The 68,577-nt window shown below is 64.5% G+C and overlaps 1 protein-coding gene across 1 annotated transcript; it reads left to right on the top strand.

Moving 5' to 3' along the window:
• The first annotated feature begins 13,921 nt into the window (after window positions 1-13,921).
• On the top strand, window positions 13,922-55,644 carry FOXO6 (forkhead box O6). Its single transcript, XM_075438140.1, has 2 exons — window positions 13,922-14,930; window positions 50,645-55,644. Exons 1-2 carry the CDS (start codon window positions 14,487-14,489, stop codon window positions 52,055-52,057), a joined length of 1,857 nt encoding a protein of 618 aa, XP_075294255.1. The 5' UTR covers window positions 13,922-14,486; the 3' UTR covers window positions 52,058-55,644.
• The last annotated feature ends 12,933 nt before the right edge of the window (window positions 55,645-68,577 follow it).

Raw genomic sequence — 68,577 nt, 5'->3', positions numbered from 1 at the left:
TGTAGAGTTCCTCCTCAGCTGTGTTAGCTGACCATAAAAAAGGTTGCATTGGCACTGTCCCATACATTCTGCTGCAATAAATAGGGAAATGGGGGCGTTTTGGCTATGCTTTTTCTATGACAGGTGCCCGTTCTCCACTGATGGACTGATGGCTGACCTCTTGGCATGTGCCACCAACTGGGAGCTACCCATAGCTCTTTCCCCTGGGAGAGGGCATACTTCGTGTCAACCCTGCTCATGAACAGGGATTTTCCTGTGGATTTCTGTCCTGACACCTTCTGTCACAAAGAAGGGGCCACAGGGATGTCCGGGCAGAGGCACGCGAGGTGGAGGAGTGTTTCAGCCCGTAGGTTGCCAAGGGGAGGAGCGGGGATGTTGCCTCGCTTGGTCCAGGGTGAGATCTTCGGCTGAGCAGGGGCTGAGTGCTGCTGGACCACGGGCCTGAGGGGATGCTGGGAAGGGCAGGGGGGTTGCAGGAAAGGCTGAGGTGGATGCTCAGGGCTGGGGTAAGAGTTTTGGTGCATGCCTTCGCTGCCAGCTTCCCATCACATATGCGTTGCTTGGTTGCTTAACCAGTTTGTCTGCAGCCCTCCAGTTCCTACCTTTTCATCGTGGGTAGTGGTGCGTGCAATATTTAAATGCAGATTACCTGGCACCGAAACACTTCATCTCCTACTCGCTGGTGCTTAAAGAGCTCTGTAGATTGACCAGCTTTTAGGCAACTAATTGCAGAGCTATTGGCAGGTCTGCAGTGCATTGGAGGCTCGAGACATACATTTTGTTGTAGGCCTGGAGAAGATTAGATAATTCATCCAGATTTGCTGACAAGAACAGACTTTGACACAGACTCGCTAGCTCATTGCCAAAGCCAGCCGAGCTTCTGATAGACAAGAGGAGTGGTTTTAAGGGAACACAGGCTTTGCACCGAGTCTGGGGAGAGGCAAAGCCCCAGGAACAGTGTAAAGCCCAGACGTTGAGGAATTCTGTGTTTCCACCACTGTCTGGGGAAAGCCGGGCATGAAACAACACCCTCTAGTTCCACTCACTACCCAGGAGAAGTAGCTGAGCTCCTCTGACCCACAACACATCTCCAAAGTGGAGAAGTGGGCTCCTGGATCCTAATTTACCTCCTTCACTGTGTCAAATGGCCATGGCAAGTGGAAGAAGAAGACTTCTGTGGTGCTGGTCTGGCCAGAGCTGATGGTGGATGTCCTGGTTCACCAGGGCCTGTGCAACGTACAGCATGACCACCTAACCATGGCCCACCACCAGGAAGGGTTTCCCCATGGTTGTACCCACAGCAAAGAGCCCCAGACCCAGCAGGACAAGGTGCCTGTGGCACCCACGTTTCCTGGCCCTTGGCTGTGTCTCATAACCCCAGAAGTAACTGGCCACTGGCCCTCTGCGCGGGAGCAGGACGGGTGGAGAGCAGATCACAGGCTCAAATCCAACCCAGAAGACCCCCATCCGAGGCTGGCTGGAGGTGGCTCTTCCCAAAAGTTGGGTCAGGGCCTGGGCCATGCTGACCCTTCACTCCGCTGTGAGATGCTCGACCCCGCGATGGTGCACCCCTGCCAGGCTGCGGCACCTCGCCCTGTGCCCGGCTGCCGAGGGCATGCCCGGTGTTGCACGGGGATCGCGTGGATCAGAGTTAGCAAGCGCTAGTGCACGTGTAGAGTGTGCGTCATCTGAGGATGAGGTCTCAGAGGTCCCTTCCTGCCCTCGTCCAGGAGCTCACCTGCCTGTCACCCCTCTGTGCTGCAGCAGTGCCCATCACGTGCACCACCCCTTACACGGCCCAGCTCTTGCAAGCTACACCAGGCTTAGGGGAAACTGAGGCAGGCAGGAAAGGAGGGCTCTGGGGAAGGCAGAAGGTCTGCGTTGCTGCAGGCTGGAAGCACGATGCGAAGGGCACAGACTGGACCGGCTGTCCCCAAGGCAGTCAGGGAGCCGGTGACCGCATCCATCGGGGTCCTCTGTGCAGGGTGGGATCTCCTGTGCCGGGACCCGAGGGCTGAGGCCGTGCTGTTGATTTGCAAAGCTGCTGGAGAGGAGCCGGTGGGCGAGCATGGCCCTGGGTTTTGGGCCGTGTGTCAGCCAAGGCGGGGAGGGCCAGGCTCGCTGCCGGACGGGTCTGCCTGTCACGATGTCTTGGGACGAGTGCCTCGTGCTGAGCAACCGGATCAGGAGACGCGCCTTGCTTCGGGGCGTCCCGGGAGCTGAGCTCTCCTCTTGGAAAGCCTGGTGTTTCTCCCTCCCCGTGGGCAGAGGCAGAGAACTGCACGTCCTCTCCCGGCCGACCTCTCCGGCCGGGTCAGCAGGTCCCCGCTGGCCCGAGCCGCAGGAATGCCGGAGCCCTGGCCGCTTGCATGCAGCGCTGGCTAGCTTCAGCCCGAGCGCTGCGCTCATTTAAAAATATCCTCTGACAAATACCTGCACAAACAGGGTGCAAAAAAAAGCCCAACCACGTAACCCTTAAAAAAAAAAAATACTTCTGTAATTTTCCACAGGACGGAGGCATATTTTTCGGCGTCCCTGCCCTGGGTCTGCCCCTCGCCCCTCGCTCACCGCCGTGGGGTTTGCGAACGGGGCTGAGCCGCGATGCCAGAGCGGGACGGAGCGTTGCGTGCCCAGCGTGGCCCTGCGGGGTGAGGCTCGCAGAGACGCGAGCACCCGCCTAAGGCTTCCCGGCAAGCTTCTGGCACGGCGGAGCAGGGAGCGGGTCCCGCGCTCGGCCGCACCCTGCTCCCCGCCTCGCACCGGCTGTTTTCCGCTCGGCGTTGCTCCCCGTGCTCCAGCCAGGCTGGCAACGCCTGTGCCGACGCTCGGCTTCTCGCCTCGCTCCACGCCTGGCTGCTGGGCTGGCAGCCGCGCTCCCGTGGGAAGGGGCTTCGGCGGGCTCCCGGGGGAGCGGGATGCCTGAGCCCGGCTGGGGCTGTGGCAGCTGAGGGATGTTCCTCAAGTCTGGGTGCGCGGGTTGGAGGTGAGAGATGCCTCTCGGCACCACTGCTGCCTGCTAAAGCTCCGGCTGGGTTTCGTGGCACTGGGTGCTACGAGTGAGAAGCTCCCAAAGCATCACCAGGCTGCTCATCCAACTGGGAAAAGGCGGGGAAGCAGCATCTCAGCACAAGGGGAGAGCGCAGCCCCAGGGAAGAGCCTGGTTGGGATGGGTGAAACCAGGTGCCCAGGCTTGGGGTGCCGGGCTCAGCCCCATTTGGTGAGGCGGAGGCAGCCCTGGGGACACCCCCCTTTTTGTGGACACCCACCGGGCAGCCAGCCCCAGGCTGCGAGCACTGGCTGGAGGGGAAGAGCCGCAGGGCTGCCTGCGGAGGGGACCAGGGTGCGCGTGTCCCTGCCATGGAGCACAGCCCTCCACAGAATCACAGAACGTTCGGCGTTGGCAGGGCCCTCTGTGGGTCCCCCAGCCCAACCCCCTGCCCAAGCAGGGTCACCCAGAGCAGGCTGCACAGCACCGTGGCCAGGCGGGGCTGGAATATCTCCAGAGAAGGAGACTCCACAGCCTCCCTGGGCAGCCTGGGCCAGGGCTCCGTCACCCTCAGAGGGAAGAAGTTCTTCCTCGGATTCAGCTGGAGCTTCCTCTGCTCCAGTTTGTGCCCGTTGCCCCTTGTCCTGTCGCTGGGCACCACTGCAAAGAGTCTGGCCCCGTCCTCCTGACCCCCACCCTGCAGATATTTAGAGGCATTTCGAAGGTCCCCTCGCAGCCTTCTCTTCTCCAGGCTGAACAAGCCCAGCTCCCTCAGCCTCTCCTCGCAGGAGAGATGCTCCCAACCCCTCACCATCCTTGTAGCCCTCCGCTGGACTCTCTCCAGTAGCTCCTCATCTTTCTTGAACTGGGGAGCCCAGCACTGGACACAGCACTGCAGATGGGGCCTCCCCAGGGCAGAGCAGAGGGGGAGGAGAACCTCCCTCGCCCTGCTGCCCACACTCCTCTTGATGCACCCCAGGATCCCATCAGCCTTCTTGGCAGCCAGCGCACGCTGCTGGCTCATGGTCACCCTGTCGTCCACCAGGACACCTAGGTCCCTGTCCGCAGAGGGGTCTGTGGGAGTGGGCACGGACGTAAGGCCAAGGCAGAGAGCCAGGAGCGTAGGGCCTTGGCGGGTCTCCCACCTGGCTTCCTAAGATCAGCACAGCGCTGGCACAGCGATGCTCTCCGCTCCCTGCGACCTCGGGGATGCAGGATGCACACGGGTCGAGGGCTGTGATGGGACAAGACTCCCCCGGCCACCGCGAGAGCCAGGTTTGTGCCTGTGGTGGGGGTAACTCCCCTCTTGCAGCGCGGCACTGGCAGCAAAGCCTGGCTGAGGGTCAGCCGGCCGTACCCAGGAACGTCCCAAGCGTGCTGACCCATGCTCGTCCCCACGCTGTCCCCCCCACACCTCGTGGCACACGCTGACGAGAAACACGCTCCCCAGCCCCAGTGACCGGCAGCGCTGCATCCTCCACCCCCCTGGCTCCCTGCCCCACGCACGCAAAGGATGCTTCATTCCCGGCCGATGACCGAGCCTTCTGCCCGCAGCCTTCGCTCTCCGAGGGGCAATGAGAGACGGCGGCTGGGCTGGTGTGGTGCGGGCGTGAGGACAGCACCGAGGGGCAGCGGGAGCCCAGGACGCTGCTCCGGGGCTCTTCAGGAAAGTGGCAGAGACCTTTGGTCCTGTTGGAACGGCAAGGAGCTGGCTGTCCCCGTACGGTGGTCAGCATGGCTGGGAGAAGGTCCCGAGCACTGCTGCTGGGTGCTGGGTGCCGGATCCTGGTCTGCGAGGTGTAGGACAAGGACAGTGGTCAGCGTGGCTGGGAGAAGGTCCCGAGCACTGCAGCTGGGTGCTGGGTGCCGGATCCTGGTCTGCGAGGTGTAGGACAAGGACAGTGGTCAGCATGGCTGGGAGAAGGTCCCGAGCACTGCTGCTGGGTGCTGGGTGCCAGATCCTGGTCTGCGAGGTGTAGGACAAGGACAGTGGTCAGCGTGGCTGGGAGAAGGTCCCGAGCACTGCTGCTGGGTGCTGGGTGCCAGATCCTGGTCTGCGAGGTGTAGGACAAGGACAGTGGTCAGCGTGGCTGGGAGAAGGTCCCGAGCACTGCAGCTGGGTGCTGGGTGCCGGATCCTGGTCTGCGAGGTGTAGGACAAGGACAGTGGTCAGCGTGGCTGGGAGAAGGTCCCGAGCACTGCTGCTGGGTGCTGGGTGCCAGATCCTGGTCTGTGAGGTGTAGGACAAGGCTGGGTGGCTGTGGAAGGGCATGGGAAGACCCAGAGCAAGGGGTCTTCAAGGGTCTTGGGGATCTCGGGTCATTCCTGTCCTCCTTCTGGCTGCTGTGGGGACATCAGGGGCTGTCTGGAGCCCACGGACATGAGGGCTCTGCTTCCCAAGGGGGCTCAGCTCTGCTGCCAGCGCACTGTGGCCCCGGTGAGCCCCAGCAGCCCTGCCTGGGGACTGAGCCTCTGCCAGACGGAAGAATCGAGGCCTCTGAGCAGGTGAAGGTGTGTGCTTGCACGGTGCACACACACGCACATGCGTGTGAGCATGCGTGCGCACAGACACGTTCCTGAGCGTGGGCACACGTGTGTGTCAGTGGATGTGGCACCCACGTGGGAATGCACCACGGGCGTGTCAGCGGGTGTCTGTGCGTGTGCACGCGTGTCCACGTGTGTGCCCATGCTCCCACAGCCCTGCTGCTCTGCGCCGGGGTCCTGCCCAGCTCCCCTTCCAACGGGCGGCGATCACCCCCAGCCCCTTCCCGGGATCACCCCCAGCCCCTTCCCGCGATCACCCCCAGCCCCTTCCCGGGATCACCCCCAGCCCCTTCCCGCGATCACCCCCAGCCCCTTCCCGGGATCACCCCCAGCCCCTTCCCGCGATCACCCCCAGCCCCTTCCCGCGATCATACCCAGCCCCTTCCCGGGATCACCCCCAACCCCTTCCCGCGATCACCCCCAGCCCCTTCCCGGGATCACCCCCAGCCCCTTCCCAGGATCACACCCAGCCCCTTCCCGGGATCACCCCCAGCCCCTTCCCGGGATCACCCCCAGCCCCTTCCCGTGATCACCCCCAGCCCCTTCCCGGGATCACCCCCAGCCCCTTCCCGCGATCACCCCCAGCCCCTTCCCGGGATCACCCCCAGCCCCTTCCCGCGATCACCCCCAGCCCCTTCCCGCGATCACCCCCAGCCCCTTCCCGCGATCACCCCCAGCCCCTTCCCGCGATCATACCCAGCCCCTTCCCGGGATCACCCCCAGCCCCTTCCCGCGATCACCCCCAGCCCCTTCCCGGGATCACCCCCAGCCCCTTCCCAGGATCACACCCAGCCCCTTCCCGGGATCACCCCCAGCCCCTTCCCGGGATCACCCCCAGCCCCTTCCCGCGATCACCCCCAGCCCCTTCCCGGGATCACACCCAGCCCCTTCCCAGGATCACACCCAGCCCCTTCCCGCGGCCACGTCCTCCTGCTCGCTCCCTCGGAGACGCAGGTATTTATATGTGAAAATATGGAAGCGAGTTCCGTCCCTGCTCAGTGACCTTCAAAACCATCCAGCAAATTCAGCTTGGACGGCCAGCCCAGCCAGATGGCCCTTCTCAAACACGCTGGCCGTGCAGGCTGGGGTTTCGCTCTCGATTCCTGCTCCAAGGCAGGCTCGGGAAGCAGCGCAGGCAGTGTGTGCTCTGGGAAGGGAGCCACCAGCCCGGCTCCGCGGAGGAGGCGGTGGGGAGACCGCCAAGCCAGGGTGGGGAGGGACGACCAGAGGCTGCGGGGTTTGTCATTGAAATGTGAAGCACGGGGTTAAGTTTGGGGGGTTCAAAATTGGATGAGAGGAGGACGCGTGTGGCTGCCCTGGGGCTGGCAGTGCCGTCTCCAGCCGGGCGGCTGCTGGGTGTGCGAGCAAGGCAGACGGTGGTGGGAGACATCTCTGACGCTGGTGGACAGGAGCCCGCAGGGGTGGCTGGACCGTGGGGAGCTGGGCAAGGCCAACAGTGACTCCTGAAGCCCAGGAGAAGACAGAACAAACCAAGATAACATCACCTAAAGGAAGGGAAGGGTTAAAAGACCTGTCAGAGCTGAGCCTCTCTGGAAACATGGGAGACAGCTGGAAAAGATTTAAATAACTCTTTACTGTGTGTCTGCAAGCGGTGGGTGCCAGCGAAAGGTAGTCTTATTTCTGATAATATCTGGTCTGACACACTCAATGTGTTTAACAGTTTTCAGTTCACTCAGGCAGATGAGACTAACGAGGAAGCGATCATGCAGGGATTCCTGGATGCTGCATTAACACGCAGCCTCCGAGAGGAACGTTTTCGCCTCTAAATGCAGATAGAGGTTGAAGCTATTGAAGAAGCTGTGGCTGATCTCAGTCTGAGGAATCAGTCTTGCAAGTTCGGTGGTAAACAAGCTCCTGGCATGGATGCCATGGTGCAGAGCGAAGACCAACAGGGATGTTGGTGCTTTCCGCCGGGACTGGCACAGCCCCACCAACGACCTCACGGGTGCTGACGGCGTAGTGATGCTCCCACACAAAAAATGGGTCTCTGGCAAGGGTTTCTTGCTGGACATTTCACTGGGACACCAGTGCCAGGAGCCGACCACATCCCGCTGAGGTCTTTTGCCAAAAGAGAGGTCCTCACTTAGACGATGGGCGACTCTGCCTGGGGAGACGGGGACTGTGACAAGTGACTGGGAGCTGTCAGGGTGGTGCTGAGCCCAGAGAAGCTGATACAGCCTTTTGGTGCGGAGGCAGGGAACAGTGTGCTTGGCTGGAGAGACTTTACTGCCTTTGTGTCTGGCCGTGGTAGCTATGCCAGGAGGTGAGATTAGAGGGTTCATGAACTTCTTAGGGGACATACACCGTTTTCTGTTGAGCAAAGGTATATTTAATCACATGGAATTGCTACCAAGAATTAGCACTGAAAGCTATTATTAAGCATTACTATTATTAAAGAACAGATTTTTTCCCTAAATGCCATTGTGGAGTAAAATTTAATACCTATATTGTACACCAAAGTTTGGCCAGAAATTTTCCATCCAACTCGTATCGCACAAAAACCAGAGCTATCAGCTACACGAGGCTGTTCCTAAAGTGTCTGCTTGGCCTTTCCTCAGAACTCCAGCCCTGCAAAATGCAACAGCTTTGGTTATCACAGAATCATGGCAGGGGTTGGCAGGGCCCTCTGTGGGTCCCCCAGCCCAACCCCCTGCCCAAGCAGGGTCACCCAGAGCAGGCTGCACAGCACCGTGGCCAGGGGGGGCTGGAATATCTCCAGAGAAGGAGACTCCACAGCCTCCCTGGGCAGCCTGGATCCACTAAAAACACGCGTTCTTGAAATTTTCCTGAATAAAAGTGTGACAGTTTAGTCCCGCTGTGATGCTCTTGGTCTGACATGACGGCAGTGTGAACATAGGTACGAAGGAGGGGACAAACCCGGCTGCTGTCGGACTGCCCATGCCCCTTTGGCGGACTGAGGGTTCAGCATCCGCCCTTACGAGACACGGGAGAATCCAAGCCGGGGTGCGTCCGTCCCTCCCCACCGCTCCCTGTCCCAGGCAGGAGGCAGGCAGCTTTCCCTCCCCGCTGCTGCTCCGGGAAGCGGCTGGGGTGCCTGGCAAGCAGGTGACCCCGGCCTCTCTGGAAACCTGCTCTTTGAGCCAGGCTGGAGGAAAACATTGCATGGAAGGGTTTTCCATCAGAAAACGGGGTTTTAGTGAAATTAAATCTTTCCCAGGGAAACTTGTCATTTTTGCTGCCATTTTCTCCAGGAAGAAGTCGAGCAGAATCACTTTGACTTTCTTGTTTCAGCAGTGTCAAAATGTTTATTCTGATCATGTCAAAACACCAAGCTCATTTCAGGCAAGTAAAAATATTTCATTTTGACTTTATCATTTCACTCGCTTAACTTCCACTTGATGTTCCGTGAAAGTATTTTTTAACGGGCGCCGCTTGGGCTCCTTTCGCGCCGCGAGGAGACGCCGCCGGATCGCCGCACGCGGCGTTTCAAAGACCCAAAATCAGCATTCGGGTGAATTCTCGTTCCGCAGGACGTGCTGCACGCGTGGCTCTGCCTCTCGACGCCGGGCAGACGCCGTGAACACTGCCAGGATTTTCTTGGTGCTTTTGCCCCTCGGCTCTCTGCGGTCCCATGGGAAATCTTGTCGGCTGATTCCCGGCCGATGGGGTGGTCTGAGGTGAGGGTGATGGGCTGCGGGGTGGGACGGGCACCCAGGAGGTGCTGCCCTCTCCCCGTCTGCCGCTCGCTCTCCTCTCCCCCAGCCCGACGGCGGTGCCAGCGCAGAGCCCTCGCAGCCGGGTACCCTGCGCTGCGATGCTGAAAGCTGGAGTTGAGCCTGGCCCCGAGACAAACTGGTCACAAACGCAGTCCTTGGAGCCTGCTGGTGGTTTTTTGCGTGGGCAGATATCCCCATCTGCCTTCTAGCAGGGCACTGCCCACCACGGTCCCTCCTCGGCTCCCACGCCAGCTCCTGCAGCTCCGTCACCACCCGCGGGGCTCTGCTCCGGACCCTGGAGCTGCTGGGCACTCCCCCAGCAGGGATGGTGAAAGAGATGGGGGCTTCAAAACAGCCCCCAGCCATAAATCTGGGAGGAAAACGGGGGGGAGGTCTGCATGGGGTGTTGCATTCTGATGGAAGAAAGATGGAGATCTGGCTGGCCTGGAGGGACAGGAGGTGACACCAGCACCAGGCAAGGACACCAAGCCTTGGGGAGATGGTGGGGTAGGGGCTCAGGCTGCACCGCCCTGCCCGGGATCCAGTCGGTGAAGAGATGCCTGGAGCAGCAGCCCTCCTCCTCCTCCTTTTCCCCTTGCTCCTTCTCCTCATCCCATGGCCGGCCCATCTCCCTTCGTGCCTCCTGTTCGTGGGTAGGACCCCCAGCTCTGCCCAAACCCCGCTGCCCCAGTTCCCCCTTCAGAAGGCGGGTTCGCCCTGGGGAGCAGATGCGGTGGGGCTCAGCGTGGTGCACGCAGCAGATCCTCCTGTTCGGATCATGCTGAGACCTTTCAGGCCGGTTTTGCAGGCGACTTGCAGCAGCCAAGGTGCTGGAGCATCCACCCATCCCCAGGCACCCGAGCACCCACCCGCTGGCGGCGGGCACGGAGCTGGTGCTTTCTGGGGGACAGCTACAGCCCCCCTCGCTGCCACCCCTGCCTGCAGGGAGCAGCTCACACCTGCGTGGCCGGACGCATCGGAGCTGGTCCTGCTCTCTCCGTCCCCACCGAGCTCCCGTTTTCCCTTTCAGCCTCATCCTTCCCACCTTGGAGGTGGCGGGGACCTCCTTGAGGCTGGACCCACCCCTGTAAAGCACCCCTTCCCTCCCCCTCCCGCAGCCTGAGCTTCACTGGTTAAACCAAGGTGTTGGGTGGCATCATCCTCGTCCAGAGCAAACTGGCTCCTGTCCCGGAGCCCGGGGGCTGGAGGAGCCCCGTTTCCTGGCCAGCTGGGAAGAGGGGAGCGGAGCAGTGAACCCCACGGGATGCCTTTGCCCAGATGCTGCTGGAAGCCGGCAGGGAAAGGACAGAGCGGGGAGTCGCGTGGGGAGAGGGCTGCGCTGGCCGTGGGAAGGGTGTTGGGGAGAGATGGGTGCCTGGACCCCGCGACCCCAACCACCCCCATCACCCCCTTCCCTGCTGTGCTTCCCCCCCAGACCTGCTGCTTCGGTGCTCAGCCTGGCTCCTGGAAAAACAGGGCTGGAGGAGCAGCTGAGAGGTGTGGGAAGGTTTCGGCTAATAAAAATCTCAGAAATCCCAGCGCTTTCCCCACAGACCCCCCCGCCGCTTCCCAAGCCACAGCCGTGCAGCGAGGCGGGCACCCGGCACCTGGGGTCAGGCAGCTGGGACCGGGGGGGACCCCGGGGTGTGGGGAAGTGATGCAGCAGCTCGGTGTCCCCCAGCTCTGCTCCCGAGACTGCCTCTCGCCATAAAGCCGTGGGTGAGCTGCTTAACGGGGACGGTGGCAGCGTGCGGCTGCCGTAACGGAGATGCTCCAGCCTGGTGCCGGGCGGTTAAGCGATAATTAACCAGGTGCTGGGGAAGGGGGTGCTGGAAGCCAGCCCCGCGCTGCTGCTGCTGCGGGGTAGAGGGCTCAGCACCCACCTCTGCGCACCCCAGACCCGTGGGTGCCTTGGCTGGGGCCACGGGCACCCGGAAACGTGCTGCTCCGCGCCCTCGGGGCTGAGGGAGGAGGCCAGCGACGAAACCCTGGGCAAGGTCCGAGCCACCCAGCAACCTGCCTGTCACCTTCATGACCAGCCATCCGTGTCTGCAAGGGTCAATATTGCTTTACAGGTGGGGAAACTGAGGCACCAGGTGAGCCAGCTCACCATTAGATACGGATAAAGCGCCGCGGTGACCCGGCAGCACGGGCACCGGGGGCTGGGGGCTGTCACCCGAGGGGTGAGGTGGCTCAGGGCGACCGCAGGGAGAAACGCTGCTGGAGGAACCGAGCGGCACCGGGCAGGGAGAGGCACCCGCGGGAGCAGCACGGGAGGGGTTGTGCGGGGTGGGATCCTCCTGGCATGGGACCCTCCTGGAAAGGGTTGTGCGGGGTGGGACCCTCCTGAGAAGGGATGTGCGGGATGGGACCCTCCTGAGAAGGGGTGTGTGGGGTGGGACCCTCCCGGGGTGGGACCCTCCTGGGAAGGGATGTGCGGGATGGGACCCTCCTGAGAAGGGGTGTGTGGGGTGGGACCCTCCTGGGATGGAACCCTCCTGCTGGGCTCAGCACCGGGGAGCTGGTCCTGGGCTGGGCATACAAGGCTGGAGGAGCGGGTGAGAAATGCGGGAGGGTTTTGAGTCCTAAAGGCAAGACGGAGGGAAAAACGAGCTCCAAGAGGGCGAAAGGAGAGAGGAGGGAACGATCCTGCCCCCGTGTCCTCGGGGCAGGGGAAGGAGACCGTAGGTGTCAGAGGCAGCGAGGGAGATTTGGGATCGATCCCAGGCGCAACGCGGCGGGCAGGAGGGCGGCACGGGGAGCTGCGGAGGCTGGTTCCACCCTGGGGTCTGCAGGGTCGGGGGGGTCCAGGGTCGGGTCTGGAGCCCGTGCGGCCGCAGCCGGGCTGGCAGCAGACGTGCTCGCCCGGCCGGCCCGGCTGAGCGTGGGGCTCGGCCCGGAGGTCCCCGTCAGCGTGGCGGGGGTCGGGGGCCACAGCACAGCCCCTAGCCATCCGCGATGTCGCTCCGGGGACAGCCGCCACAACGCTGGCGGGTTGTGTGGAACAGAGCCCTGCTCAGGTCACTCCTGTGTATTCTATTATATTTATTATATTATATTATATTTATTAGATTATATTATACTTCATTATATTATTAGAGCTGTCAGGCCAAGCACTTCAAGGCCGGAACCACCAGCTTGGCAGTTGCTTGGGTAACCTTAGTCCGTCCCCGTGGGGGGACCGCAGGGACGGCGTCGCGCGTGACCGCGGTGGCCAGGCCCCGTCGCAGGCACCGCTGGTGGCCCAGAGCCCCCCGGGGAGCTCGGTGCCCGGGGGCTCTGCGGTGGGCAGCGGGGTGGGGGTCCTCGGGGAAGCGGGGCTAGTGGCGGGTGGGGGGCGAGGGGGGGGACACGGCTGCCGCAGGCCGCCATGGCCCCCATGGGTGCAGGGCACGGTGCGTGGGGTCCCCCGTGGGTGCCCGGCGCGCGGAGGGACACGTTTGCGGGGGGGTGGGGTGCGTGGGTGGGGCTGCGGCATCCGCCCCCGTCGCGGGTGGGCTTCGCCGCCCTGACCTCACCGCCACCGCAGCCCCTCGCGGTGACATCACCGGGGAGTCGCCGGCCCCGCCGGCAGCCCGGGGTGCTGGAGACGGGGAGAGGGGGGGGCGGGCGGGGACCCCTGGCGGGGCGCGACCCCCCCCGCCCCACGGACACGGCCCCCCCCCCGCAGTGGGCGCAGCCACCCGGCGGCGGGGCGGGGCTTGCGCAGAGGGGGGCGAGTCCTCCGGGCAGGGGGGCGGGGCTGCGCGGTTTGTGGGCGGGGCCCGCTTGCGGGGGTTCTCCCCGGAGCGCGGCGGGGGGGCGTGGCCGCGGAGGGCCAGGGGGCGTGACCCGTAGTAAAGGGGCGTGTCCCGCCGCCCGGCCGCCGCGGCGGCGTTGCCCGGGGTGACGCGCGGATGCGGCCGGCGCCAGTGACGTCACCCGCGGGGAGGGTCCTCCAGCCCCCCCACCCCAGCCCAGCGTCCCGCCGGCGCCGCGCCAATAGGCGGGCGGACGGGGCGTGGCCGCCGGGGACCTCCCGCCAATGAGGCGGCGGCGGCGGCTGGGGTTAACAATGGGGGGGGCGGGGGGGGGGGGGGGCGCGCCCGGGGCGCACGTGGGGCCGCCGCCGGGGTCTCGCGGCCGGGGCGGGAGCGCGCGCTGCCCGGCCGCTCCGCTCCGTCCCGCCCCCGCCGCTGCCCCGCGCGGGCCCTCCCCAACCCCCCCCTCCCCGCCCTCCCCCCGCCCCTCCGGGCCCTCCCCCGCCCCCCCCCCCCCCCCCGTGTCACGGCGGCGCCCGCATTCGGGGCCGGGCACGGCGGAGCGAGCGGACCGACCGACCGACCGACCGACCGGCGGCCGCCCCAGCATGCGGCCCGCCCGCTCCGTGGCGGCAGCGCGGCGGCGGCGGCGGCGGCGGGGGCAGGTGCGCTGAAACGGGGAGGGGGGGGTAGGGGCGGGGAGCCTCCCGCCGCCCGCCCGCCCGCCCGCCCGCCGCCGCCCTCGCCCGGCGCTGTCAGGTGCGTGCCCGCCCGCCCGCCGGCATGGCCCCGCCGCGCCGCCGGACCTAGCGCCGGGCTCCCCCCCGGGAACCCCCCGCCCACCCCGCTTCTCCCCGCCGCAGGTGCCCCGCCGCCCGGCTCCGCAGCGCGCCGGGCCCCGGCCGAGGATGCCGCCCGCCGCCGGCCGCTCCGGTTCGCCCGTTGCCGTCTGACCGCGCCGCCAGCCCCGCTGCCGCCGATGGATGCGGCGACCCCCGCGCCCTGCCCGCCCGCAGCCGCCCCGCTGCCCGCTGTGCCGGCAACGACTCCGGAGCTCCGCGGCTGGTAAAAAAACAAACAAACCAAAAACCGACAAAAAACCAACAACAAAAAAAATCCAACAACGAAAAAAAGAACCGAACCGAAAGGCGACCCCCCCCCCCCCCCCCCCGCGCCTCGCCCGGGGCCGGAGAGGCGAGCGGTGACCATGCGGCGTCCCCCCCGGCCGGCCGCTCCCGGTAGCCCCCCGGTGCCCGGCGCGGAGCCGGCCGCAGCCGCCCCGTAGAGCTCCGCCGGACTCGGGGCCGCGCACGGAGCGGCTCCTCCTCCCCCGCTCCCCCCCGCCCGGCTCCGAGCCCCGCTTCGCACTCCGCTCCCGTTCCTGGGGGTTTTTTTTTTTGGTGTTTTTTATTATTATTATTTTTCTTTTTTTTTTTTTTTTTTTTTTTTTTTGTGTGTGGAAACCGACCGTAACCCCGGGGAGGGGGTTGTTGGCGGGGGGTGGGCGGGGAGGGGACCATGGAAGAGAAGCTCCAGGCGCATCAGGTGGAGATCGACCCGGATTTCGAGCCGCAGAGCCGGCCCCGCTCCTGCACTTGGCCGCTCCCCCACCCCGACTTCGCGGCGGAGGAGGAGGATGGCGGCGCGGCGGGGGGACCCCCGCGCCTGGCGAGCGGCGCCGGGGACGGAGCCGAGAACGCGGGGACCCCGGCGGAGCGCAGAGCCCCCTCGGCCGCCGCCCCCCCCCTGCCGCCCCCCGGTGCGGACGTCGGGCAGCTCCGCAAGGCCAAGACCTCCCGGAGGAACGCCTGGGGCAACCTCTCCTACGCCGACCTCATCACCAAAGCCATCGAGAGCTCTCCCGAGAAGCGCCTCACCCTCTCGCAGATCTACGACTGGATGGTGCGCTACGTCCCCTACTTTAAGGATAAAGGAGACAGCAACAGCTCCGCCGGCTGGAAGGTACCTGACCCCCCCCGGACCCGAACCCCCGCTTTGCTCCCCAAGGCGCCCCGGGGCTCGGGGGCTTCCCCCGGTGCGGCCCTGGCTGGGGTGTTGGGGTGATCCCCGCTTTCCTCGTGGTTTTTGGGGGGGGGGGGACGGAAAAAGGGCTCGGTCAAGTTTTGGGGAGAGGGGTGCCTCGCGGCGTTGGATGTTGGCACCGGGGTGAGCTTGTCCCCACGGAGGGTGACAGGGCAGAGCTGCCGCCATCCTCCCCGGGGAGGTCAGGGACGGGGATGGCGGTGGGGAGGGTGGCCGCGGCCTGCGGGCGCCGGGGTACGGCGAGGGAAGACCCCGGCTCTGCCCGTCCCTGGCTGCGGGCACCCCGGCTGCGCCCGGTCCCTCTGCGCCGGGAGGACAGCCGGAGGGAGGGCTGTCCCCAAACAGGTGTCTCCGCGCTGGCTTTCACCCAGTTCTGGGTAAAAAGACGCACTTTTACCCAGTGCGTCTCCCCCGTCTCAGCCCTCACCTTCCCGGGGGGCCACGCTCGCCGGGGTCCGCGCTGGGAAGGGGGGAGCGGTCACCAGTGTCCAGATGGTGTCAGTGAAAAGGAGACGGTTTCTCCTAAGCCACCCCCTAAGCCCTGTCACCTCCGGCGTGATCAGCGCGTAACGAGGCTTCGGGGGCTCTAGTGCCAGCCTGCGGTCCTGGCGCGGCGTGCCCTGGCTGCCTCGGAGGTGGCCAGACCCAGCCCGCCTGGGGGGTCCTCGGTGGGTGCGAGTGGGGCTCTGTTGGGGTGGGGAGGCCGGACTCCATCTGTGGCACCGGCGGCCGGGCCGGGAGGGCTGGTGTTGTGTGGGGGCTGGGCACCCCCTCTGCCTCGCCCCACTTGTGATGGGTGGGCAGGGGGCACCCGGCGTGTCCCCACAGTGCGGAGGCTCACCTGGGGAGGGTGATGGGGGCTGCATGGGGGCTTCTCAACCTCCCCCTGGGGCGAGACCTGCGTGGCCTCGGGCGTGAGCTGGAGGGGAAGGGTCTCCCTGAGGCTGACACCCGTTGGGGACAGAGGGGGACACGCGCTGATGGGGTCTGGGGACGTGTCGGGGAGGTTTGCCAGGGCTCTGCACCGGTGGCTGGGAGGGCTGGGGTGAGGAGCGAAGGGATTCCCAGGCAGTCGTGTGTGTCACCGGGGGGGTGTGGGACGTCTGGGGACCCCCCCGGCCCGGTGTCCCTGAAGGGCAGCCCAGGGGGGTGAGGGGACGGAGCCGCGGGCAAGTTTGTGTGCCCAGGGGAAGGGGGGTCCTCGTGTCTCCCGGCGCTGGCACGCGAGCCCAAGCCAGGAGCTAAGCCCTCCCCGGTGGGCAGGACCCCGGCGGGGACGGCAGCCGTCCTCGTCCTGGCCGAGTGCTGGGGTCTGATCCTCCTGCATGGAGGAGTGACCCGTGTCCTCCCTGGGCGTGCGCAGGGGTCGGCGGCCACGCGCGGGTGTGCAGGGTGGCGCGGGTATCCCCTCCCGCCAGCACCAGCTTTTGGCCCCCGGGCGAGGCCGGGCTGTGACGGCAGCGTGTCCTGCCCGCATCCGTCCTGGCAGAGGTGACCCTCGAGGGCGTCCTCCCGGGAGAGCCGTGGGGCCTTTCCCCGCGTCATCACCCGGGGGGTCCCCCGATGTGTCCCAGAGCCGCGGGGGACCCGCCACCCAACACCTTCTCCCGGCAAAGCCTCCACCAGGGAGCGTGCGGGAGCAACGCGGGTTGTTCGGCCCCGTTCCCTTGCCCCCCACGCCCTTGCTGGTGTCCCTCGTCCCTTGGGGTGGGGACGGCGCCTGGCCTGCGTCCCCCATCGCTGCTGCCCGGGCTGCGCTTTGGTACCAGCGGAGCCGCGTCACCCGCCGTGGGGTTTGGTGGCTTTGCGGAGGGGGCCGCGTCCCCAGGGGCTTCGTGGTGTGTGGTGTGCCAGGGGGGAGGACGGGCTCAGAGTCCGGCTGCTGTTGGGTGCCAAGAGGCGTTTGCAGGGTCCGCTGGCTTGGGTGGGCTCGTCTGGGAGCACCCCGGGATGGGATGCTCTCCACCGCCCTGGCCTGTCTCCGGGTCGGAGCGGTTCCGCCGTGGCTCTGCCTGCCCCCCCCCGCAGCCCCCCTTGCCCCCACACTGGCACCGCGGGTTGAACCTCCCAGCCCAGCTCAGTGGTCGGCCGGTCGCGGGGAGACGGGGGGGCTGGGGGCTGCCAGCGGAACGCCCTGCCTGCGCGCCGGGCCGGGCAGAGCAGGGTACCCGGGGGGCTGTCCCGATGCCCAGGTGCCCGGTCCCCAGCTCTGGGGTGGGCGATGGGAGGGCTGGTGGGAGCCCCGGGGTGAGAAGCAGCGTGCGGAGACCCCCTCTGCTTGGTGGTCTCGTTGGACGCCAGCGTGTCGGGGCTTGATCGCCTTCCCTGCATCCCCGTGTCCCTCCAGGCTGTCCCCTGCCCGGGACCCCCCCTCTGCATCCCTCCCCGGGGCAGCTGGCAGCTGCCAAGGGAGCACCCCGAGCTGACGAGCTTCTGGCGGGTCATTAAGGAGCCCCTGGAGGTGCCACGTCCCCCCTGCCCCAGGCCTGGGCGAAGCACCGCGGATTTAAAGCGTTTGGTTGCCCAGCGCAGCGGTGCCGGAGGGGGGGCTTGGGTAATGGGCTGCCTCTGTAATTAGCTCCTTCGCAGCCCCCCCGTGCCAGGGAGCGTGGGACGGCAGAGGTCCGGGAGCCCGGCCGAGGGCACGGCATCCCCGCGGGGCGCTGGCTGCTCTGCCGCCGGTCTGGCAGGGCTGCTGCAACCCCCCCTGCCCTGCTGCAACCCCCCCTGCCCTGCTGCAACCCCCCCTGCCCTGCTCCAACCCCCCCCTGCCCTGCTCCAACCCCCCCCTGCCCTGCTCCAACCCCCCTGCCCTGCTGCAACCCCCCTCCCACCCTGCTCCAACCCCCCCCGCCTTGCTCCAACCCCCCCCCCCCCGCCTTGTTCTAAACCCCCCTGCCCTTCTCCAACCCCCCTGCCCTGCTCCAACCCCCCTGCCCTGCTCCAAAGCCCCTGCCGTGCTCTGGCACTGGGGGGCTCTCCCAGCAGGACCCCCTCCCGCATGCAGCCGGCCCTGGGGATGCTGCGCGCCTGCCTGGCCGTGGTGTGCGATGTCTCTGTCAGGGAGGGGTTCCCCCAGGCTGGTTCATTATCCCGCGGGGGGGAAGGATGCTGGCATGGGGTGCATTTGGGGTCTCCTTCCCCGCCAAGCTGCGGCTGGCATTACGTGCTTTTATAGCGAGGTAAACTGAGGCTCGGGGTCTAAACACCTCGGCCGTGCTCAGCGTCGGGACCCGGACCCAGCTCTGCATGACGGGGAGGGTGGGGTGGGCGCTCCGGCCGCTGCCCCCCCCGGCTCTGCATCCCCCCGCGCTCCCCGTGCCGCGTCGGGAGCGGCTGCCGCTGCTTCCCGATGCAGGGCAGCAGGCGCCCGGTGACTGGCAGTTCTGCTTCGTTAGGGAGTTGTTATTTTATCAATTCCAAAGCGCTTGAAGTTTTCTGCTCCAGCTCGTGCTTTCCCCTTGTTAATGGGAACCCAGCCCCCCCCCGTCGAAGAGGCAGCGGCTGGGGCGTTTGAAAGGTTTCTGCTTGCTCGGGTCTGACATCCGAAATACAGCAATCAGGCCGTCAGCTGGTGGGAGCCCGTTCCATGCAGCTCTGACAGCGCCGGAGACCTGAATTTCCCAGCCCTCCCCTACACCTCCTCCCTTACATCACTGGGGTGGGGGGCCGGGGAGCCGGGAGTGCTGCGTGCTTGGGGCGGGGGGCTGCCATGCAGAGAGCCCCCCCCCCCCCCCCCGAAGTGCCACCTTCCCCTTTGCAGGGCAGGGTGGGACTGAATTGGGGAGAAAAAGGGGTGGAAAGGGTGTTAGGGCGGGAGCGTGGTCCCAGTGCCTGGTGCTGTCCCGGGGTCTGGGGCGTAGCGGGGCGTTTCACACGGAGACCCCCGAGGGACGGCGAAGGGGGGCAGAGCACAGCCCCCCGCCAGGCACCGCACGGACTCGGCGAGAGCATCCCTTGGGAGAGCTGCTCCCGGTTCTGCGCGCTCTGTCACCCCTGTCACCCCCTGCCCCAGCCCCTGCCCTGCCCCTCTCCTGTGGGGGTCCCTGCGTCTCCCCGGGACCTTGCCCCGTGCGGCTGGAGAGGCCCGAAACCAGCGCCCGGGACTGATGGGGACGACGTTCCTCTTGCGGGGGGCAGCCCGGGAGCCAGGGAGGGGGCTGGGGGTGTCGGGGGGTGGGTGGCACAGCGGCGAAGGGGGGAGATCTGGGGAGGACGGGGTGACGCGGCTCTGGGGGTGACGTGGCTCGGGGGCTGCGCAGCGGGCTCGCTCCCGTTTGCACTGGGATTAGCAGCGTGCGTGGCACCCGGCCCTGGGGGGCTGGCGGAGGGCACGGCCCCGGGGCACCGAGGTCGGGGTCCCGTGGGGTGGCTCGGCTCGGCTCACGTATCCCCGACCTCTCCATATATGGAGACTTTTCCAGCGGCGCGGAGAGCCCGACGCTCCCCGGAGAGCTGCTGGGGGAGCGCGGCCGTCCCGGGGGCCGAGCGGGGCCGGGAGGAGCCGCCGGCTCCTTCAGCCCGGGGGAACCCCCCTGCTTCGGCCCCCCAAGAGCCCTGGAGGAGCCGCCCTGGCTCTCCGGTCCCCACGGACGCAGTGCCCCTGGGGGCCCCCCAATGCAAGGGGACCCCCCGACCCTCTGCCATGGGGCAGGTGGGGTCTGCCCGGGATGCTGGGCTGGGGTACCCAACCCTTCGGCATCCCGGGGCCGTGGGGGACCCCTCTCCTGTCCCTGGCTTCACGCAGGGATGAGGGAGCTCGCTGGCTTCCCCTCGATCTGCTCCGGTGCCGCCAGCAGCATGGCCGTGAGGGATCCCCCAGGCTCCTCTCCTCCTTCCCGCCTCGTTTTTATCTCTCCTTTTGGAGGTTTTCATCTTCCTTCTGATTTTTTTTTTTCCCCCTCCCTTCTTCTGGAACCGCTTTTCATGCAGCGCTAACTGCTGAAGTAACACAAACCTGCTAAATGGTCCGGCTTTATGATAGCATAAAAATGATACTACAGCAGTGAGTGGGGCTTTATTAAACCCAAGGGAAAGGCTCCAAATGAACAGCTTGCTCTGCTCTTAGCTTCTCCTCCCCCCCCCCCTTTATTTTTAATAACCGCTGGAATATAAACTACAGTTAAGATCCTGCGGACTAGAAGAGCACTCGCCGCCCGGCGTTCCCTCCGTCCGTCCCCCCGCGCGGGTCCCGGTGCGCATCCCTCCCTCCCGCTTGCCCGGCGCGGTGACGGGAGGACCGGCATCCTGGCCTGGGAAGTGAAGCCTTGGTGCTTGGCTTTGTGCTTAAAAAGCCTCACGAGTGTTTAGCAGGGAGGCCGTGCCCCAGCGGCTCGGGCCAGGCGTGATGTGGGAGAGAGCCGGAGCTCCTTGGCCCGGCTTCCCATCCCGGCGGGATCCTCACTGGGATGCAGGAGGTTCCCCCGGGATTCGGGAGCGGGGCTGGACCCCTGTCACCACCGCGTCCTTGCAGAGGGAGCAGGGTCCGGGCATGGTCGGACCCCCAGCCCCAGGCTGCCCCCTCCATCCCCGGGGTCCACGCCGAGCCGTGGTGTCACCGTGCCCGTGGGTCTCCCGTGGGGATGCTCTGGAGCTGGGTGTGGGGTCTCCCCCTTGCCCTGCCACCCCACCGCACCCCGACCCTGCCTGCGGGGAGGCCGCTGCCTTCCCCCCTGCCCACCGGCCATGGTCGCATTGCTTTTAATGAGCGCGCTGATGCTTCCCTTCGGCTCCTCTCTCCCGCTGGAGGTGCCGGCTCAGCGCCGAGGTGAAAGGCACTTTGGGTTACGGAAGGACACGCGGCGAGGCTCGCCTGTCTGCCGCTGAAGCTCGCTTTGGACAGCATCTGTTCATTATTATGTGGTGCCTTGGCCGGGCGCCAGCCGGGAGAGCTGAAAGCCCCGGCACAAAGCTTGCTTTCACCCGCCGCGGGGAGGAGGAGGAGGAGGAGGCAGCCGGCACTGGGAAGGGGCACGGGGACCCCCAAAGCGGGCTGGTCTCTTCCCTCCCAGCGGGGATGCTCCAGAGCATCCTGAGCTGTTGCCTCCTATGGGTCCGGCCGTGGGGCGTGCAGCCCCCTGGGACCGCTGCTGTCCCGTGGGGTGGGGGGCTGCCCCGGGGGGGTTGGCAGCAGGACGGGGTGATGCTGGCATCTGCGTGGCTGGTGCCTGCTTTTTCAGGAGGGGCCTCATCCTTCCCCTCCCCAGCACCCCCTGTCACCCCGTGCACCCGGCTGTGCCCGTCGGGTGCTCGACAGTGGGGGGGCTCCGTCCCCCTGTCCCCAGGGGACGGCAGGGACAGGGTGGCCTTGCTGCGGGGCGGTGGGTGCCGCAGGCGCTGGGGGCTTTCGAAGGCTCGGCCGTGGCGCGGCAGGCGGTGGGGAGCGTGAGCCGGGGCTGGGAAAAAAAACCAAACGCCACCCAAAAATGAAAAAAAAATCAGCCCCCAAAGAAGAAAAGGCAACCCCGAGCAGGAGCAGAAAGGCGAGGGCTGCGCGGAGCCGCCTGGCGCGGTGCCAGCCCGGGGACGCTCCGGAGCAGACATGCCAAGCTGTAATTGCAGACAGGCTCGTTCCGAGAGACGAGACGACGAGTTATTTTTAACTCGCGTTAAGGTAACGCGCTGATCTGCTGGTTCAAAAGTTCAACGCACCCCCACCCCACATCCCCCCCCAAAATCCCCCTCTGCTCGCCCACCCTATGCCGGCACCCCTTGGCCGGGCTCCGGGTGCCCCGCGGCCGGGCAGCCTGGCGCTGCCGGACGCCCTCGCCCTGCCCACAGCAGCCTGGGTGTCTCCAGGGGGATCTGGCTCCTCTCCCGCGGGACTGGGAGGAGGCCATGGCTGGGGTGCAGAGGATGCGGGTGTTGGTGGGGCCGTGCCAGCTCTGTGCCCACCCTCGCTGCCGCCAAGGGCCCCAAGGGGTGGTGCTGGGGGTGGGCGCTGCGTGCCGGGGTGCTGGGTGCTGCTCGGAGTCCGTCGGGAAAGCCTGGCAGTGCTGTGGGTGATGGCTCTGCTCGCTCTCCCAAGTCCCCAAGTGCTTCCCAGTCACGGCCCCGTGTGCTGGTGGCCATGCTGGCATCTCCTCCAGCAGCCAGGCTGGCGGGGACGGCTGGGCAGCGCAGGGATGGGGGGGGGCGGGTTCCCCCCTCCTCGGGCTCGCTGGCATCCCCTGGCCACCCAGCCCGATGCTCCCAGTGCCGGTTCGCATCGACCAGTGCCGCTTGCCAGTCCACGCCGAGCCCCGCGCGGCCACCCCCGCCCCGGCTGCTGGCAGCGGGAGAGCCCGAAAGCCAGGCGTGGGGATACATCACTTTGTTCTTTTTTTTCCTTAAAACACATCGCAGAGTGCCAGAAGGGCTGGGGTGCCCTCTGCTCCTCGGGGAGCAGCTCTGCTGCCCTGGGACGGGGCGTCACCGGCTGCATGGGACCCCAGCTGGGGACCGTGGGGACGAGCCTCTGCCCGAACCATCGGCAGTGAAAGCGGAGCAGAAACGCTCCACAGCGTGGTGGGTTTGGACCTGTGATGGCTGTAATTAATCCTTTGCCCTCCCCACTCTCAAAGGAGCTCAGCAGGAATGCAGCCCCGGGGCGCTCCCCGCGTCCGTCCCCCTGTCCCCAAATGCCCCCTCGCCCGGGTCCAGGACGTCGGCACTCTGCCAGGCGGCCGGCAGCTCCCTGTGATGTCTTTTGTCCTCGGCCGTCGCGTGGCCGGGACCCTCCCCACGGCCGTGGTTCGGCATTTCCCTCCCCCTGGATGTAGCCGCGCTCGGCTGGAGCGGGGTTTGGGGGGAACCCGAGGCGAGCTGAGATTCGCCCCCCACGCTCCGTGGCGTTTTGCCCCTCGCCCGGGCTCGTCGCTGGCCCCCGTGGCTGCGCGTCGTCTGCCGGAGCCGATAAATCCGGGGGAACAGCCCGGCTGCGGCGGCGGTGAAGTGTGGGGCCGTTGGCTGTGATGAGGTCAACCGGGACGGCACGGCGCGAGCCGCGGGCTGAGCCGCGCTGGGGTGGCTCCTGGACGGTGACCCTGGCGAAGCGGGGGGCATCTCCTGGACGGTGACCCTGGCAAAGCGGGGGCATCTCCTGGACGGTGATGCTGGCGAAGCGGGGGCATCTCCTGGACGGTGACCCTGGCAAAGTGGGGGGCATCTCCTGGACGGTGACCCTGGCAAAGCCGGGGGCATCTCCTGGACGGTGACCCTGGCGAAGCGGGGGCATCTCCTGGACGGTGACCCTGGCGAAGCGGGGGGCATCTCCTGGACGGTGACCCTGGCAAAGCGGGGGCATCTCCTGGACGGTGACCCTGGCGAAGCGGGGGGCATCTCCTGGACGGTGACCCTGGCGAAGCGGGGGCATCTCCTGGCCCAGCGGGAGTTACGTGGCCGCGCGCTTCGCCGCTCGGCCTCTGCGGACCCGCGGGCTGGGGAGGGCTGCCCGGCATCCCCTCCGCACGCAGGGATGGGCAGCGGAGGGGGGCCCCGTGGGTGCCGGTGGCTCCATCCTGGCGGCTGTCGATGCTGGCGGGAGCGGGCACCGCGTCGGTGTGCGCTGGGGTGTCGAGCATCCCTGGAGCCCGCCCGGGCTCTCGGGTCTGTTTGGTGACGCGGGGCCGGAGACGCCCGGTGCAGCCTCGAAGGACAGGAGAGCTGGGGACACTGCGCTTGGGACCACATGTGCTTGAGACCACGCGTGCTTGGGACCTCCTTCAGCAGCGGGTCCGCTGGCTCCTTCCCGCTGCGGGTGCCAGGCACCGGGCACCATCCCGTCCCGCGGCAGAGCCGGTCGGAGCCGCTGAGAGCCGGCGGCTGCCGGGAGCGGGTTTGGGCAGGTCCCCGGCTCTGGAACGCCGTGCCAGGTCGGTGGCCAGAATGCCGGCTGTCACCTCCTGCCTGCACGCCGCAGCCTCCCTGCCGCAGGTGGAGGACGCGTGCGGAGGTGCGGGGAAGGGATTAACAAGCCTGCGGAGCGACAGGCTCATAAATTTCTTTTTTTTTTCTTTTGAGACTGTCAACCCTATGCCTGTCCCAGGGATGTAAGACAGCGTTTTATTGCTGCCTGCCTGATGGTTGTTCCCTTCTCCTCGGCGGCTGTGATTTATCTCTGCACTTTGCGCTGATTGGATTAGAAGTTTAAATGCTAAGGGTGCATAACAATATATTTTTCTTATTAATATTAAAAAATCATTATTGGATTTTTTATAGTTCTGTTTTGAATTGAATCCCCTTGCTTGATTTATTCTCTCTCCCAGAGTAGAATTTAATGCTAATAGGAACAATCATTGCTTTGTTTTGAATCTTTGACTGTTTGGAAAACTTTCCCTGCAACGGGAAATTACAGCATTATTAGGAGTCCATTAACAGAGGGTTTGCCCATTCCTGGCTGTTACCTGCGAGCTGGAGAGAAAACAAAAACGCGAAGACAAAGAGTCCCCTTTGCAGGGCTTTCTGCTTACACCCTTCCCTAGGTCTAACGCAATTATCGTGCCAATTACGATAATCAGCTCTGTTCCGTTGCAGGGATTAATTGCGGTTCCCGTCGGTTGGGTTTCTTGCGGGACGCCGGGCGATGACCGTTTGCGCGTGGCGGCGGAGCGCGACGCGGCCGTGCTCACCTCCGCTCGGGCGAGAGGCCGGGCCGTGGCGACCGGAGGCGGTGGGGACCGCGGGACCGCTCCGGTTCCCGCCGGATTTCGTATTTTTCGGGCAGCTCCGAGAAGCGTGGCGGCAGCCCGCGGCCAAAGCTGCCATGGTGTGTCCCCGGGGCGGCGGGCACCGAGCGGCGGGTACCGAGCGGCGGGTACCGAGCGGCGGGATGCAGGATGCTCCGTCTCCTCCCGGCCATGCCCTTCTCCCCGGTGCGGAGGCCGAGCGGTGCCTCTGCCCGCGCCTGCGGACCCCCCGGCGCCCACCCAGCGCCGTGCCAGCCCCGGCACTCGCCGCAGCCTGGCAGTCGTGCCCGTGCCTTGCTCTCAGGGCAGCCCTGGGGAGCGGGGGCAGGCAGGTGGGAATGGGGCAGGGGCCGGGGGCACGACGCCAGGCGCTTGGAGACGTGCCCGGGCTCCGCACGCGGTGCTGGGACGGGCGCGGCGGGGAGCTGTGCCAGGCTGGGCACGCAGCCGGCGGGGTTGGCAGGAGGAGCGCAGCGTGCCCGGGCACGGCCGGGCGGGCATGGTCAGCCGTGGCCCCGGGGAGCGCCGAGGCGGAGCGGGGCGGCGGTGGGAGCGGCAGGAATGCCAGCCCGAGGCACGCGGGGTCCCGCGTCGGCGAGAACCACCCCGCGGCACTGCGCCCTGCCAGGCCACCACCCTGCACCCCGAAACCTGCACCCCAAAACCTGCACCCTGCTCCCCAAAACCCTGCACCCTGTATCCTGCACCCTGCTCCCCAAAACCCTGCACCCCACACTCTGCTCCCCATACCCTGCACTCTGCACCCCAAAACCTGCACCCTGCTCCCCAAAACCCAGCACCCTGTACCCTGCACCCTGCTCCCCAAAACACTGCACCCCACACTCTGCTCCCCATACCCTGCACCCTGATCCCCAAAATCCTGCACCCCACAGTCTGCTCCCCAAAACTTGCACCCTGCACCCCACACCCTGCTCCCCAAGCCCAGAACCTGCACCCTTCACCCTGCACCCTGCGTTGTGCTCCCCAAACTCTGCTCTCTGCATCCTGCACCCCAAAACCTGCACTCTGTGTCCTGCATCCTGCACCCTGCTCCCCAAAACCCTGCACCTCGCACTCTGCTCCCCAAGCCCTGCACCCTGCTCCCCAAAATTTGCACCCTGTACCCCACACTCTGCTTCCCTATCCCAGAACCTGCACCCTGTATCCTGCACCCTGCTCCCCAAAACTCTACACCCTGCACTCTGCTCCCCAAAACCCTGCACCCTGCTCCCCAAAATCCTGCACCCCACACTCTGCTCCTCATACCCTGCACTCTGCACCCCAAAACTTGCACCCCGCACCCCATACCCTGCTTCCCAAACCCTGTGCTCTGCACCCCAGAATATGCACCTCCACACTGCACCCTGCATTGTGCTCCCCAAACTCTGCTCCCTGCATCCTGCACCCCAAAACCTGCACCCTGTATCCTGCACCCTGCTCCCCAAAACCCTGACCCCACACTCTGCTCCCCATACCCTGCACTCTGCACCCCAAAACCTGCACCCTGCACCCCATACCCTGCTTCCCAAGCCCTGCTCTCTGCACCCCAGAACCTGCACCCTTCACCCTGCACCCTGCGTTGTGCTCCCCAAACTTTGCTCCCTGCACCCTGCTCCCCAAAACCCTGCACCCCGCACTCTGCTCTCCAAGCCCTGCACTCTGCGCCCCAAAACCTGCACCCTGCACCCCACACCCCGCTTCCCAAACCCTGCATCCTGCGCCCCAGACCCTGCACCCTGCCCCCCACCTGCCCACACTCCCACCCAGGCATTGCTTATTGCAAACCTGAACCCACTCCCACTGTGCACCCCGAACCCCCCCGTGCACCCCGAACCCCCCTGTGCACCCCGAACCCCCCCGTGCACCCCGTACCCTGCACCCACACACCCAGAAGCCCCCTACCTGCACCCCACCGCCCTCCTGCCCCCACCCAGCCCAGTGTCCTCGGTGAGGTCCGCACCTTGGAGTCACGGCCTGGGCACTGCCACCTGCCCTTCCGTGGGATTCCCAGTTTGCCCAGTGCACTCCGGGCACTGGGAAGGTCCATTTTCCCAGGGCGATGAGCGTGGGTGACGATGCCCGTGAGCCCCGGGGCGCTTGGCTCTGCCTCCCCGTCCCCTGGTGCTGGGTGGGTTACGGGGATGCAAAGTGCGTCAGTGGCGGGGGTCACCCCTGTCCCCCCTCGCCCCGCGGGGGTCACCCCTGTCCCCCCTCGTCCCGCAGGGGTCACCCCTGTCCCCCCTCGCCCCGCAGGGGTCACCCCTGTCCCCCTTTGCCCCACGGGGGTCACCCCTGTCCACCCTCGCCCTGCAGGGGACACCCCTGTCCCCCCTCGCCCCGTGGGGGACACCCCTGGCCCCTCTCGCCCCGTGGGGGACACCCCTGTCCCCCCTCGCCCCGTGGGGGTCACCCCTGTCCCCTCTTGCCCCACGGGGGTCACCCCTGTCCCCCCTCGCCCGCGGGGGTCACCCCTGTCCCCCCTTGCCCCGCGGGGGTCACCCCTGTCCCCCCTCGCCCTGCAGGGGACACCCCTGTCTCCCCTCGCCCCGCGGGGGTCACCCCTGTCCCCTCTCGCCCTGTGGGGGACACCCCTGGCCCCCTCGCCCTGTGGGGGACACCCCTGTCCCCCCTCGCCCCGCGGCACCCCAGCACGAGCAGTTGGGATGTGTGGGGCTGGGGGAGCAGTGCCCTCCCTTGGGGACCACCCTCTGCTGTGCCGGGGTGAGGGTCCCCGGCTCTGCGTCCTGGCCCGCGCCGGTGTGCTGGGTGTTGGGGAGCGCTCCCGCTCCCCCCGCGTTCCCACCGCGTGCCGCCCAGGCTGCGAAATTGGTTTTTCCACCGCTGGCAACGCTGTGGCCAGCGCGAAACGGCAGCCGTGGTGACGGGAAAATGCCAGGCGGGTGCGTCAGATGCCCAAGGGGGGTTCACCCCGCTGCACCGGGGGGGTCTGGCTCGCCCCAGGTGCTGCCTGGACCCCTCTGGAGCTGCGGGGTGGGGGGTGCCCCCCTCTTTGCGCGCCGTGCCGGGGGGATGCCTGCTTGGCACCGGGCTGCTGGCAGCGGGCACGGTGCCCACGCAGCATCCGCGGCGTCCGAGCAGCGCGTCCCGACGTGTCCTCCCGCGCCCCGGCACCGCTTGGCCGAGGTCTCCCGCACCCCGCTGACGGCCGGGCAGCGCGGGGATCCCGGCGGTGGGAACCGCTCGTGCTCCCTGTGGATTTTTTTTGGCTGACCCCCTCTTGTTTGCCCTCCATCCCGGAGCCCGAGCGTGCCAGCCGAGCAGCGTGGGGTGGGAGGCTGCGTGCCAGGCCCCCGAGCCCGCTGCGCGGCCGCGGGGTTCACGGCAGCGGCAGCCCCACGCTGGGCTCGCGGTGGGGGCTGCGAGTTTTGAGGAGGGGTCCTGCTGCGGGGGGACACAGGGGGTACCCCAGGGATGTGCAGCAGGGTCCGGGCAGGTACCGTTGTGCCCGTCCCCGGGAGGCAGGGACACCTCTCCATGCCCGTGCAGGGCTCGGGAGGGCAACCCCACAGCGAGATGGGGAGATGTGGAGTTCGGTGCTGTGGGGAGACCGGGGTGCGGGGCTGGGGGGTTTGGGGTACGGGACTGTGCGATGTGGGGTGCGGGGCTGGGGGGTGCGGGGGGCTGCAGCCCGCCCAGGGCAGCAAGGGGAGGCGTGGGGTGGGCAGTGCTTGCACTGGGACCAGCCTGGCTCCCCAAAGCTCCCAGTTGAACCCCCCAGTAAGGTACTCGGCTGTGGGGGTCCAGGGCAGGGCCACCCCAGCCAAGACCCAGAGGTGGCTCCTCAGCAGGGGGACGGGGTGCTGGGGGTCCCCTCCCGCTTGGCTGGGGAACCCCCATGGTGGCAGGGCGCCGGGGAGACGGGGCCAGCGCTGGCCTCGGACCCCGGGACCCCTGCCCTGCCCTCAGCCCGCTCCAGGGCACCCATCCTGCTCCTGCCTGTGGAGAGCGAGCAGGACTGGGGGGCTCCTCTAATAATCATCACGCGCTGAATAATTAATTCCAGCGTGACTCCAGCAAAGCCTCTCCCTGCCCCGGCTCCCCGCCACGCCGCCTGGCAAGCACCAGCTTCGGGGTGCCATAGAGGGGGGGTCGGGCTGGCTGGGGCAGTGGGGTGGGACAGAGGGGGTCTGTCACCTACCACCCACGCCGGGGGTCGGGGGGTGGCACGGGCAGGGCTGGTGTGCGTGGCCCCGCGAGCATCGCCTTCCTCCCTGCCGCTCCCCCGCGCCGCCTGCCTCAGTTTCCTCCTCCTTGTGGTGCCGGGGACGCTGGGGTGAGCAGGGCTGGCAAGCGAGTGGCTTCACTGCCTGCCTCAGGGCACCCCATCTTTCAGGAGGGGTGTCTCCGCGCCAGCACGCAGCACCCCGATCCCTCCCACCATTCCCGCAGGGGGGCCGAGACCCCCACCCAGCCGGGATCCGGCTGCGGGGCCGGGAGCAGCGAGGGGTTAAACGCAAGAAAGCCGGTGTGAACCTTTTGGCAGGGGAGCTGCAGGCAGAAAGCGCGTTTGTGGCCGCAAGCGGCCGCCTTGAAGACGCTCCAGCCCCGTCTGGGAGCCGTCTGCTGCTCAGACCCTTTGATCCACTTCGCTTCTCCCCCGGGAGCTCCCTGCAGCGCTGGTGCTGATGCCCCCATGGCGGCGGGGGCTTGGCTGCCAGGCGGATGCAGGAGAGACCCCCCTCCCGCTGCCGGGGGGGGAAACCAGCCGCGAGAAAAGAGGGGGGTGAAAAAAAGGGGCTTTGGGGCACCGGAGTGATGCCAGCAGGCTTGATCCGTGGGGTGCTTGGGGTGGGTGAAGGTTTGGGTGGTCCCAGGCTGGGACGTGAGCGGATGGAGGGATGGAGGGAGCGTCGCGGGGCGGGTGTCGGGGTGGCAGGGTGCGGGAGGGGGCCGATGGTCACGGGGAGGGTTTGCATCGCCGGGGGGTCCCCAGGACTGCAGAGCCGGGGGGTCCCAGCCCCATGGCCGGCTGCCCCGGCGCAGGGCCACGCTGGCGCAGCTTGGTGTGGGGCCACGTGCAAGGCTCGGTGCAAGGCCGTGCCGCCCGGCAGCCGGACCCAGACGGTGACTTTGGGGGTGATCGGGGTCCAGAGCCGCTCCGGTCATGCCCCAGCCCTGGAGCCATTCCAGGCCAGGTTGGACGGGCTCTGAGCAACCCGATCCAGTTGAAGATATCCAGGCTCGTTGCAGGGGGGTTGGACTAGATGACCTTTAAAGGTCCCTTCCCACCCAAACCATTCTATGATTCTGTCTTCTTCTGCCTCCCTGCCAAGCCCTGGGCGCGGGACGCAGCCCTCCCGGGGCGGGGTTGGCACGTGGGGATGCTCTTGGGGATGCAGTTCCTATCCCTCCTCACCCTTTACGGCCCTGCAACCTGGGTCTGTGGGCCAGGAGGACCGGCCTCGTGCCCAGCTGTGCCCGAGTGTTTGGGGTTTGTCCTGGTGTGGGTTTGTACCCGTTCCCGGCGCGCGTGGCGCTGGGATCGCCATGGCAGACGTGCTGTGCCAAGCCAGCGGGCACGGGGACGGCTGTGGGGGTCAGCGACGGTTTGGAGCACAGGGAGCTGGTTTTCCAGTTAGTTGGGCAACGTTCACTGGTGGGGAGGTTTTTTCCACAAAGGAAAAGAAAATTTGGGTCAACCGGCCCAGATAGCAAATTGGCGGACAGGGACAGGCAGGAAAACCGGCAGCGCTGGGCAGCCAGGAGCTGGCTCCCGGGGGGTTAAATGACACGTCAGTGGCTGTGGTGCTTGGCGATTCCTTTGCCTTGATGTTTGAAGACCAGGAAGATGAAAGAAGTTGCTGTACTGGACCTCAAATGCACATTTTGCTGTGGGGGTCAGGACCTGGTGGACGCGCTCAGCTCTCCCGCGTGGGCAGCTCCGTGTCCTGCCCGCCCCCGATGCCCAGCGCTGATGGGTTTCACCCCCGCGGCAGCGGGGATGGGGGTCCGGGGGGTCCCGGGAGGAGACCTGTGCTGTACAGCTGGGACAGCGTCAGCGTGGGGAGCGATGGGGCTGGCACCGTGCTGCGCCCTGCGAAGGGGACGCGTTCGCGTGGTACCCTGTGCCCTGCGTCGCACATGTGGGTGGGTGACGGACAGACCCGTGGACAGCCTGCACGTCTGTGCATGGAGCAGGATGAGGCCGTGGGCAGGAGAAGGGAGAGTCCATCCTCCTCCCCCGTGGGGATGGTGCTTGGGGCTGGTGCTCTGCAGGGTACCCGATGCGGTTTCGGAGATGCTGGGCTGCCCTGCGGGCAAGATGGCATCGCCTCTGCCGCTGCCCGCGGCTCCGGCCACGCTGCTGGGGAAGGAAGAAGCCACCAGGGTGGTGATGGAGGTCACGGCCGGGTCCGGGGGGCACGCGGAGGGGCCGGCGGGGTGGGATGGAGGTGCGAAGGGAGGCGAGCGGGAAGCGAACAAAAGCTGCATTGAGTGACAGCGCCCGGCCGCCAGCAGAGCCGGAGCCCGGCCAGGAAAAACAGGGCCGGGAGCGGGGAGCACAGCGTGTCCCTGGCTGCGGCCGCCGCGGCCCGCGGCACATTCTGTAGCGGAGGAAGCTGGCGTGGGGACGGGCTGGCTCGCCGGCCACCCCGGCGGGGAGAGGCATGGGGGGACCCCCCCGGGCGCTGCGCCCTCCGCCCGCGTTGCTCACCGTGGCTAATTACGTGTAACGAGCTGCGCTGAGCCCGGCCGGACCCCCTGCTCCCACCGGCTCTGTTCTGGGTCAGCACTGGGGGAGGAGGCGATGGGGTTGGGGATGGGGAGGGGGGGGGGACGGGGACCGGCTGGCAGACAGCGAGCGGGCGCCGTGCCCAGGAATTCGAGGATGGCTCGCAGGCTGCGCTGCCCGGGCAGCGGCGTCTGATTCAATTAAAGCTCAGTGTCACGAAGGGGGGGGGCCGGCGGCGCGTGGGAGCGGGGTGGGGGCCCCGCGGGGAGGGCGGCCATCTGGAGGGCTGCCAGGTCCCCTGGGAAGCAGCCCCCACACCAGCGGGCTGGGGGTGTCCCTTGTCCCCCCCCCCCCCGACCCCTCTGGGACATCTGGCACGCTGGGTTGTACTGAGGCTGGCACTGCGGGCAGGCGCCCGCAGCCCGGGGACCCCGTGGAGCTGCTGGGGGAGCGTCACCCCCCGACTGGGTGATGTTAAGGCTCGGACCCCTCAGGGTGGGCTGCCTGGTGACAGGAGGCAGGAGCAGCTGCCTTGCTGCGGTGACGTGTGGCTTCCCGTTCCCTCCACACCTCCTCCCCGTGCCCCAGCATCCCCTGTCCCCCTCCCTGGCACCCTCTGTCCCCTCCACGCCACCCCACATCCTCAGTCCCTCACCCCTATCCGTGTCTCCCCACCCCATCCCCGCACCCTCACTGGAAAAAAATGATAATAAACGACCATGAGGGCTGTGGACGGGGTTCAAACCCCTGCGGGTCGGGCACAGGGTGTCGTCTCGCCGCCATCCAGGGCTGATTTGCTCCTGGTGTTTGGGCACCGGTTCCTCCTCCCCCTTTTTGGACATTTTGTGACCCCCTGGACGCCTTTTGTTGGTGGCTTTGTTTCCGATTCCTCCAGCTGAAGGACGAGACCCCACTGGCAGCGCGGAGCTGAGGAGGGTCCCGAGGCCACGCGTGCCTGCGGCAGCGTGCGGCTGCGCCCGGCAGCCCGTGGCACCGCTGCCCGTGTGCAGGCAGCGCAGGTTTTCGGGGTCTCTTGCTCCAGAGGGACCCATCGGCCCTGAAAACAGCCCTGAGGGTGCTGCGTGGCCTGACCTGGGGAGGAACAGCCCCGGGCACCAGTACAGGCTGGGGCAGAACTGCTGGGGAGAAGCTCTGCGGAGAGGGACTGGGAGTGCTGGGGGACGACAGGGTGACCATGAGCCAGCAGCGTGCCCTGGGTGCCAAGAAGGCCAATGGGATCCTGGGGTGCATGAGGAGGAGTGTGGGCAGCAGGGCGAGGGAGGTTCTCCTCCCCCTCTACTCTGCCCTGGGGAGGCCCCATCTGCAGTGCTGTGTCCAGGGCTGGGCTCCCCAGTTCAAGAAAGATGAGGAGCTACTGGAGAGAGTCCAGCGGAGGGCTGCGAGGATGAGGAGGGGACTGGAGCATCTCTGCTACGAGGAGAGGCTGAGGGAGCTGGGCTTGTTCAGCCTGGAGAAGAGAAGGCTGAGAGGGGACCTTGGAAATGCCTCTAAATATCTGCAGGGTGGGGGTCAGGAGAACGGGGCCAGACTCTTTGCATTGGTGCCCAGCGACAGGACAAGGGGCAACGGGCACAAACTGAAGCCGAGGAAGCTCCAGCTGAAGCCGAGGAAGAACTTCTTCCCTCTGAGGGTGCCGGAGCCCTGGCCCAGGCTGCCCAGGGAGGCTGTGGAGTCTCCTTCTCTGGAGATATTCCAGCCCCGCCTGGACGCGGTGCTGTGCAGCCTGCTCTGGGTGACCCTGCTTGGGCAGGGGGTTGGGCTGGGTGACCCACAGAGGTCCCTTCCAACCCCACCATGCTGGGATGCTGTGAGTCTGTGATCTCCACCCGCCCCCGGTCCCGCTGGCAGGAGGGGAGCCGGCCCCGGGCAGCGCCCATCGCTCGGGGTCGGAGGGGCCCCGCGGGGCCATGGCAGTGCTGGCCTGGGTCCTCCCTCCAGCGGCACCGGGACCGGCTGCTCCGGCAGGCGCTGGCTGATGTAATTTTTGCCGTTACAGGTAAAACTGCTCCGCCTCGGGTGGCCAAACTCCTCCGAGACGGGCAGGAGGGGGTGGTTGTGTTCCCGTTGCTTTGCAGCGTCCTACAGGGATCCTGCAGCCTCCCCAGGCGTGGTGCCTCCTGCTCGGGCACCGGGCGGCTGCTGGTCCATTTCTGGAGCTGTACTGGGGGGCCAGAGGCTGCCCCGCGTCTGGAAGCACCCCCGCAGCTCGCTGCCTGCCCGCAGCGGGTGCGTGTGCCAGCGCAGCCCGGAGCCCACCGTGCTGGGCTGCGGCCGTGGCTTTCCTGCCGCCCCGTGTGACCAAACGGGGCTCGGAGAGGGGGGGACCCCCTGCCCGGGGTGATGGTGCATCCTCGGTGGGGGCAAGCAGCTGAGATGTACAGCCAGGGAAGGTTGGGGGAATTCTTGGGGCGTCCCCAGTGCTTCTGAGCCCCGGGAGGGAAAAGCAGGGGCTGTGATTAATCCGAAGGCACCCGGGAGCGCTGCTGGGGGGGCACAGCTCCCCCTCCCCGGGGAGGGATCACTGCCAGCTCCCCGGCAGAGCCCTGAAGGATGGGCCGCTGCTGGGGAGCTGCGGGCAGGAGAACGCGTCCCTGGGCATCGCCGCGGGGAGGCAAAGCGAGCAGGCGGTGCCGGGGGGGGGTAGCAGGCAGCCCCAGGACGCGTGGCGATGTCCCCAAGGGGGAAAGCTCCCACCAGTGCCGCGGGGGGGTGGCGAGCTGGGGACGGACCCCATCGGGACCCCCAGGGCACGTGTCCTTCCAGCGCAGGGCAGGGACCCCCTTGCAGGAGGAGAAGGCAGAGGAAGATGGGGTGCATCGCGGGGCCCCCCCGGGACGTCGCCCGCCGTTTCCCTGGCAACGGCGATGGCATCCCCAGCCCCTCGGGCAGAGTTTCCCTGCCTCCCCTGCGATGTCACCCGCCGTTTCCCGGGTAACCCCGCATCCGGAGCCGGCGCTGGCAGGCAGGTAGGGGAGGACCTCAGCCCACCCACCGCCTTCTGCTGTGCCCAGCCGTCCCCCACCCGACAGCAGAGCACCGGGGGAAGGGTGCGGTGGCCCGTGGTGGCGGTGGCCGAGCGGTGGGGACAAGCTGGCAGGCCCCAGGCTTGCTCTTTGCAGACCCAGGGATGGCAAGGCGAGGCGAATGGCCTCAGGGGAGCAGGCAGCCCTGCCCGCGCTCTGCTCCCTGACGGGGCCTCGTGGAAAGCCCACGTGCGTGGGCACCTTGGGGGGGGCGGGGAGAGGCACAGCTCGGGGACACGGCGGCCACCCCGTGTCCCACCCCATCCCTGCACAAAGAGCTGGGGTCTGTGGCTGGGCTCGTGGGGAGTCGATGTTCCCACGGGAGTCGATGTTCCCACGGGGAGAAAAGCCAAGGGAGGCTGCAGAGTGTCTTGGTCAACTGGTAATTCCCTGTCCCAGTCACCTCTGAGCAACTGGTCTTGGTGGGAGGCGTCAGCCTCCAGGAGGGTGCTGGTGAGGCTTGCTGAGCGTCCCGCTCCGTGCTGGTCGTGGGGCTGCTTTCCTCCAGGCGATGCCCTTCGCGCCGGGAGTCCATCCTGGGACGAACGCCCTGAGCAGAAAGTGTCCCGGCAGCTGGCACTGCCCCCCGCGCTCGTCCCCGACAGCTTTGCTCCGTCCCGTCGCTCGTGGCAGATCCCCCTGCTCCCAGCACAAGTCTCTGGGAGACCGGGAGCCCCGCTCAGTCCCGCTGCAGCAGGGCGAAGTGCGGGGTCCCAGGGCAGGGGAGGTCGGGAGCCCCCCCTGCTCGCCGGCTGGGAGCACCCCGGGGTGGTCCCAGCCCCCGGTGCTGTCTCCAGCAGCGGATCAGGAGCCTGGAGAGCCCCTTGCTGATGCAGAAATCCTCAGCCCTGGTTGCGGGGGCCCCAGCCCGGGCGCCGAGGCGAGAGGGAGGGATTGTGTTTGGGTGAAATCGGAGCCCGCGGTGCTGCGGGTGCCAGGATTTCCCTGTGGATCCATGCACTGGGGCCAGGGAGGTGAGCACAGGCAGGGGCTGTCCGCTGGGGGATTTTGGGGGGGGGGATACCACCGCCTTGCTGGCAGCCGGCCCCTCTCCTGCGTGACCCCCGCTTTGGGTGCATCAGCTGGCGCCTGTGCTGCCTGCACGAGGGCATCACAGAATCCCAGCAGGGCAGGGGCTGGCAGGGACCTCTGTGGGTCCCCCAGCCCAACCCCCTGCCCAAGCAGGGTCACCCAGAGCAGGCTGCACAGCACCGCGTCCAGGCGGGGCTGGAATATCTCCAGAGAAGGAGACTCCACAGCCTCCCTGGGCAGCCTGGGCCAGGGCTCTGTCACCCTCAGAGGGAAGAAGTTCTTCCTCGGGTTCAGCTGGAGCTTCCTCTGCTTCAGTTTGTGCCCGTTGCCCCTTGTCCTGTCGCTGGGCACCACTGGAAAGAGTCTGGCCCCGTCCTCCTGACCCCCACCCTGCAGATATTTAGAGGCATTTCGAAGGTCCCCTCTCAGCCTTCTCTTCTCCAGGCTGAACAAGCCCAGCTCCCTCAGCCTCTCCTCCTAGGAGAGATGCTCCCATCCCCTCCTCATCCTCATAGCCCTGTGCTGGACTCTCTCCAGTAGCTCCTCATTTTTCTTGAACTGGGGAGCCCAGCACTGGACCCAGCACTGCAGATGGGGCCTCACCAGGGCAGAGCAGAGGGGGAGGAGAACCTCCCTCGCCCTGCTGCCCACACTCCTCTTGATGCACCCCAGGATCCTGTTGGCCTTCTTGGCACCCAGGGCACGCTGCTGGCTCATGGTCACCCTGTCGTCCCCCAGCACTCCCAGTCCCTCTCCACAGAGCTTCTCCCAGCAGGTCAGCCCCAGCCTGTACTGGTGCCTGGGGTTGTTCCTCCCCAGGTGCAGGACCCTGCACTTGCCCTTGTTGAACTTCATCAGGATCCTCTGCACCCAGCTCTCCAGCCTGCCCAGGGCTCGCTGGATGGCAGCACAGCCTGCCGGGGTATCTACAGAATCCCACAGCCCTGTACTGCCGAGCCCCCGAGGCAGGGGAATGTCCGAGGAGGGGGGGTCTCCCCTTTCCAAACCCACCGTCGCAGCCACGCACCAGCCCCGCAGGGAGCAAACGCACGGCTGCGACCCTGGGTGCGTGGGCGAGCGTGTCGGCGCGGGCTGGCACCCGGGGCGCGGGGGCTGCCGCGTGCCTGGAAGCCCCCCGCCTCGGAAGGGGCTCGGTGGGTGCCTGGGGGCTGCAGGGTGCCCGCGGTGCCTGTGCACGCTGTGGCTGGGGAGTGCTGGGGCGCAGCCCTCCGCCCCGGGGGGGTTTGCCCTGCCCTGCAGTGAATGGCCCGAGCCCCCCCGCTCCCCACGGCACAGGGGCCGCTGGCAAGCCCACCCAGCTCCCTGCGCCGTGAGTGAGCGCAGGCTGGCGAGACCCCGGCGTGAGGAGCTGCGGGGGTGCCGAGGTGGGGGGGGGGCTGTAAATGAGCCGGTGCCGGTCGGGTCGGCTGCGTCAGCGCGCGGCCGGCGTGCGTGCCGGGAACACGCGTGGGCGATGCGCTGGCGTGGGTGACGTGGGGCGCGGGGAGCGGGCGCTGCGGGGTGGAGTGCAGGGGGGTGTGAGGGTGTCGTGGGGAGGTGTTGGCCAGTGTGGTGGGGGTGCATGTGTGGACAGGCTGGGGAGCTGGGTGCAGAGGAACCTGATGAGGTTCAGGAAGGGCAAGGGCAGGGTCCTGCCCTTAACCTGGGGACAGGGCTGCTTGCCAGGGGCTGTTTCAGAGGGGCTTGATGTCCCCATGGCAGAGGGTACCCCACTCGGTGGCATCTCCAGGTTGCCTTTCCCTTGGCAGGATGTGGCCCGTGGCTCAGGACCCGGTGCCTCTGGGCTTGCCTGGGCCAGGAGGGACGTCAGCGTGAGGCCATTTCCCACTGTGTTTCTGGCCGTGCAGGGACACGGTGACAGTGGTGACAGCGGCTCATGCCACTGCCTCCCTGTCCCCATCCTTGCAGGATGCCGGCTCCAGGCGTGGTGCGTTTGCCCCTGCCAGGTGGGCGACCCTGGGGGTCTCCGCTTCCCGCAGTGGCCGGTTCCTGCCCGTCCCAGGTGGGCTGCGCCAGTGACATGGGGCTTTGTGCCTCCATCGCCTGCGCACACACGCACAAAAAAAAAGAAGCTGGAGGTGGAAAACAGGGAGTTGCGTGGGTTTGGGAGGGTCTCCGTGGTGCAGCGCGTGCTGGTGTGGGGTGCTGTGGCTGGAAGGGGTGGCGTGGGGCCAGCTGGCACTGGTGGAGGGGACAGGGCTGGACCCAGATGGTGCGGGGGGACTTGCCATCTCGCAGGGCTGAACAAGGAGGGGCGGCTGGACCCGACCCTCTGCGGCCGTTGCTGCGGGCTGGGGTGTGGAGCAGTGTCCTGGAGAGGGATGGCAGTGTGGGGACAGCAGGGATGGCGTGGGAGCCTGCCAAGACGGGCAGGGCTGCCACGGGCTTGACCAGAGCAGGTGGACCCAGCGCTGCTGTTGGCTGGGAACTGCTCAGTATTTTCACAGGTGCTTTTAAGTAGTGCTTCTTGCAGCATCTCAGTGCTGTACAGCAGGTCCCCGTGGTGAATATTTTCTCCTCTAACCCAAGGGCATCACTGAACCCTCCCCTGCCCCACCTTGGGGGCCCAAAACCTGCAAACTCGTACAAATATTTATTTTCTTGAAGAACTGGGATTTTCTTGTTGGAATAAGATTGTTTCATGAAACATCTTTCAGCCCGGGGCGTTTGGTGGCGGGGGTGCCCCTGCTGTCCTGGCAACCCGTCCAGTCCCCCCCACCCGGGGCCGAGCGCGTGGGTGCTCCCCAGCCTTTGCCGTCCCTGCTTGCTGGTGGCAGGATGAAAGCCCCTGCAGGTATTTGAGAAGAAACATGCAGCTCTCCATGCCCAGCCAAACCAGGCCCCCAGCTCCGAGGGCTGCCCTGGGGTCCGTCTCCATGCGTCTGCCCAGGGTCTGCTGCCTTTGCTGGGGGTCTGCGGGGCGGGGGGAGCCCGTCCCTGCTCCAGCAGCCAGTGCAAACCTGCCGGGGTCCTGGGTGGATGTCTGGGACACGGCGCGTCAGAAAGGGTCTGGCTTGGCTCCACGGGCCCCTGGACAGACCCGTGGGCAGAGCTGGGGGTCGCAGCGCAGACGGACGCACGGCTCCTCTGAGCATCCCCGCGGCGCTGGTCCCCAGGGCTGGTGCGGGGCCACGGGGCAGGCGGGGAAGAGCTGGAGCAGAGCAAGTCCCTGGGGAACGCGTGTGCCCCGGAGCATGGCCCTGCGCCCAGCTTTCCGTGCTTTCTTCGGTGGAGCCCAGCTCTGGTGCAGATTGCAGATCGGGCGGCCTTGACCTTGGGGGGGGATGGGGCTGGATGCCAAACCCCCCGGGGTCTGGGGTTTGTGCTGCTGCTTGGGTCAGCGTGGTGCTGCACGTGGTCGGTGCCTTCGGACAGGACAGTGGCACCAGGGTGACGCGTGGCTGGGACCCGCGTCCCTCCCAGGCAGCTGGGGGACCCAGAGGTGGCGTTTCGTGACACCCCACAGGACGGTCATCTCCCATGGGTGCGCAAGCATCGCTGGGTGAACGGGATGATGCAGGCTGAGCTCTGCTGCTTCCCTCATCTTCCTCCTGCGGGCTGCAGGTGATGAAGTGGAGGAGGGTGGTTTCTCTCCAGGGAGCAGCCTGCTCCTCTGCCCGGGGGGATTTGGACCCCCCACGGGGGCTCAGCATCCTGCTTGGGGTGCCTTGGGCATCCTTCGTGGGTGCTGGGTCTCCCGGGGGTCTCTCAGCGTGGTTTGCTCTGCCTTGCCTTCGGGTCCGGAGCAGCGCTCATCTGCCCTGGGTGCACTCGGTGTGGGTGCAGGCAGGGCTGCCTGCGGGTGCTGGGGCACGCGTTGTCCCCAAGCCAGCCACAGCCCCGGTACCAGGTGGCGGGGAGGCAGCCAGCGGGGAGTTAAAATGGTACCCGAGGAAAAGGGAGCGCGGCTGCTTTAATTATTTGGCTGCGGTGAGAACTTGGTGTGGAGGAAATTGAACCCAGGGGAAAAAATACTGTAATTTCATGCAAAAATTACATGGCAGCTCTGAGTGATTTACTGCAGCTATTTTGGTGGCCAGCTCTGGGGTGTAATTAGAGTATTACTGGGTAAGTGGCTGGTGGTGGAGAGGGTCTTTCCAAGGTGTCTCACCTGGTCTCGTGTGTTGGAGAGGGGTCCAGGCGGGTTGGGACTGGGGTGCTGGGTGGGGGTGTGTTTTGTCCCCAAAGACAGAGGGGCTTGATGTGTCTCAGCTGGATGCAGGCACCTTACAGAGCGTCCCCGACTGCGCTGGCACCTCACAGCTCGCCAGCACCCGTGGGACCCTCGATGGAGGCTCCAGGTCTCATCCGTCTCTGGGGTGGCTTGTGCGGGGGGACGGCACGGCTGCGCCGCGTGGGTCTCTTGGGGAGGGGGTGCGCGGGCTCAGCCTCGCCGGGGAGCGGTGCTGGGGGGATTTCTCAGCGCCTGGCTCGGTGCCACGGCGTTTTCCTACCCAGCCCCACAGCCCATCCCCAGCGTCGCTGTGGGGCTGGGTGTGAGCAGGGCGAGCAGCGGGGTCTGGCGCGGGTCCCCGGAGCAGTGCCATGCCCGGCGGCACCGCGCGGTCCCCCTGCCATCTGGCCAGGGCCCGTGGCCCAGCAGCCTGAAGGCGAGCGGGCAGCCGTGCCAGGGCCAGCCGGCTCGGGGCTGCTCGACGCACGGCCACGGCTCGTCTGGTACCCAGCCCCCCATCCCGCTTTTGGCATCGCCGTACAGGGCAGGGATACGGGACGTGTGTGGGGCTGGGGGCAGGCAGGGGGTGGGCAGAGGCTCCTGGCTGTCCCCTGCCTCCCGCCAGCCCTGCGCTGGCCCTGGGGTGCAGCCTGCAGGCAGGGACCCCGTAGCTGGGCAGTGTGGGGAGCCAGCCCATCACCTTGGCATCGGGGCACGCTGCAGCAGCAGCCCAGCTCTGCCTGGGCCGTGTCTGTCGAGCCCACCGCTGCGTGGCTGCACCCGTGCAGCTCCTGCCTGCTTGCTGGGAAAGGGTGGGCTCCCCTGAAACCCCCCTTGCTGGGCTCAGCGCTGGGCTCTACACCCCAAAAGTGCAGCCAATGCCTTTAGCAAGGGGGACTGCGGGGACGGTGACACCGTATGGGGTCAGGCCGCTGCCTGCTGAGCCCCTGGCTCCCCCAGCCCTGCCCGCTCTCTGCCCGCGTCCCCAGAGACGAGCGTGCCCGCTCGTTATCTGCGCGCCCTGGTGTGAGCTAACGAGCCCTTTGGGGAGCGCGTGGGGCGGGCCAGGCGGTGCGGGGGGTCCTCGGGGAGGGTGGTTCTGCTGGGACGCAGAGGGATTCCTGCCTTACACATCCCCCCTGGGGCTCCTCCACTGCCCCCACGGCCCCGCTCGTCCCCCCGGCAAGGTCTGGTAGCACCGAGGATGGACGGTCCAGCCGGGAAGGTGGCATGGGCCCTCGGGGTGATGGCTGGGGCTGATGGGTGCGACAGGGCTTGGGACAGGCACTGTGGGGTGAAGGAGCGGCAGGGACTGGATCTTCTGGCCCCTCGTGTCCCGAACCAGCTTGGGAATGGCCGTGGCTGGAGCAGGAGGTGTCACGCCGAGCCCCAGGAATGTCATGGCGGGTTTTGGGGCTGTGCTGGCCCCATTGGCAGGTTCTCCTCCCCCTGTGCTCTGCCCTGGGGAGGCCCCATCTGCAGTGCTGTGTCCAGTGCTGGGCTCCCCAGTTCAAGAAAGATGAGGAGCTACTGGAGAGAGTCCAGCACAGGGCTACGAGGATGAGGAGGGGACTGGAGCATCTCTGCTACGAGGAGAGGCTGAGGGAGCTGGGCTTGTTCAGCCTGGAGAAGAGAAGGCTGCGAGGGGACCTTCGAAATGCCCCAAAATATCTGCAGGGTGGGGGTCAGGAGGACGGGGCCAGACTCTTTCCAGTGGTGCCCAGCGACAGGACAAGGGGCAACGGGCACAAAGTGAAGCCAAGGAAGTTCCAGCTGAACCCGAGGAAGAACTTCTTCCCTCTGAGGGTGACGGAGCCCTGGCCCAGGCTGCCCAGAGGGGCTGTGGAGTCTCCTTCTCTGGAGATATTCCAGCCCCGCCTGGCCGCGGTGCTGTGCAGCCTGCTCTGGGTGACCCTGCTTGGGCAGGGGGTTGGGCTGGGTGACCCACAGAGGGCCCTGCCAACCCTGAACATTCTGTGAGTCTGTGATCAGGAGAAGCCCAAGGGAGGAGCAAACCGAAGAGTGTCTTTGAGCAGGCTGTGGGAGCTGAATTTACCATCCAGGTGTCCTTCCAGCATTGAAATCACCCAGTGCCAGTCCTAATGCTGTCCCCATACACCCACCCCCTTCCCCCTGGGCTGGGGGGACACATCTCCGGAGCCCCCTCACTGGGACCTGGCAGCCAGGCGGATGTGAGCCCCACTGGCTGCGGTGGGAAGTGAGGAAGATGCTGGTGCTGTGTCTGTCCCCTCCGAACAGCGCGGAACGGCTGTACCACAGGGGGTGGGCACTGTGGGTGCTACCTGGGCTCTCGGCGAGGTGCCCAGGGATGGGGACGAGGTGGGACCCGCTGGGGCGGGGAGGATGCTCCTGGTTTGGAAGGGGACACGGCGTGATGGCAGCTGGCTAAAATCAACTGGCTGCCATGGCAACGGCCACACTCCCCTCGCAGAGCTTGGTAGCAACCAGCGGCTTGGCAGCGGCTGTAACCAGGGCTGGGAGAGGGATGCTCGGCCGCGCCTGCCACCTCTGCTTGGGTGGCATCCCGGCCACCCCTGGGACGGTTCCAGCCTGGGCACGAGGAGTCTCCTGCTGCGGCCGACCTGCCCTCCGCCAGCTCGGAGGCGTGCGGGGGGTCTCACCCTGCAGAAAGGGCTGAGCCAAGCACCCACCCGTGGCTTGGCACCCGCCTGGGGCTCCCCGCACTGAGCCAGGGCGCGCGGAGGCTGCGGAGCAGGGGCTGCGGAGCGAGCGCTGGGCGTGGGGGGGCTGCCCGAGGGGCACGGGGAGCGGTTTTATGGTTTGGGTTGCGTCGGTCCCTTCTCTGGTGGGTTTGGGAATCGCTTGCAGAGCTGGTGGTCAGGAGGGGGAGGGAGGCACCGAGCCCGTGGTGAAGCGCAACAGACTCACAGCATCCCAGCATGGCAGGGGCTGGCAGGGACCTCTGTGGGTCCCCCAGCCCAACCCCCTGCCCAAGCAGGGTCACCCAGAGCAGGGGGCACAGCACCGCGTCCAGGCGGGGCTGGAATATCTCCAGAGAAGGAGACTCCACAGACTCCCTGGGCAGCCTGGGCCAGGGCTCCGTCACCCTCAGAGGGAAGAAGTTCTTCCTCGGGTTCAGCTGGAGCTTCCTCTGCTTCAGTTTGTGCCCGTTGCCCCTTGTCCTGTCGCTGGGCACCACTGGAAAGAGTCTGGCCCCGTCCTCCTGACCCCCACGCTGCAGATATTTAGAGGCATTTCTAAGGTCCCCTCTCAGCCTTCTCTTCTCCAGGCTGAACAAGCCCAGCTCCCTCAGCCTCTCCTCGTAGCAGAGATGCTCCAGTCCCCTCCTCATCCTCGTAGCCCTCCGCTGGACTCTCTCCAGTAGCTCCTCATCTTTCTTGAAGTGGGGAGCCCAGCACTGGACCCAGCACTGCAGATGGGGCCTCCCCAGGGCAGAGTAGAGGGGGAGGAGAACCTCCCTCGCCCTGCTGCCCACACTCCTCTTGATGCACCCCAGGATCTCGTTAGCTTTCTTGGCACCCAGGGCACGCTGCTGGCTCATGGTCACCCTGTCATCCACAAACCTCAGCTGCCAGGTCCACAGGGGTGGTGGGGGGGAGCACTGTGCCAGGGTGTGCAACCTGGAATGCTCCTGGGGGGCTGCATGGGGGGTCAGACCCTCTGCGAGCCATGGGGCGTACGGCAAAGGTGGGCCAGGTCCGACACGGGGCCAGGCAGGGGATGGGCTTCGCCTTGGGGACCCATCCAGCTGCCACAGCACCCACCTCTGTCCTGAAACCCGGCCTGGAGCTCAGGCAGCCACAGCCAGTCTTGGGATAGGGCTGCTGAGTCCTGGCAGTGGGTTGGGGTCATGGTGGTGGTTTCCATGTGGACCTTCTCCTTCGGAAGAGCTTGGCCCGGGGCACACCATCACCCAGCCCCAGGGAATGAGATGGGCAGGGGGCCAGGCGAACATCGGGCACAGCCTGGCTCCACGGCGCAGGTTCCCAGCTCCACTCCCACACCTCACAGCATGGGGCTTGCCTGGAGCCATCCTTTGCCCCATGGCATCGTGGATTGGTGGGGCAGGGCAAGGCTGCACCCCCTGCCCTGTCCCTGCCAGGCTCTGCCCCGAGGGGTGGCATGGAGACAGGCTGTGGGGGGGGCTGTGCAGGGAGGGGGGCTGCAGCGTGGGGTCCCCTGTAAGCACCCGCTGCCCCTCTGCCCCCATCCCAGTGCACAACATGGTGACCATGAGCCAGCAGCGTGCCCTGGGTGCCAAGAAGGCCAATGGGACCCTGGGGTGCATGAGGAGGAGTGTGGGCAGCAGGACGAGGGAGGTTCTCCTCCCCCTCTGCTCTGCCCTGGTGAGGCCCCATCTGCAGTGCTGTGTCCAGTGCTGGGCTCCCCAGTTCAAGAAAGGTGAGGAGATACTGGAGAGAGTGCAGCGGAGGGCTACGAGGATGAGGAGGGGACTGGAGCATCTCTGCTACGAGGAGAGGCTGAGGGAGCTGGGCTTGTTCATCCTGGAGAAGAGAAGGCTGAGAGGGGACCTTCGAAATGCCTCTAAATATCTGCAGGGTGGGGGTCAGGAGGACGGGGCCAGACTCTTTCCAGTGGTGCCCAGCGACAGGACAAGGGGCAACGGGCACAAACTGAAGCAGAGGAAGCTCCAGCTGAACCCGAGGAAGAACTTCTTCCCTCTGAGGGTGCCGGAGCCCTGGCCCAGGCTGCCCAGGGAGGCTGTGGAGTCTCCTTCTCTGGAGATGTTCCAGCCCCGCCTGGACAAGGTCCTGTGCAGCCTGCTCTGGGTGACCCTGCTTGGGCAGGGGGCTGGGCTGGGGGACCCACAGAGGGCCCTGCCAGCCCCTGCCCTGCTGGGGTCCTGTGATTCTGTGATTCTGTGGTTCTGTGATTCTGGGATTCTGTGATTCTGTGATTAGCTGCTCCTAATGAGATGGCGGCCGGGCTTCGCGCTGGCCGTGCAGCGTGGGGCGGCGGGAGATGCTCTGGCCTTGAGGCTCCTGGCGTGTCAGCCGCCTGCGATGGCGGGGCGGCCGCGGCCCGGCACGCCTCGAGCGGGCGTTCGGGTCAATGAGCAGCACGTCCGAGCGGCTCTGCTCGGGCGAGGCGGTGACCCGAAGCCGCTCGCCTCTGCTCGGCCGCCGCCGGCGAGACCCCCGCGGCGGGGAGGCGGGCGCCCTGCTTCTGCCCCCGCCGTGCCCTTGCGGGGGGCACCGGGCAGCCCCTGCCGAGCTCCAGCAGCGATGGCCTGGGGGTCCCAAGGGGGACGTGTCAGAGGGGACCCAGACACCAAGCTGGGGTGCAGTGAGCTGGCTGCGGGGTGCCCGCGGCAGTGCGAGGGGCGGGGGGGGCCCTATGGGGCGTTGCGGGGGGGCTGGGTGTCGGATGCTGAGACTGATGGAGATCAGAGAGCTGACGGAGCCGTGCTGTGGGTTTGCGCAGCGGGGCATCACACACCCCTCCCCATCACATACACACACAGGGGCACAGCACAGAATCCCAGCATGGCAGGGCCCTCTGGGGGTCCCCCAGCCCAACCCCCTGCCCAAGCAGGGTCACCCAGAGCAGGCTGCACAGCACCGCGTCCAGGCGGGGCTGGAATATCTCCAGAGAAGGAGACTCCACAGCCTCCCTGGGCAGCCTGGGCCAGGGCTCCGTCACCCTCAGAGGGAAGAAGTTCTTCCTCATGTTCAGATGGAACTTCCTGTGCCTCAGTTTGTGCCCGTTGCCCCTTGTCCTGTCTCTGGGCACCACTGAAAAGAGCTTGGCCCCATCCTCCTGACCCCCACCCTTCAGATATTTATAAGCATTTATAAGGTCCCCTCTCAGCCTTCTCTTCTCCAGGCTGAACAAGCCCAGTTCCCTCAACCTCTCCTTGTAGGGGAGATGTTCCAGTCCCCTCATCATCCTCGTAGCCCTGTGCTGGACTCTCTCCAGTAGCTCTGGAGGGATGTCACCGGTGACCGTCCCATGCCTCCACCACCCCTGGACAGCATCCCTGGGGACGAGGCACCATCGGGGTTGTCAGCAGCCTCTGACTCCTGGGATATTTCCTCCAGGGTTGGCAGTTTTTATGTGCGAGAAGTAAATAAGCACCAATTAACCCCTGGAGCCATCCTCGTGCTGCCGGCAGAGCGCTCGTTAGTGGCCCCGTCGCTGCTTCCTCCCGTTGACCAGCACGTGCGTCTCCGCCGGGTAACGGGCTCATTAGCTGGACGGCCTGGCAGCCCGGACAGACGGACAGACCCCGGCCGCGGGGCTGGGGCTCGCTGGGGAGCACGCGGGGTCTCAGCGAGCGCGACTGGGCTGCGCTGCCGTGGGGAGGGGGAGGAAGCGCAGGGAGGAGGCTGGGGTTTGGGATTTGGGGGTTTTGTGGTTTTGCTCAGAAAAAAAACGGGTGAGGTGGGGATAGCCGGGAGGGGTGGCCACCCGGGGACGGTGACGGGGACAGTGGACGGGCCAGGGGACGTGGCAGGGACAGGGCAACAGGGCCCCCTCCTTGGCTCTCCCCAGCTCTGGTCCGCACCAGGGCTTGTGCAGTCCTGCTCTCGCCTGCATTGCCCTTCTCCCCCCCCAATGTCCAGCCCCCCCTTGCACCCCGAGACCCACGGGCACCCCAAGGCTGGAGGAGCAACCCCCGGGACATGGGTGCTGCTGGTGGCAGAGGTCGGCAAGGTGCTGGGGGTCCCGCGAAGGGCACCTTGCTGCCTGGCGCCGGTGCCCGTCTCAGGGGTCCGCCAGCACCCGGGCGCTGTGCCAGGCGCAGCCTCGCCAGGCAGCGTCCGGCCGGGCGAGGGGACACGGGGACGCTCCCGGCGCAGCAGCAGCGTCGCTGCCAGATGCGAATTGGTAGTCCAGTCACTCATCCCAGCCATGGGGTCCGGCGAATCCTTTTACAATGGGACTAATTGCTAATCAGGCCGATTTCACACTGCCTGTTCCCCTGACAATGAGGCTCCATGGAGAAGGACTCCTGGGGGGGGTGAGGAGGCTGGGTGGGTGCCCATGGCTCCCAGCAGCCCCCCCATCCCCATGCCAGGCCCTGCAGCCTCCGGCAGATGGGCAATGGGATGGCACTGGAGGCTTCCAGCTTGGCAAAGCCTCCGGGAGCTGGTGGCCAGGGGCTGGCATGGGCTCCATCCTCATCCTCCCGTGGTGTCAGTCAGGGCTGAGCAGGGCTTGGGTCCACCTGCAACACCTGGCAGCCCTGGTGCCGCCTCCGGCCCTCGCCCCCGCTACCCAGAGCATCCCCTGCCCCTCCACAGAGCTACGGGGGCCAGGGCTGGTGCTTCGTGTGGTGGGTGTCCTCCCCTGGCACCGTCTGGATGTGCGCTGGGGACCGATGCTCCTTGCCCTGCACCCTTTGGGTACCGCAGGGCTGCGGTGCCGTGGGGGGCCGGGATGCCGGGAGGGTTTCTCTGTTTTGGGGAGGGGTCTGAGCCATTGGAATGGGCAAGGAGAGGGTGCCATGGGGACAGGCGAGGATGAGGAGGGAGACACAGTAAGGGTGCAGGGCATGGCCAGGCCTGCAAAGGCGTAGGTTGCCAGGCTTCGGGTCGCAGGGCAGAGAGGGGCAGGCCGGTGTCGGGGGTATTGTGGGGACCCTGGGACTGGCACCAGCCTGTGCCTGCTCCCCCTGCACCCTGCCAAAGTCCGACAGACCCTGGCGCACGCCCCTGCCGAGGCAGCTGCTGTCGGGGAGGTTTTGCCAGCCCTGACGTCCCCTGCGCATCGCCGCTGCCTGCCAGCCCCGGGGCTGGGGGCTGCCGGGGGCTGCGGGGGGCTGCCGGGGGCTGCGGGGGGCTGCCGGGGCAGGGGTGGGTGGGTGACGCGGGTCCCTGCGTGCGGGGTGTTAATAAGCTCCCGGCCCGCCCTGGTGCAGCCCACTGCCCTGCACCCCGCACCCCGAGCCACGGCCAGCCGAGCACGTCGGGGTGCTAATGAGGAGAGAGCCGGGCTTGCTGCGCCTTGCGCTTAATTGCTGCTGTCTTTTGGCTCTTAATGAAGCTCCGCTGCAGAAGAGGCAGCAGCCTCCACTCCCTTCCTCTCCCTCGGGCAGCCTCCCCCCGCCAGCCCTGTCCCCTGCCCACACCAGCCTGGCCCAGGGTCCGTGGGTGCTGCGGGGTGCCCCGTGCGAAGGCAGAGGGAGGCAGCAGCCGAGGAGGAGGTTGGCACCCTGCTGAATGTCACCCCTGGCACCCCCACACCCCAGCCCCCCCCTCCGCGCTCGGCTTTGTCCCTCAGCCCCGGCCATGGAGGGCTGCAGCATCTCCTGCCTCCCGGGCTGGACTGACTCTGTAGGGTCCCCAGTCCCTCGAGGGGCCCAGCAGTGGCTGGGCATCACCCCAGCAAGCCCTGCTGGGGCATCCCCAGCCCCCCGGGTGTCTGCGTGGGTGCAAGGTGGCACCGCGGGGATGAGCTGGATGGTGACTCCAGCTCTGCAGACGCGGTGACAGCCACGCGCTCACTTCTGTCCCCCGCATCACGGCTCGATTGCACAGAGGGGAGCTTGGGTCACCCTGTGGCTCAAGGGAGAGGTGTCTGGGGGTCAGCAGGAGCTCTCCCTGCCAGCAGGCTGGCCCACGGCTTGGCTTGCTCTGCCTGAAGGTGATGAGCATCGGCATGGGCAGCCACCATCATGGTGTCCCGACCTGTTCTCTGAGCCGTGACAGCCACAGCCTGCCCCCTCCCCAGCTGCGCACGGGGACGTGCAGGAAGGGGTTAATGGCTAGCCCATACCTGTAGTTGCATTTTAAAGATGTGAAATTAAAGCCCGTAATTTATTCTCCCCACACACGAAGGAGCAATTAGTTCTAAACACGGCTTAATCAGTCAGCGCGAGATTGATTTCTGTAGACTTGGATTTGGTGGCTGCTGGCGAGGAGCCAGCCTGGGAGCAATCTCCAAATAAATGAAGTGCAGAGAAGTAAGCCATTACATAATATGATAGATGAGGCTGGAGCTCGCTCGCCTCTTCATTAGTATTCCACTGTACGCCGGCAATGGCACCAAACTTTCTCCCCAGCACCTTGGTTTCTTCCCTCTCCCCCTCCTGCAGCTCGTCCTGCCGCCCGTCCGCAGCCCCTGCCGAGCCCTGAGCCCGTGGGCAGTGCTGGAGCGAGGGTCTCTACACCACGGACCGATGCCTCTTGGGGATGCTCTGCCCTGGGTCTTGTCTTTCCCCTCTGGACCCTGGGGAAACTGAGGCACGGGGAGGTGGAGTGGCATCCCGTGGGCTGCAGAAGACCAGCGGCAAGAGGCAGATGTCCTCACCCCCTGCTCTTCCCCTGGCTGGAGCTCTGAAGGCATCTCCCCAGGGTCACCCCAGACTGTCGCCTCGCGGGGCAGTGGCGGCTGGACACGCTTGTGTTGGGACGTGGCCCCTGCTGCAAGCTCCCTGCTTCCTCCTGCCTTCTGCGAGGACGTCCCTGCTCCGGCCGGGGGCTGCTCAGCCGCAGCAGCAGGCGTGAGCCAGAGGAGCCGAGTGCTGCGCTCAGGAAAAGCCCTTGAGGTGCTGGGTGTGGGTGCAAGGAGCCAGAATCCCAGGACCCCAGCCTGGCAGGGGTTGGCAGGGCCCTCTGGGGGTCACCCAGCCCAGCCCCCTGCCCAAGCAGGGTCACCCAGAGCAGGGGGCACAGCACCGCGTCCAGGGGGGGCTGGAATATCTCCAGAGAAGGAGACTCCACAGCCTCCCTGGGCAGCCTGGGCCAGGGCTCCGTCACCCTCAGAGGGAAGAAGTTCTTCCTCGGGTTCAGCTGGAGCTTCCTCTGCTTCAGTTTGTGCCCGTTGCCCCTTGTCCTGTCGCTGGGCACCACTGCAAAGAGTCTGGCCCCGTCCTCCTGACCCCCACCCTGCAGATATTTAGAGGCATTTCGAAGGTCCCCTCTCAGCCTTCTCTTCTCCAGGCTGAACAAGCCCAGCTCCCTCAGCCTCTCCTCGTAGCAGAGATGCTCCAGTCCCCTCCTCATCCTCGTAGCCCTCCGCTGGACTCTCTCCAGTAGCTCCTCATCTTTCTTGAACTGGGGAGCCTGGGGAGAAAGCAGCCCCCAGCCAGCCCTTGTCCGGGCAGCGGGGGCTGCAGCTGGGTTTGCAGACCCCCCTGTGCTGTGGTACCCGAGCCCCTTGGGCAGGGTGTGTGCCTGCTGTCCCTGCCACCAGCGCAGACACGCAGCCAGCCAGACCCTCTCTGCCTGGGTCCCCGGCCCTGCTTGTGGGCGGTGACAGGCATTTTGGGGACAAGACCTTGCTGGCGTGGTGCTGAGGCGTTGCTCTGGGCCGTGATGGTGCCGGCGCCGGCTGCGCGACGTGCGGTTCTCCCTCTGCGGTGACGAGGGGGAAGGGGACCGCGTCGCAGAACACTGCCGGGCAGGGGAAGTGGTGTGGAGCCAGCTCCAGGGGGTTGGTGCCCGGTGGTGGGTGGGCAAAGGGGGTCCCTCTGCCCGTGGAGCTGGTGGGCTGCCTGGCAGTGGGGAGAGTGGGCTGGGACCTCTGCAGAGGTGCGCGAGGGCAAGGCTGTGCTGGGAGCATCCCGGTGGGCTCCACTGGGAACAGGGGTGGCTGGGGCTGGGAGGGATGGAGGAGACCAGGACCTGTGCATGGTCCTGCCTCTGCCTCTGCTTTTGTTGCCTTCTCGCCTGGTCCCTCCCCAGGCTCCTGCCAGGGAAGAAGAGTCCCCAGAGATCTGCTCCTGGCTGATGCAGGTCCCTGGGGCATGTGCTAAAGACCACCCGCCCCGCGCTCCTTGCCGTGGCAGTGATTGCGCTAACGACAGGTCGCTGATGGGTGCAGCAAAGGGCCGTGACCCGTGGGCTCCCGACGGTGCCGTGGGAGAGACCCACCAGCCCTCTGAGCCCCGGCCCCTCCAGCCATGCCCCAGGAGATGGAGCCCAGGTCCCCCGTGATGCCCCGTGTCCCCCCCAGCCCCACGGGCATCCCCCGCCTGCGCGCGGTGCTGGAGCCGGTGCTGACCGTCCCCTCTGTCCTCGCTGTCTCCGCAGAACTCCATCCGGCACAACCTCTCCTTGCACACCCGCTTCATCCGCGTGCAGAACGAGGGCACCGGCAAGAGCTCCTGGTGGATGCTGAACCCCGAGGGCGGCAAGACGGGGAAGACGCCCCGCCGGCGGGCGGTCTCGATGGACAACAACAGCAAGTTCCTGCGGATCAAGGGGAAGGCCAGCAAGAAGAAGCAGCTGCAGGTGACGCAGGAGCGCGGGGAGGACAGCCCTTCCTCCCAGCAAGCCAAATGGTCGGAGAGCCCCGCGTCCCACGCCAGCGACGAGTACGACGCCTGGGCGGACTTCAGGACGCGGGCCAACTCCACAGCCAGCACGCTGAGCGGGCGCCTCTCGCCCATCATGTCCAACCACGAGCCGGACGAGCTGGAGGAGGACGATGGTACCCCCTCCTCCCCGCTGATGTACCCCAGCCCCTCCAGCACCATGTCTCCTTCCCTCAATGCCCGCTGCTCAGTGGAGCTGCCCCGGCTGACCGACCTGACCGGCACCATCAGCCTGAACGAGAGCCTTGGGGAGAGCATGCTGGAGGACCTGCAGGACGGCTACACCATGAGCCCTTCGCAGCAGCTCCCTCCGGCCGCCCTGCGGCAGCGGAGCTCCAGTTTCACCTTCAACTCCAAGTGCTCCACCATGGGGGCTGCCACCAACACCTACTGCGGGACCATCTACAGCCAGCCGGCCATGAGCCTGATGCGCCGCCTGCCCATGCAGACCATCCAGGAGAACAAGCAAGCCACCTTCTCGCCCGTCAGCTCCTACAGGAATGCCTCGCTGCAGGACCTGCTCTCCTCCATCTCCTACGCGCACAAGGAGAGCATGGTCCCGGGGGACCTGCCCCTGCCGCAGGCCAGCCCCATGGTGCCGGCCCGTGGCCACAGACACAACCCGCTGCTGTGCGGGAGCGGGGAGCAGGGTTTGTCCTCCTACCCATCCCACTCGGGCTCTCTCATGAAGAGCAACGCTTTGTACCACCCGTCACCAGCCGGTCACCACCCTGCGGTCAACACCAGTGCCTTAGCTAATCCTGTCAGCCTTATGAGCTTGCCCAGTGACACGTGCAGCGTGACAGCCATGCCGCACCACGGGCACCTGCATCCCTACGCGAATAACCAAGGGGCACACATGAGCTTGCTGGATTCGCTGCAGGGCCCCTACCCGGGGGCTGTCCACCCCCCCGTGTTGGGCCAAGACAGGTTCCCAGCAGACCTGGACCTGGACATGTTCAACGGGAGCCTGGAGTGCGACGTGGAGTCCATCATCCTGAATGACTTTATGGACAGCGACGAGATGGACTTCAATTTTGACTCGGCTCTCCCTCCGCAGAATGGGCTCAACGTGCCCGCGCTGCCCGGGGGTCCGCAGCCCACGAACCAGAGCTGGGTGCCCGGGTGACGCCCGCCCTGGGGCGGGGGCTCACCACCGAGAAGCCACGAGGGGAACATTGAGACTAACTTTTTTTTTCCTTTCTCTTCTGCCTTTGTTTGTTAAGATGGGCTAGAGCCACCGGGCTGAGCTTGAGGTCGAACACGAAACGCAAACCCTAGGGTCAAATACTGAGACGGGGTAGGGCCCCCAGCTCCCAGCCCACACGTGTGCCCGATCTGCTGGGTCCTCCTGTGAGCATCCTCCAGGGCATGGCGGGCAGGCGGGCGGGAGAGGCAGCCAGAGCCAGGCGGGTCCCGGGGGGAGCAGGGAGGGGAAGCCTTTCCAGAAGGTCCCAGTGCCCTGCTGCGACGGTGCCGGTTGGGTTTGTCGCTGGGCTGGGTGGCGGAGCGGTGACAGCTGGTAGCGTGGGACCCCGCTGTGTGGGCATCCCTTGCTGGAAAGGGACCCTTTTCTCTGGGCCGCCTCGGGAAACGAGTCCTCCGAGTAGAAGTGTCAGGAGTGGGGACCCTGCCCCAGGGCAAGGGGGGGGACTCGTCACCCCCTAAATCCTGGTGGAGATCTGAGCTCTGCCAAGCCCACGCGCCCAGGCCACCTCTGCTGTGGGTCTCCTCGCGTGGCTCCAGGCAGGTTTTCTTACCAAGCAGTGAGAAGAGGGGTTGGTGATGGAGGGAAGGGTTGGATCTGAAGCCCTGGGGACAGCGTCTCAGCAGCCCACCGGTGATGGGGGATGCCATGGCCACACCTGCCCACGGGAGAGCTGCGGTCCCCTGCCCAGCGCCGGCGTGGGCACGCTCCTGCGCGGGGTGCGCAGCCCTGCACGGGGCGGTCCTGCCAGCAGTGACCTGATGCTGGCCTGGGTCCCCCGTGCCAGAGGCTCAGGGGGAGTTCACAGGGTCCGGGGGGCGGCGCATATTTATTTGATTTCATGCACTCTTTTGCCATTGAGTTTTTGCGTTGGAAGGAAGAAAAGGTCGAGCTTGGGGAGAGGAGGAGAGGCTGTGGGCAATGCTGAGGGCTGCACCCCGTTGCATGGCCTGTCTGGGCTTGGCCATGGCATTGGGTGTTGGACGATGGGGTGGAAGCTGGGGGGCTGTGGTGTGGGTCATCCTCAAGAAGGGTGTGTTTGCATGTGAGGAGGGGAGGGGTGCGGTGACCAGGCCTCTGGAGGCAGCGTGGGGTCCACCCTGCCCCAAACCTGGGTGACCCACGCTGCTTCCCCTACGTGGAGGGCTCAGGGAGGTGCCACAGGGCTCACAGCCAGGGCTGTGGGGTTCCTGGGGGGTTGCTGCTGGTGGTTTCAGGAGTGACTCCACCCAGCGTGCCTGTCCCGGAGGGCTCGCTGCCCGTCCCCAGGATGCCACAAGAGCTGGTCCGGGGAGATGGCAGCAAGAGGGGTCAGCCCTGGGGCACCCATCTGCCAAGGGCCCGTGCTCCATGGGCATGAGGACCACGGTTCACATGTGGTCGTGCTGCGTGTTGAAAGCCCAAGCTGGCCCCACTGCCTGGTCCCAGGAGCAGGCCGGGGTCCCACTCCCACCCTGCACAGCGGGGACGAGGGCTCCCTGCTGTGGGGCAGCTCAGCCCTCGGTGCAGTGGGGTTTTGGGAGTGGGGCAGCCGGGCAGGCTGATGGGCAGCTGGAGTGGCTGGTCCGGAGGAGATGGAGGGGCTGGGAGGAGAGGCTGTGGGAGCTGCTGCTCTGTCCCACGGGGCTCTCTGCACAGCCCGTCTGCCTCCTGGGCACCACAGGCTTTCTCGAAACCCCCTGCCCCTGGGCTGCAGCAAGGCTTAGTCCACTGAACCAGCACGTTCTCCCGTCCCAGCTCTTCCCTTCTCGCTCCAGCACCACCCCCTCTACCACAGCGCGGGCGCTGGGTCCCACCGAGCCGCAGGGGAAGCGCGGCTGCTCGGAGCCGGGGCAGGGTGGGATCCCTGGGTGGGCACCTCCTGCCCCTCTCCTGCCCCACGTGTCTGTGGCAGAGCGTGACAGGGGAGCCCCATGTGCCACCACTCACCTTCGTCCCGGGCACACGGCGGGCGTAGTCTCTAAAGACATTCTTACAGGTTAATTAATTATGTTTACATTATTTGATCATGTACAGAATTTAATATATTCTATTATATATAATCTTTCTTGAATGCTTTTTTAAAAAGGATTATTCTTTGGTCAGGATCATTACCGCATTCATTTTATACAGCACCTCTCGTTTCAGGCATATTTAAAATAATTGGGAACCGATCGCAAATGGCTATTTAATACCCGGCACCCCAGCTCTGCACGTGGGGGGTGAAGGACTGCTAGTGAGGAGGGGCAGCTGGGGCAGCTGGGGCTGCCCCGGGAGAAAAGGGGGGCTCTGCCCCCCAGGCACGGCAGAAAGGGAAGGGGGTGCTGGCTCCTTCAGGCGTCCGATCTGGGGGCACGCATCCGTCAGCACACCAGCACGCCGGGCAGCGCGGCCGGCTGGGGCCCCCCCGGCCGTCGGGCATTCGCAGAGGGGATGCTCAGACACAGGGACCCCCCCCAAAAACCCCTTCGGGGTCACAGGTATGGGCCAACCATCATCGCCGAGGGGAAACCGCACCAGCAGTAGGAGAAACCCCCCCACCGTGTCTGGCGCCTGCCCCGCTCCCCCCCGCCCGCCTCCCCCTGCCCCTCAGCGTGGTGCCCCTGGGCATCCCCCCCCCCGGGCGCGTCCCATTGCCAAGCTTCGTTGTGGTTCGTGACCGTGGGGTTGTCGTGTGTGCGGTGGAGTCGTCTTGGTAAGCGTCGTGTGTACAGTCGTCGTGCGGTGCGAGGGATGGCAGCGGCGGGGGGCAGGCACAGAGAACCCCCCCCCCCCAGGGTGGTGGGGACCCCGGGGAAGTGGGGTGGCTGGAGGGGGAGGCGAGACGGGCTGGCCCCGCCGCGGCGGAGGGGAGCGGAGTCGAGGGTCTGGGGGATGCCGGGAGCACGGCTGGGGTGGTGGTGATGGCACGGGGGGGTCGAGGCCGTGCTTCGCGCCCGTGGGGCAGGCGGGTCCCAGGGGTGGCTGGCATGGCCGTGCCCCCTGCGGCTCCCACCACCCCGCCGCCGGTGCTGCTGCGAGCGTGGGGAAGGGGAAACCATGGCTTTATTTCACCGGTCGGCGGTGGCCGAGGCTCCGGGTTCCCTCTCTGGAAACAGCTCCCTGAGCCCTTCGCATCCCACCTCGCTCGGCTTCAGCCGCCCTGCTCCATCACCCCCTCTCCCTCCCGGCCCCCCGCCACCCCACGGGGCAGCCTCTGGGGACGAGGAGCATCCTCTGCTCCCAGCCCTGCTCCTGCCCAGCCCCAGCCCTGCCCGGAGCGAGGAGCCGGCGTCGAGGGGATGCCGAAGGGGCCCCACCGGTTTGCTTCCTACGGCGGTTTTCGGTCCGTCCTTTCCCTCGTATTTATAACTGTACAGACTGGGGGGGAGGGTCTCTGACAGGCGTCATCTCTCACCACGCATCTATCGTAGGCAATGGTAACTTTCTTGATCGTGCTATTAGAGTTTGTGTATGTGGCAATGTAAAGAACTGTGTATAGTGCATTGTACAGCATATTTTCATGAATAAAATTGTTTTAAATATTACAAGGCGGGGCTGCTGCCTTCAGTGCTTGTGAGTGTCTGGTCTGAGATGGGAGGGACGGTGCTGGACCAGCGAAGCTGGAGGGGCCTGGGGAGAGCCACCAAGGAGATGCGATGTTTGGTTACCCTGAGCCTGCACCCAGCACGGGGGTGGCTCGGCTGTGGAGGTGTCCGTGCAGTGCCGCCTGGACACAGACCTCTGGACATCATCCTGGGAAGTCTATAAATAGATGTATTTACTGACTTTTACCATTATTTTCTGAGTCTGGCAGCCTGCCTCGATGTCACCACTCCCGGGTACGCTGGTGGGGGACATTGTCCAGCTCGTGGAGGTGCTTGTGCCTTGCACACGCTGCCCCAAGCCCCTTCGCTCCCCAGGGAGGCTCCCTGGGAGCAGCCCCCAGACACTGGCCTGGAAATCCCCGTTTTCAGCAGCCATTGGAGCTGTTTGGACTGAAACCTCCCCTTCCTGTGGGTGAATTTGTTTCCAGCTCTGAAAAATATTACCAAAGTGATTGGAGGCTGCAGCTCCTATTTTGGGCAACGATTTAGGGTCTTGGAGCAGAGTGGGTTGGGAAAAACCTCCGTGGTTCAGGGCTTAGGTGCAGAGATGGGTCTCTGCTCTAAGACTTCTCAGTTGGCCCCGAAATAGGACTTGACCACCCAAGGGACTCCCCAGCCCCATTAAATCGGGCTGGAGGAGCTGAGACCCCTCTGAGGTGCTCTCAGGCACAGAAAGCTGAATATTGCTCTGCTGCCAGGCACCGAACGGGGCGAGGGGATGGATCCTCTCCGAAACCCCTGTACCCACCCCAGTGGTGTGGCCAATCTCTGCTCATCCTCCCTCTCCCTGGGGACATTTTGAGACGGCTTCTCTGAGGGCTCAGCAGGGAGGGCGTGACTTGTCCCAGGCCACTTGGGGAGGACTTGAATTCAACTTCTCCATCAATAAGCAGCTAAAAGAAAGGTGAGGTAACAGGCAGCCTCTAAAGCCTATTTCAAAATATCCCCGCCATCTCCACACCCACGTGGTGCCCCGGGGAAGGGGCCGTTGGCTTTGGTTCGCAGGAGTCCGTGCACAGCATCTGAAGGATATGCCTCCAGCATACTGCACTTGTGGCCAAGCACCCCAGTGTCACCAGTGCAGCCGCCTCTGCTTGCTGGTGTTGCAGGCGGGGACTCTTTCTTTGCTTCTGCTCTTGTGGATCTGGCATAGTCCCCATGTCACTGCTACGTAGTGAAGGGCAGGCATGGGGAGTCCTGGTGAGGAGGCTCAAGACACCCAGTTTTTGTCCACTGATGGTCTTTTGGTAACTTGGAGAAAAAGTCATTAGCGTGGCAGGGCGGTCATGTCTTGGAGGTTCTCCCAGAGGCCTGGCGCATCCCTGTAAGCTGGTCCTTACAGGTCAGTGCTGGAGAAAACAATGAAAGAGGAAGAAGGAGTTCGACTACTAAAGACTTTCCTGTCAGAGAATTCAATTAGTGCAGAATCTTATTGCCGTGGGTCAACAGAGGAGCAGGGTATCAGCCCCTGACCCAGCAGTGAGCATGTCTGGGTGCGGGAGGGCACTGTCCTTGTCACCGGGCTGTCACGGGGCACATGGAGACCTGGCATGGCTGTATCCTGCACCAGGAGCTACTTCAGAGCCAACAAGGTCACAGTGGGTGGGAAGTATGGGGTCTGTCTCCATGGGGCTGGAGAAGGGGTGCTGCAGGGCAACCCCTCTGCCCGGACAGAGGGAAGCAGAGGGTTCCCTCCTCGGTGGCTGAGGTCCCGGGGACAGGAGGTTGTCTGGAACGGGATGTGGCATTGGTGTCCTGAGTGGGCAAGAGGTGGGAGCAGCCTGAATGTGCCATGGGCAAGCTGCAAGAGCCCAACAGGATGTCACCCCAGTCATCACATGAGGCTCCAATGCATAACCAGGGTGTCATCTGGGGGAGGACACTGGGATCCAGCTGTTTCTTGTGGGTTTCCATGGGGATTTGTGCTTGACACAAAGCCACTCATACCTCAGTCATAGAATCATAGAATCATTAAGGTTGGAAAAGACCTCTAAGATCAAGTCCAATCGTCAACCGAACGCCACCATGCCTACTAAACCCTGTCCTGAAGTGTCACGTCTACATGTTTTTTGAACACCTCCAGGGACGGTGACTCCACCACTTACCTGGGCAGCCTGTTTCAATGTTTCACAACACTTTCAGTAAAGAAATTTTTTCTAAAATCGTCTAAACCTCCCCTGATGCAACCTGAGGCCATTTCCTCTCGTCCTATCGCTAGTTACTTACCTCGCTGTGGGAAAACCTGCAACAGAACACAGGACCCCTGCGGGCAGCACCTGCAGAGGTTACAGGGCTGGCAAAGCCACAGTGATCACCGCAAGCCATTGGGTGGTGGGGCTCGGCTCTGGAGTGTGTTTAGCTCTGCGTTCTGTAGGAGCAAGGGGCAGAACTGAGACCCCTGTGACAGGAGCTGGAGGAAAAGAGACACCAGGAAGGGTCTGGGGGCTTGAACACCATTCCACGAGCTCCCACCGCAAGGCAGAGGAGGAGAGAGCATCTGCAGCTGGGGCCTGGAGGCATGGGGAACCTGTTGGCACAGCACAGAGACGGACAGGTTTCCCAGATAGGCAGGAGGCAAATGGGGCCACACAGCCACTCATTCCTCTGTGTTTTCTATGCCGTGAAAACTCCTGCCTCACCAGAGATGTGAAAGCCAGGATGTGCTTTTACCAAGAGAAGGTCCTTCACTCTTTGTCTGTGTGCTCCTGAATCCCTGCCTAGATTTTACACCATCCAGCATAAGACATGAGTGCTGGAGAGTCATAGAATCACAGAACTGGTTTGGGTTGGAAGGGACCTTAAAGATCATCTGGTTCCAACACCCCTGCCATGGGCACAGACACCTTCCACTAGACCAGGTTGCTCAGAGCCCCATCCAGCCTGGCCTTGAACATTTCCAGGGATGGGGCATCCACATCTTCTCTGGGCACCCTGTTCCAGTGCCTCGCCACCCGCAGAGTAAAGAATTTCTTCCTCATATCTAATCTAAATCTCCCCTCTTTCAGTTTAAAGTCATTGCCCCTTGTCCTGTCCCTACAGGCCCTGGTAAAATGTCCCTCTCTGTCTTCTGTATAAGCACCCTTAAAGTACCGAAAGGTCTACCCAGAGCTTTCTCCAGGCTGAACAGCCCTAACTCTCTCAGCCTTTCTGCATAGGAGAGGTGTTCCAGCCCTCAGATCATGATGATCATGGAGAAGCAACTCCAGAGAGCAGCAACAGGGGAAACGTAACTTTTATTCACATTCTCCCTTCCCACTGGCATTATTAGTCCTTTCCACGGCAGTCTGGTGCCCAGTGCTCCCCACTGCAAATCACCCTCGATGTCCTCCCGAGCCCTGTGGGTGACTTCCCGGCAGGACCTCCCTCCTCACAGCATTTGCTGCTGGGTCGCAGACATCCCAGCGCATCCTCCCCATCACTGGTGGGACCAGCCAGGGAGAAGAGTCCCCTGCAGAGCCCTGCAATGGCACCCCTCCAGGGAAACCAGCATGCTCAAGTTCCTCCCTGAAATGTCTGTACGCCAATGCATGCAGCATGGACAACAGGCAGGAAGAATTAGAGATCTGTGTGCGGTCGCAGGCCCATGATCTCATTGCAGTTGCAGAGACATGGTGGGACAGCTCGCATGACTGGCATGCTGCCATGGATGGCTACAGACTCTTTAGCAAAGACAGGCCAAGAAGGAGAGGTGGTGGAGTTGCTCTGTATGTGAAGGAGCAACTGGAATGTATTGAGCTCTGCCTGGGAGCAGACGAAGAACGAGTTGAGATCTTATGGGTTAGAATTAAGGGACATCCTCATATGGGTGATGTTATTGTGGATGTGTACTACAGGCCACCTGACCAGGATGAGGAAGTTGATGAGGCCTTCTACAGGCAGTTGCAAGCAGCCTCACAGTCACAGGCCCTGGTCCTCATGGGGGACTTCAACCACCCTGACATCAGCTGGGAAGAACACACAGCCAGGCACACGCAATCCAGGAGGTTCTTTCAGAGCATCGGTGATAACTTTCTGATGCAAGTGGTGGAGGAGCCAACGAGTGGAGGCATTCTGCTGGACCTTGTACTAATGAACAAAGAGGGACTGGTTCAGGATGTGAAGGTTGGGGACAGACTTGGCTGCAGTGACCATGAAATGGTGAACTTCAGGATCCTGGGTGGAGGAAGCAGGGCGATAAGTAGGATCAAAACCTTGGACTTCAGGAGAGCTAACTTTGGCCTCTTAAGAGGACCTCTCCAGGCTGAAACCTTTGGCCTCTCCAGGCTGAAACCACCCCACATAGTGGTCTGGGTTTTCCTGTTTTTGTAAGAAAACATCACAAGGCACCGAGGTAACCCGTTGCTGTTCTCCATGTCCTCAACAAACCCCACTGCCTCCCCGGGGAAACTTGTAATCCTGGATTTAAAGAAAAAAAAAGCCAATAACAGGAAGAAAGTTGTCAAGTTGGTTTGACAGGATCTGTTTTCCATAAATCCCTGTTGATTGGCATTAATTATATCACCCTTTCTGATTCTTTATTCATTGCATTCCATATCAGCCATTCCATTATTTTGCCTGGGATCAATGTCAGGCTGACAGACTTGTAATTACCCACGTCGTCCTGTTTCCCATTTTAAAATATTAGGCCAACCTAGATTTTTCTCCCAGGGCCCTGGAAATTCCCATGTGCTCTGTACCATACCAAAACTCAATGGCAGTGGTCCAGGATGTGCTTCAGCCAAGACTCCTGGCCGGTGTTTGTCCTCCCTGGAAGACCACAAACCCCCAATACCGGGCATCTCCCATCAGCTCATAAGCAGAGCCCATTTCTTTGCTCTCCATGGTTGTCCTCCTTCCAGACGCTCAGCAGACCTGCGTGCTGACAGCTTCTGCCTGCTCTGCACGCACTGACCTTCTCCCAGTGCCATCTCCTAATGCCACCGCTATGACAGGAGCCCGGCGGGCTCAGCCTTTGCAGAGCTCTCAGTGCACTGAGAGCCCTCATACAAGCACGAGTTGCAGCAACTGCGAGGGTGGGATTTGATGTTGTGCCGAGAGGTCGGACAGGGTGGGTCAGTAGCTGTTCTGGTCTGAAATGTGGTGAGAACACAGCCTGGCTTAATTTCCACCCAACCTCACTCCTGCTCTGGTGACATCCTCACCCCCTCTGCCGCAGTGCCCTTCCAAAGAAGTGAGCTGCTCCCTTGCCACCATTTCAGCTCAAACTTCACCTCTCCCCACCTTGCCTTGACCCTCTGCTCAACCCCACTTTTGTTCTCAACTCCATCTGCTCCCTGTGCTCTCACAGTCCCAGGTCTGCCCAGAGCTGGCCTCCACCTTGAGCTCTCTGCTCCCTGGCAGCTCTCATGTCCTTCTGCCCTTGTCTGCCGTCCTCCCTTCTGCCATTTTCTTAGCCTCACTGCAACGGATGGTAAGATGAGCATCACAGCAACAGGGTAGAGAACTGGATCCCACCATTACCTCTGTCATGGTACATGGGTGCCCTGGATGCAACCAACCCACGATGCAGATTTAGGAAGCCGGGGTGTCAGTGATGCGGTGGCACCCTGGTCTGTCAATATGCCTTCCCAGCCATGAGCTCAAAGCCAGGCTGCAAATGGACAAGCCATCAGCCAGATGTAGTCCCCAGTGTGACGCGCAGGCTGTAGATGATTTCCATCTGACTGTAAAGACGGACTGCTCTGCACATGTCTCACCCTCTGTCCTGCTCTGGGGATCGGCAGGAAAGGGTGGAGCAGGACCATGTGGCAGCTGCGTGGTCCTGAGCCAGGACCAGCTGCACACAAGGCGCTGGCAGTGCCCGGCTCCTGCAGCCATCACGACAGAGATGATGCGCTCAGGGCTGGTGACCATTGCTCTGTCAGCTCTCCTCATGCCCCAGTCTGCAAGGATCCACTGTGGAGGTCCTCACCTAGAATGGGCATCAGATGGAGGTGAAGGGGATACCAGATGGCAGCGAGCTGGGCAGAGAGCTGGGATCAAATTCAGCTCAGGTCTCAAAAAGGAAAGCTCTGGGGATGCAGAGTACGGCTGAGACATCAAGAGCTAATCCACCATCTGATTGCCCAGATCACACAGGACTGCCCTGACTGGCCAAGAAACCCTTCAAGAAGTTGCACAAAGCCCATGGTCCATGAGAGCCTTTCCTTCCCATCCCACCTCTCAAAGTGAGCGGGATGAAGTCAGCAGGGCTGAGGAAGGCAGCTGGCTTGACCCACACCTGTGCAGCCTTGAAGACATTAATTTATAGTGGGAAGGGGGTGCTCTTTAGTGAGTGTTGCCCAAGACCTGTCCTTCAACGGCTGCCCAAAACATCCCAGCGAGGAGGCCTGCTGAAATATCAGGAGATAACTGTGGACCCCTGAGCATCCATGCAGAGCTCTAAAGGGAGGGATGCAGGAAGGGGGAGCAGAATAGGGAGTGGACTGGGTAGGGGCAGAGGGGATTTGGTAGAGCCCCTGGTGACCTCCTCAGGACACAAATGGTCTGACACGGGGAGCTCTGGGATGTGAGGCAGCCCAGCGAGGAGGTGCTGGTTCTTCACGCCTGGCTGCAAGCCACCACCAGGGAGGAAAGCGGGTTTTGGAGCCAAGGAAGGCTGAGACCATTCAAGCAAAGTGTTGCCAGGGCTCTGTGTGCTGGGGGGAGGCGGGGAGCGGGGTCACCCCATGGGGAGCAGCACCTGGCTGAAACCTGCTGCTGCTGAGCAGGAGTAGGACGGGCTCATCCCGCCAGCCCCGCAGTGAAGCTGGGCCACCCCCGGCACTGCCCGTGTCCCGTCCCACCCCACAGAACGTGCAGGGTGGGGAAGAAAGATCGGCATCCCCACCGAGACGGAGGGAACGGGGAGAGCTGGACATGCAGCATCTCTCCTGCTGTTCCCACTCTCCCGCCCCACACCAGCTCAGCTCTGCCCGCTCTCTTGTGCCTGCGAGGCAGGGACATTGCCGTGGGGTGAAGGGGCACATCTGGGGCCAGGCAGGGGTTTGTCTTCATTTTTCCGGCCTTGGCCGGGAGAGCAGGAGGATCTCCAGAAGCTGGGGCTGTGCCTCTGACCCTTCCCACCCCATCCCGCCTCGACAGAGCTGCGGCTCGTTTCGTCTTGCTGGTGTTGGCTGCGGGCTTGTCCTGAGAGGATCCTTTGACACGTTTTACTATTACATGAGATAACTGGCACTTGAGAGGCTTAATTGGAGAGCTGCAAAAGTGTGCTGCTTCCCACTCCTTTGAAGACAGCAGTCCCTGCGTGGCCATGAATCCTCTCTCCGCTGCACCAGCCGCCTCGCCGTTGCCCCTGCGTTTCATTAACTCGGCTCCTCAAAGCTCCTGGAGGAGCTGGAGGGATCCAGCCCACAGGCGCGTCGCTACTTTATCCCTGGAGCTGAGGGTCAGGTCCTGAGGAGGGACAGGGGCTCCCGGGGGATGGGAGCCAAGTCAGGACGCAGCATCCCCCTCCCTGCGATCCCACGGGCAGATGTATCCACAGACGCCTTCGGAGCGCGCGGGAGAGGATGAGGACAGAAGGCTATAGACAAATAAGGAGGAAAGCCTTCAGGAGCATGTGTCTGTCATAAGATATTCCCTTGCAGAAATCTTGGAAACCTTAGAAAGAGTTTTTGCTCAATGTTATTAATTAAGGCAAAAGAATCCCCATATGGAAAGAGAAACAGTCAAGTTATATTTTTGCTAAATACGCGGCACCATATGGTAACATACAGAAAATTGGCCACATAGGCAGCCTAGAATATATGTTACCATATGTTCATATGTACTTTATAATTTCTTTGTTTTTGAAAGAGGGCATTGTCTTATGGGACAAAAATGAGCAGCCCACCCCAGGGAGAAGGAGGAACATCACAAGCTGCTTTTGCTGAATTGAGCCCAAGGAAGCAGCCCAACCACCTGGCCCGGGGGCTGCCTGCGCAGGCAGGACGGAGAAGGCAGCGGGAGGGCAGCGAGAGCTTCTTCCCCGCTCCGCATCCTCCACCGCAACTCCTGGGCATGGGCTGCACCGAGAATAACCTGCGTGTGCGGGCTGGGGAGACCCGGCAGAGGGGGGGAGGAGGAGCGAAGAGCCTCCCATTCGCGCTGTCCCCAGGAAACCTGAATTTCCCTGCAGCAAAAGCAAGAGGGGAGAGAAGGATGGATCTGCTGGGAAAGGAGCAGGGACCTTGAGAAAGCCCGAACAGCCGTGGCATGGGACCCCATGCTGGGGTGCTGCTGGGACATGCGAGGCGTGTTGCGGGAGCACGGGTTGTTCAAGCGCGTGTTTCCCCGGGGAGGTGGCTGCGGGAGGAGGGTGTGCATTTCGCACGGGACACGGGTGAGCGTCCACCCACACATACACACCCCAGACGCTTTGGCGTCGGCTGTGTTGCATCTCGCAGCCCCCCGAGGGGGTTTTGCTGAGCGGCCGGGCCGGGAGGCAGCTCAAAGTTAATGAAGCTCCAGCTGAAGTCTGCTGGCCCCAGGGTGCTGGGTGCCACAGCTACAGCGGGGTGCACGGGGGTGGCTTCGGGGCTGTGCCCACCTGCGCTGAGCTCTCGCTGAGCTTGTCCCCCAAAGCACTTGGACAGTGGAGCTCTGAACGGTGTGTGCACGCGCTTGTATGTGCGCAGGCAGTGGAAGACACCCGGTGTCTTCCTCGCAGTGCAAGACAGCCCGTGGCATGGCGTAATGTCCCTAGAGACCAGGTCCTCAGAGACCAGAGACTCCGGTGACGGCAGGGCGCTGGCATGGAGGTTTGCTGTGCAAATGTGTCCCAGTGTTTGGCCCTGCTTGGTACAGCCCCAATCACTACTAACTTTTTTTTTTTTTTTTAGCTCCATTTTCCCCAACATCTACCCTTCAACATCCCCCGAGGACAGGCTGGAGTTTTGCCTTTCCAGGCTGCCGCAGCCGGGGTTGCAGAGCGCTGACCTCCGGTCCCTGGCACAACCGTGGCCCCAGCAGCTCCCGGTCGGCTTTGGAGAGCCCCTGCCCTGCAGCTCCTCACGGAGCCGTAATTCAATCCGCAGCCCCGAGAGCTGGGTTTCAGGGCTTGCGGCCGGTTGATTGATAGCCAGCGAGTCTGCGGGCTCCTGGCCTTCCTGACTGCCCCGCGTTGCTGCCGCCGCTGCAGAGCTGCTAATGCAGAGCTGCAGAGAGCATTGCCTGGCTGGGACGGCTGAGACCGGCGCGGGTGATGCTCTCTGGGTGGTGGCAATGCATCCCCGTTCCCATCAGCACCCTGAGCTGGGCCCCAAAAAATCCTGCCTGGCGGAAATTGTGGGGCCACAGCCAGGTGTGCAAGGCAGGGATCTCTCCTAGCAGGCAGCTTCGCTCCTGTCACCACTGGGTGTTTGGTCCCAGGTCTGTTTGCAACTCCGGTGCACAACCCGTGGCTCAGCTCTCTCCTACAGATACACCTGGCAGCTGCTAAACATCTGCTGTGAATGCAAGGTCCTCTGTACGCTGAGCACCGTGCCCAAAAGCACTTCATGGGCTGTGACAGGCTTGGCTTGCGTGGGCGAGCGTGCTGGTTGTGGGCTGAGACACTGGACCTGGGCCAAACTCTTTTCAGTGGTGCCCAGAGACAGGACAAGGGGCAACGGGCACAAACTGAAGCAGAGGAAGTTCCAGCTGAACCCGAGGAAGAACTTCTTCCCTCTGAGGGTGATGGAGCCCTGGCCCAGGCTGCCCAGGGAGGCTGTGGAGTCTCCTTCTCTGGAGATATTCCAGCCCCGCCTGGCCGCGGTGCTGTGCAGCCTGCTGTGGGTGACCCTGCTTGGGCAGGGGGTTGGGCTGGGTGACCCACAGAGATCCCTTCCAGCCCCTACCATTCTGTGATTCTCTGATTCTCTGATTCTGTGGACTTGTCTGCAACCACAGTCCTGCAGAGACCCATGGGGTGTTTGGGGTGGACATGAATCCCAACCTCCTCCCATGATGCCGGGTGAGCAGGGCGGGGGCTCCCACCACTTCACCCACATGGGAGGTGTTTTTAGGAGGGTGAGCTTTTCCTCACCAGCTTCTTGCAAGCTGGAGGGTGGGCTGTGCCAGGAGGAGGGGGGCTGCGGCTGGCGGGGCACAGCACCCAGGGCTGGGACGGGGCGCAGGGTGCTGTGCACGGGGAGTCTGACCCCGCGACGCTTGGACGATGAGTGCCCCGCAAAGCAGCCTCCATATCTGCAGCCACTCCATCACTCGGTCCCTCTGGGTGGGCAAAGTGGGACGTCTCCAGCTGGACCAGGGAGCTGGGAAGGACCCTCTGCAAGGGGGCTGGCTGGATGTCCACCTCCCCAGAGAGGAGAGAGCAGTCGGGGGATGGAAAATGCAGGGTGCAGACGTAGCCAGGGCTGAGCAGAGGCCCCGTGCCCCCACCAAACCCTCGTCCGGGACTGCGGGCAGGGGGAGGGAGACCTCCCCCCTGCCTTCACGCCTGCCTCGAAGGCCAGCAGGACCTCCCGCTCTGCGGGGCAGCCTCTCCCCGGCACGCAGCGCAGCTGCGAGCCCTTTGTGCCGAGGTCTGGGTGGCTGCGGCCGCCCAGCCAGCCCTCCCCACCGCCCGCGGCGAGTCGGACTCCACACACGCAAAGGCAGGGCTCGCTTCCAGCCCCACTTCTAAGCCCCCCCTCGGCTTTGGAGGAGCTTCATTAAAAGGAAACACAAACCAGAAGCAGAAGGAAGCACTTTTAAGTTGCTGGCAGCTTTGCCTGTCTATGAGTTATGAGGTCTTGCTTTATTCATGGGGCAGGAAAAAATGCTTATCTCCTCAGAGTCCATTATGTTTCATTTGGAGCCCGGGTGCAATCGGTGCTTTGGCAGAAATATCCCCCTGCCCCGCTCACCCTCCTGAAACTTTATCTCCCTATTTCATTACTGGGAGTTGCGCTCGCCCCGGTTTATCAGCGGTGATGGAGTGGATTGCTGACTTCTCTGCTGTCCTAGCAAAAATGAGGATGGAGACATTCTGCTCCAGGTTCCTGCTATTTTCAGAGACCTTGGCTGCATGATTTATTCATAAAAAAGCCATTATTTATGCCAAAGAAAGAAGACAGAATGGGTTAGCTTTTTAAGTGCTTATAATGCATTATATGGTACCTTAGCCTGCCAGACATCATTTATAATTGTAGAATCCCTTAACCTCCTTTTTCTCTTTTTCCTACCCTTCACATCAGTGCGGAGGGTGATAGCAAACTCGGTAATTAGCAGAAGTTGACAGATGTGGCAAGGAGAGGTAAGGTGAAATATCATCGAAGGAGACGTTTCTCCAGCACCTAAGTGAAGAAAGACCCTCCCTCCTCCCAGCCTTGATCTCCCAGCACAGGCAGCGCAGGGAATCGAACGCTGCCACGAAGGCATTAGCTCCCAGGGTCTGACACCGGTATCTGTCCAAACCTCCAGTTCCCAGCCTCTCTTTTCCAAAGGCCTGAAGGTATCCCAGCTGGTTCTTATCTTGAAAATGGTCCTAAGAAACCCATCCCATCTCTCACTGGCAGCCGGCATCTTCGGGTGCTTCAGGTCCCCACTGCTGCCCTGAGCACCTTGGGCACTGCGGCTCCTGGTGCAGGCTGGTCCAGCCCTGGGACAGCCCGGGAACTTGCTGTGTCACAGACATGGGGAGGACCTATCCACTGCTCACCCTCACTGCAGTCCCGGGGGGATTTCAGACCCAAGCTACCCTTCCTAAGCTCTCACACAACGAAAACAAATGTCAGGACAGCATCAGCCAAAAAAGAACAAAACCCAAAACCTGTAAAATGTGATGGAGATAAAGAGCAGGGAGGTTCTGGACTGAGGCTGGGCAGAGTTGGGAGCTGGTGCAGCAGCAGGAGCTCAGCCATCTTGTGCTGACACCATAGCAGGTGCCAGGGCCACAGCTTCTCACCAACGAGGGCTCTCGAGGCTTTGCTCCTGCAGCTGGGAGCATGTTGGACCCTGTTGCCTGAGCTCGGTTGGACGGGTCCCTTCCAGCCTTCCTTCCTCACTATTTCTGCCATCAGCCCCGGCCACGCAGTGAGAAATGCCGTCCCGGGCAGCACCAGCACGACCTTCTGTCCACAGAGCTGAGTCGTCTCATGCAAAACAAGGCGCTAAGGAGGATTTTAAACATCTCCATGTTTCCTGGGTCTGCTGCTGTCATGTAGCCTGTGTCCCCATGTTACTGCTAAGGGTCTTGTCAAGGCTGCAAGCTGCGGGAAAGGAGATTATATCCTGGGTCTTGGAGGAGACCATGGCATTCCCAGTATAACCCATTCCGGGATGGGCACAGAGATGTTTCAAGGAACAGCTTTAATTCACAGGTACCACATCTACTGTGTGTTTGGGACCAGCCTGAGCATCTGCCCTGTGCCTGGACCCAGCCTTTGCAAGGACACAAGGAGGGGAGAGGGTTGTCCCAGCAGCGTGGGTGGTGCTGGGGAGGGAAGGGGCTGTTTTTCCTGGCTGCGGAGGTGGGTGCCCGGTGCCTTCCCCATGGGGTGCAGTGTGGTGGCCAGGGGGACAGAGCCCCCCCCAGGTCACCCCAAATCAGGGGAAGGCCATGCTGTGCACATTCCCACCTGGCACGAGGCGCCCACGCTCTGGACTGCGAGACGAAACGCAAGAAAAACAATTAGCTGCTTGGAGGTGAGAGGCAGCCTTCCCCTCCGGCTTCTCGTCTAAGCTGGTTTCAAGCAGGAGAAAATCCCCATTAAAAGGCAGTGCCATTTCCAAGATCCTTGAGTTCAAAAGCAGAGACAGAAATCTCAGCTCTGATTTTGCTTTTTAAGCCTAAGATAAATAAAAATGTAAGAGACGGGAAATAATGTAATGTAGTCATCAAGGAGAAGAGAAACCAAAGGCTCAACTCTCACAGACACACACAAATATAAACACACACAGAGAACACATTTA

Source organism: Opisthocomus hoazin, chromosome 17 (assembly GCF_030867145.1).
Source record: "Opisthocomus hoazin isolate bOpiHoa1 chromosome 17, bOpiHoa1.hap1, whole genome shotgun sequence".
Classification (NCBI taxonomy): Eukaryota; Metazoa; Chordata; class Aves; order Opisthocomiformes; family Opisthocomidae; genus Opisthocomus; species Opisthocomus hoazin.
The sequence above is the reverse complement of the archived record's forward strand: the minus strand, read 5'-3'. Positions and strand labels throughout refer to the sequence as shown.

Coding starts and splice junctions, on each gene's coding strand:
- FOXO6 (XM_075438140.1), top strand. CDS start 14,487: ATGGAAGAGAAGCTCCAGGCGCATCAGGTGGAGATCGACCCGGATTTC. Junction 14,931..50,644: donor ACAGCTCCGCCGGCTGGAAG/GTACCTGACCCC, acceptor CTGTCTCCGCAG/AACTCCATCCGGCACAACCT.